Below are 72,089 nucleotides of genomic sequence, written 5' to 3'. Positions count from 1 at the left end.
CAACCATCCATTGCTCCATTTTTCCTATAAATAGAGCTCATTTCTTCATAATCCAGATTTTGAAAACTTGTATGCATTTAGATTATAGTCATTTTTAGAGAGCATTTAGTATAAATCAATCATATTCACTCTTTTGGTTTAAATCAACACTAGCTAATTAGATAATCTCTTATTTTAGCTTTTGTTCACACTTGCATAGCATTAGATTAATCATTATTCAATCTTGAACCTCCATGAGGCATCCATAGTGCAAAAATTTGTTGAGAGCTACATTAATTTGAAACTTGGAGAGGAGAGGAACAAGGGAGGAGGAGCTACAAACATGGTGGAAGGCATTTTGAGATGTATTATTGTATTTGCTTTCATTGTCAAATGTTTTACTATGTTTTAAGTGTCTCTCTTGGTATGCCTTCTTAGACTAGTCTTTGGTTGATTAACACTAACAATTATTTGTTTCTTGTTGTTTTCCATATGTGTTATACCACCACAGGTTTTTGTCTAACATCTCCCATTTTGCAGAGCATCAAATACTAATCACATAACACCAGATATACGAGGAAAACCCAACATGGGAAAAACCTCTGTGAGAAATGTTGTTGGAGTCTACTGCTACAATCGAGCCTCACAATAAACATTGTTACAAAGTTTAGGGAACCAACCCAAGGAGCACCAAACTCTACATCAAGCTCCAACTCAATGATCACAATGAAATATATCAATACAAAAGTAGTAACCTTATTACAAAAGATCTTTGTAACTCTCGCACATATCTCTTCATCGGTTCACCTCTATTCGGTTCTTTGTCGATTCTCTACTCACCTTCTCTGGCACTTCCTCTACTCTATTGATGCTGGTTTTCTTCTCACTCTGATTCACTAGTGCTTGCTAATACCAATACTCTTCACTATGTCAGTTATGTCCACTCTGATCTCTACCGATTCTCAGCTTACCGGTTAAACCCTGCTATGATCTTGCCTTGCCAGATCTTCACCGACACTCCCACTGTAGTACAACACCTTCTACTGGTTTCTCGCAGGTTCTAGCACCACCAATTCACTTGACTGCAACACAAATTGCATCTTACTGGTCACTCTGACCTTGCCAGTTAAACCTCTGCTAAACCCTCTCACCGATTGCACCTCCAACACTCAGTCTCTATGATCTTCGATGAAGTCTCTAACTGGTTGGCTCTCTGTTATACTTTCACTCTCTACTCTTTAATATTCGACACCTAATCATCTGGCAACATCAATCCACTCTGATCTCAAGTCTACATGTTTATAGGTGAGCTTTCTCGCTAAGATGGGCATTCAAACTTGGCATGCTAGGGTTCCTTCATCAATCATGTGGCGTATCAAATCAAATCGAATCTCTTCTCTGAGATAGTCAACCTATAACTGATCACCCATCGCCACCAATCTTGTTGCTTCTAAAACACACTTTCTATATTTAGCATACACAGCCTGTTTGTTAGTCTACACTTGTCAACCACGATAAAGCGATCATGCAATTAGCTTCACCTACCCCGATCAACACCTAGACACACTGCATCGATCATGATGCCAACGAATCAAATATATGTCCTATGATCTATCTCAAGCCGCATCCTTCTACTCTCAACCTATTATTTACGCCATCAACATTGATGTTGACCAATCACCAACTACCTCACCGACAATGCACGGTCCATTTGTTTGACACCTGGACTCCACGTGGCATCTCTATCGGTATGCACCTCATCTCATTCACTATGTCGGTTTAGACTCTATCACTGACCACAACACACAACTGGTGTTCATCCACAAGTTCACTAACCCTGTTGATTATACCCTAACTGGTCAACCTTCAAGCCTTCACTTTGCTCGCTTACCGATTGACATACTTACCAATAACCACCTTGATGACACCATGTCATCAATCTTCAATAGTCTTCATCTGTCTGCATTTGCATTCTGGTTGCACTCTCTATCTGCAGTTGCTCAACCTTGCCTTCTTCTTCATCAGCCCGAACATCATCTTAACCGGTTTGTCAAAGTGACAAACCCATCACTTCTTTTCTCTTCCTTTTTTGTCCTGGTAGCTCAACTTGCCAACTCTAGTTGATCAGATGCACATCTATGGTTTCACACACTGGAGACATCCTTGTGTTTCATTGGTTCATCTGGTGTGAGCCTTCAATCACCTACCTTCTACTTTTTTGTCTTATCTCAGAGGGTTATGATGCATTCCATGCATATTGGGAGATAAGCTCAGAATTACCACTTACCGAGGGAAGTGGATCCTTGTCACCTACTGACCAATGACTCGTGGGAACCAGTTGTCATAACATCATGCCCAGTCTTCTTCCGGTGTTGCACCAATATGACTTCCCTGTTTGAGTAGACACAACTTCAACCAGGCACATATGATCCAGTTTAGCACACTCTTTGTCAATCTTCTCTTCATCCGGTGACTGCATCTTTATCTGGTGGGAGTCATGTTGTTTCACATCCAACTGCATACCGGTTGTCTGTCCTTCTTCATTAGCTCACCCTTCTTTCTCACTGGTCATATGCTTGTCAGTTGTCAACAATGCGCTGTCAACATATCACTTACCGGGTGTTATACTATACCGGTCTCAAGTCCTTATGTCTTCAGCACAAGCCAACACAAACTTGTGTACCAGTGACTCCAATGACCACAATGTTGGTTGACATCCTCTTCTTACCAGTGACAAGCTATACCACTAACCAGCTCTACTAGTTGACATCAATGACACCATTACCGGTATACACCAACGATAACAATACACATCAATCTCCCAAGCTATACTGGTTGACATCAATGACAACACAATGCCAACAAACTTTGTATATTTACTCAAAAAGTTTCCAATAATTTGCAATGTATTTTTTGTTGTCTTCGATAATTTTAATATTTAAACTCAACAAATCCGATGAGATGCTCAATAGGCAACTCAAGAATTATATATATGGTGATAATAAATATCCTCTCCAAAGAGAATGTGTTGTATTATTTTCATTAGCTAGCTTTGATTTGTATTACATTTTCTTTTATATGAATATATGAAGAAAGTTTGGAACCTACTAAAGTCTAAGCATAAGTTTGGTATAGATTGCCAAAGATATCAAAGAAAAACATATTTTAGCACAATGGCTATGTGCCATTTTTCAATTTGTTTGATTCAAACTATTTAAGTTACAATATCATAATCAAGAAACGCTAGGGGAATTTTATCTCTAAATGAAGGCCAACTGATTAAACATTGTTCAAATATATTCCGTTAAGATTTTTTTTGACTTGTTTTGGAAATATCTTAAATATCTAATTATAGAATTTGGAAAACCCTTTCAAAATTCACAAGGGGATAAATTCTAGGATTGTGTAATTTTTGTGTGCCTTGAATTCCAATAATTAATATGTATAATTGTAATTATAATAATTTAGAATATTTTATATTCTATTGATCAATGCTCATTAGTATGAGTTATTTTCTATGATCAACAATGCTTGTAATTTGATTGTTGGATGGTTATATTTAAGCTTTTTTATTATAAAATATAATTAATTAACACACATTAAGTTTCCACAATCCATCAGATCTAATTCAGATGTTTCCGGATTCGATTGTGTATAAATTTTTGCATCAACATTTTGGATCACACTGTTGGATCTCAAATCAACAGATTGGATAGGTTCTAAGGAAATGCCAACTCCTATGATCAAACCCTCCAATTGACTTGGCCAACTTATAGAGTGAACCTATGTGGTTACTAACTCCCTCACTTCAGGCTTTGCAAGACCTAGGCGGGTATACCTATTCACTAGTGGCTTTCGACGACTAATGCTTTTTATAGAAGATTGTTTGTCTTAATCTAACTTCCTCCTATCTCAGAATGGCATAGGTTCCTAGGATGGATGGCTTTTAGATGAGTTCAAGATTGTTGTTGTGGAAGCTATTCGATCTTTGTACTTGAAATTTATAAGTATGTATACTATTGCTAACTAGTTTTATGTGTCCTACTCAACTAGTCCTATTGCTTTAATGTAAAAGTAATTAATATGGTAAAGGTTGTGATTTGTGAATGACCAATGTCTTTCCTGTTGTTTGGGCTATAGAGTCTTATATTTCTCTAGGACTTAATGTATGATTTGTGAGACAGCTTTTAAACCTACCCCCTTCGGCAAATCAATCAGTTATTGTTTCTTATGAGATCTGCTAAATGTTTATATCATAAACCGCTTAAATGAATTTGACCTTAACCTTAAAGGACCATCCAAGGAAGAACAACAAGGAACAATTACAATTCGCAAGTAGATCCTATTAATCCAAGTTTATAACATAGAAACATAAACTTCAATGTAAGAATACGAATAACCTTATCTCCTTTAGATAATATCACAAACAACTGCCTACAGAAAATGAAATAACTCGCAATGCATATGCAAAGGAAAACAACTGATTGTATTAAAAGGTTCAAAATAGTACAATATTATCCAGAGTCTCTCCTATATTTTTCTCTCTCTCCCCCTCATATCTACATTTTTTAACCACATATATGTGGTTGAATGGGCACCATACCCCTTTTGGGGTGAAAAGTCACCATTTTACATTAAAATTAACAAAACCCTTTGAAATTAATATGCAAACTAGTTAGTCAATAACCTTGCTTTAAGCTATCTTTTGGGTTTTTGTTTGGTCAGCAGCCTTAAACTTCATATACGAATCTGAAAATTTTTGTGGTGGTAGGAAACATCCACTTATAAACTGGATCTTCATCAGATTTGATATTTGCATACATTTTCATTCCAAGTCGACATCTTCTTTCATGCAGGTTGAAATAATAGGCTTTTTAGCCTTCTTACAGTCTTATGTATGGTCTACAGCCAAAAACACATTGTACAGATCTAATATTTTTACTGGAGCTTGGAAACTTGATTTTATGAAATAGGTATTTCTTATATTTTCATGTTTCATTCATTTTAATTCTTTGTTCATATCATCTTTTCTATAGATAAAAAATACTAGTCTTTCATGGGGTCCATTGGAATTAATTTATTCATATCCTCCTTTACTCTAGTTGTTCAAATCATTAATCATCCATTATGTGTTGTTTCCATGAAGTGGCCACCATTTTTAATAATAGAGTGCTTGAAATTATTTTGAAATTTAAAGCCCCAACAATGGCTCTATTTGGGGATGTATGCCCCTTGTAGGCATAGCAAGAATCCAGTTTTCTCTAGTAGAGTAGACCATTGCCAATCACCTCCCTTCTGTAGATTATGTTAAAACTGCATCTGGTGGCCCCTAGGTCCCAAAAACATGAACACTCATTTTTCCTGGATCAAACACTTGGTTCTCATTTTGCAACAACATTCCAATTTGGCACACATTATTGACCAATCCGATTTCATCATGAGGCACATCAATTGTCATCTTTCCATGTTTGTCATATATGTTATAGTGACTTCTATTATTATAATTTGTCCTATAACCTGGACAATGGTCTTTTGAGTAATTACTCAGGTAATTACTTTCTCCTTTTCCCTTTACTTTTAAGGACTTTGGAATTTCATAAATTATTATATCCACAAGTTGAAATTGTCCCTAGTTTACATATGTCTTATTTCACGTTCCTCTTTTTTGAGCATGCTACACATTACCCACTTGACACTTGTTTTCGGCTTCTACTTCATGCTTAGGCGAAATATCAAGATTAGTGTTCAAAATATTATTACTCTCTTCTTTGGGTATTTCCTCATAAAAAGTTAAAAACTTATTATTTTTCCCATTTTCCTTTTGAAATATCTTCATGTCCGCAAATGCCCTATTGTCCATCCCTATATTATAGGGGTGCTCTACTTTAATCAAAAAAATTTGTTGTTCAACTTTTATTTCATCCTTAGCAATGCCAACATTGGAACTCAAGAAGTAATTATTTTTTTCTTTGGATATTGTTTCACATTCCTCCATAGAACTATACACCTCATATTTTCCCACTGAACCAACATTCATCACTATACTACTCATTCCATCTAAACTTACTTTTTCCTCTTCAAACATTCAACTAGAAAATTCAACATACCATATGTGTATATTCCCTAGCAAAATAATTGAGGTTCCTCTAATACTTCATCATATAATGGATTTGAAAAAAATTGGAGGCCATTTTCATATGTATTTTCTTCTATGTGTTCATCACAATGCACATTTTTAATAAATACAACCTCCTCTTTAAACATATTCACCTTTTCTGTCTTCAGTGAATTTCTATGTTGCATATCTTCAGTATCAAATTTTATCTATGCAGTACATAGAGGTTTTAAATTTCTCTTATATTTCTGATACTCTATATCCAACAAATCTGAAACTTGTTCACTACTAAGTTAATATTCTTCTTCTTCACCAATTAAATTATTGTAGTTCTCATGTATGGATGAATTAGCCATTTTTTCATTGTCAAACAAGTATGCTTCTTCACATGGAGACCATTCCTCATCATCATTATTAACAATAATTTCTTCAGGTTCTAACTCGTACTCACAAACATCATCAATTGCTTCTTCATCAGATGGGCCTTCCAAATGGATAACTGATTCTCCTATATATTTGTCTTCATTTGCATCTCTCATGTTGATGTTACTCTTCTCACATATATCATGTAGTGTCTTGTTCATCTCCATAGCAACCGAACACACTAATTCCAAATTATCAGGTCCACATTCCCTCATGAGTAATTCCATGAGCATAGATATATTAGGCCTTATATCATCACGTATTTGCAAATAAGTTGTTATCGTTCTACCAATTACTCCTTTTATAGATTCTCCTTCCTTTCTCCTTATGTTGAAGAATGCATTAATACATGTGAAAGGATCAATATAATGATCTGTTTGAATCTGATTATGGAATGTAAAACATTGTGGAGAAAGACTGGTGGATTGATGAAAGATACATTTTTTTCAATGACACCATAGAACTCCTCTACAAATCACCATTCAATTTCCTCCCACAATGAGATGCTTTATGGGGACAACAACCTAAAAATCCATTCTGCAACATCTTCCAATGTCATCACAAACAATTTCATGATCAATTCCTCCGCACAAATTTGAAATTTTTCAATAAACCAGTAATATTATTTCAAATGCTCAATTGGTGATTCACCCTCCACTCCATTAAACCTCGGCATATGACTTTTAAGCTCGTAGGGGAATGGATATGGATACATAGGGATGCTACTGAAATCCAACGGCTTGTATGCTTCATAAAGTTGTCATTTTGTATATGTATGTTGTATCCTTGAACACGGAGCTTCATAAGGATATGGATACTGATACATTTTGGATCGATATTGTATCAACCACTGATATTTTCTTCATTAGTTATACACAGAGTCACCACCTCCTTCATAGAGGACAAAATTTCTTTTTGTTTCTTCTGAGTTTCTTTTCTGATCAAAGTTCAATTGTAGTATTGGATGGCCTTGTGTTATTGACCTCCTCCCGTATATAAAACTTCTCTTTACTTCAGAGTCACCACCTCTCTCTAGAGAGGAAATTTGTTACTTTTTATATGCGTTCTTTCCCACAGTAGAGTCTGTTTAAATGAATACTCTCCCTAGCAGAGTCGCCAATCTGTTGGATCTCAAACCAGCAGATTGGAGGATTCTAAGAATAAGCCAAATTCTATCTTTAAATTCCCCAAATGACTTGGTCAACTATAGAGTTATTAATTCTCTCACTTTAGGCTCTGCAAAACCTAGGTGGGTGTACCTATTCACTAGTTGTTCACTTAGTGTTATTTATAGTAGATTGTGTGATTTTACTCAGGCTTAACTCCTACCTCATAATGGCATTGGGTTCTAGGATAGAGATATAGCAGATGAGTTCAAGATTGTCGTTTAATGGAAGCTATTCGGTCTTTGTTATCTATTCTATAAATCTAAATGTCTATGTTACTCCTATTCCTACCTAATATCCTAATGGAAACTATTCTATGCTTGAAAGTAAAAGTGTAACTGATCTGAAAAGGTTGTCGCTCTCAAATGATTAGTATCTTACCTCTTGTTGGGCTGCAGAGTCTGAATTTCCACCAGGACTTAATGTGTAACTCTTATGGGACAATGTTTAAACCCACCCTCCGGATGAATCTGGCAATTATCCTTCCTCCAATAGATCTATTTTAATCAACTTTTGCAATAGTTTTCCTAAATGAGTTTAACCCCTATCCTAGGAGACCATTCAAGAAAGAAATGCAAGGAACAATTATATTTCATAGACACTTCTTTATTCAAACTGATAACAACAAGGAAATAGAGTTCACTATGAAGATTTTAAAGTAACCTTATCTCTCTGAGATAATACCACAAAAGAACTGCCTATAGGAAAGCATTAATCTATAACACTATAGAAAGAAATGCAACTGATTATATTGATACAAGTTTCTAAAAGTACAAAATGTCTCAAAATTTATTATTCTAAAAATATTATTCTAATCTCCTCTTCTTACAAAAGTTCTTATATATATATGAGACCAAAAGATGCCTTCTCGAAGAGGTACATCCTTTGGGACATTTGATTATATTTTATTAACCACTGGAAGCATTTAATTAATCCCAACATGTTTATCATTAGTGCAGCGCCTTCGGGTTTCGTCTCTTTGAATATTTCAATCCGAAGTCCTTTTTACTTTATCGGCGTAGGTCTCCCCAATCATTCCATCAAGCATCGACACAACATATTCATCTCTCTTTCAATGGACCAAGTCATCTTGATGAATCCTCCCTCACTTGGGTTTTACTTTTTCCTTTATGTCCATTAGAACAAGTTATTTTGATACATCCACCTTCTATCCCTCTGTGGCATTTTGCCCATTGGGCATCAGCACAACTCTGAAAATGTTTCTCCGATGATGCACATTACCCCGATAAGTCTTTCTTCATGGTCTACACCTTGCTTCCCTTGTCAGGTCATCTCTTTGGGTATCAAAATGACTCAATTTATGTTTCCCCGAAACATATTCCAACATTAGTCATTCTTTACTTCGGTGAAACTAACATCATCGCTGGTGTATCTCTTGGTCTCATCAATATCTTCATCTTTGTCGAAGCTTTACTTCAAGTGTCCGTGTCGATGTAATATTTCATCGAAATCTTGCTTTTGATGAAATATTTTCCTCGCCATGTCTCTCCATTGTTTTATTGTTGTTAGAATTCCATCAAAATAGTTTCACTATCTGGCCCTTGTACCAGTATCGATGAAATTCCCCCTTTCGATGAAAGAAGAAAACCTTCCTTCGATCTCTTATGTTCGATCGATAACAAGTTATCGATGGAAATCTCTCATGTTTCTTTAATGCCCTGCCACATGTCACCTTGTGCTTGACTCACAGATCCACCTATTCACCACCTAGATCTGCCACTGGACCTGGGCCCCCCCTTGTTGCCAATTTGTGACAGTATCTGGCGATTTGTTTCTTCTTCCACCATAGCGACTGTTGTTGGATTATCCGCGATCACCGTCTAATTTGCCCAACTCACTTGACCTTTATCTCTCATCCTTGCCAGTCTGTAAGACTTTAGTTTCCTTGGGATGTGTGCATGCACATGGGGTCCATTGGATCGCCAAGCTTCCTTCATGCCAAAATCTATTTATCTTTCGACACTATCATTGTGTGTGGCTTTGCACTTAAATGCAAAATATTCTCTCCCCACAACCAATGTGGGATAACACCTTATGCTTGAATCCCATGGGCTTCTCTTTTCTCTTGCTCACTGTTTTGTGTTCCTTGGGGTAACATAATCCACTCAAATTTCCTTCCTTGAGCCTAGCTGAACCATCCTCATCAGTGTAACTCATCGATCCCTTTCCTACCATTTTCACCCTGGGAAACCACAATCGGATTCATCGATATAAGTTGTACTGATCAACATGCACCCCTTTTCTCTTCAGGCGATCTTATCGGGGTAACTTATGTGGATAAGTCAACTTTCATTTTCTTTGCAGGATATGATTTCTTTCTTGAATAAATAAGTTTATGAGCTACTCAGCAAATTTCATAGGAACTGAATCAAAGGTGCAGAAGGCATATAGACCATAATATTTGAGGTGCTTGATGGACTGCAAATTTATTCAATCAGGATTTGTGGATGTATTTTAGAAGTGTTCACAGAATCATTCTACTCATGGGACCCTAAATTTGCCAGAATTTGGGGTTCCAACACACACTCTATGATCCATCATCCGGATGAGAAAAGATGCAAAAATTTATACACAATCGAATCCGGAAATAGCTAAATTAGATATAATTAATTTTTTTTAAGATCATTTTTTTAAAAATTAGATAAACTACCAAAAATTATAAAGACTAATTCTACATATATCTATTCTATGATGTTCCCCTTCTAGCATTTAAAATTGACATTCCTAGATGTTGATCACGATATATTTCAAAAAATAATAATGTGAGGCATGTATACTAGACAACAATTCATGTCCTAAGAGTTTTAGTGTACCTCATTATAGGAGTTTTTATTTCCAAAAGTCTTTTAAAACAAATATTTTGGAAGCTAGTGAATATTAATAAAGGTTTGAGCTATTTTTGTGTGTGTGTGTTGGGTTTTATTAGGGTTTTTTTGGTTTGTTCATGTTTATGTTATATTTATTTTGAAACAAGAGCCTTTAGTTTATTATATTTATAGTGTTGTTTTTTAAGTTGTCATACTCACAAATATTTATTGTCCGTTATAAAAAAATTTTGTCCTTTTATAAGTTCATAGTTGTTTTTGGAGCTAAAGGTTTGACAACAATCAACAATGACACCGTGATTAAGAAACTTATGAAGTTTGTCCCCAATGTGTTTCATGGGGTGCATCCCCTAAACCACCCCCAACTATTGTTCTTCTCGTTTTTTATTTTGATAATATATTTGATGGTTAGAAATTGTTTACCTTGATATAATATTTTGTAGGAAGGATCCCAAAAAAAAGAATGCACACACACTAGATCAACAAGGCTTGGATCCCACATGGGATTCACCTAGAAGTCATGTAAAACCTTGTTAAAGGCTTCTTCTTCTTTTTGTTTTATTTAAGACAATTATGTTGAGGCTATTCTTAATGGTGGATCGTCTTATCTATTATTCTTTTTTGATCTCCAAACCCTTGACTCAAGACTTCATTGTTTCTAAGGAAAAGACTCTTTGGGTGCTTGTCTAGGTTGAGTTCCTTGGGTTGCCCTTGTCATGCTGATTTTTTTAGCCAAATAGATTCTAAGATCTATGGTTTATGTTGGACATGAATGGATCTATCCAATTCATCATCAACAGTGGGTTTATGTTGAGGTGTATCTTTTCAAAAATTTGAAGAAGATTGTGGATATCAAGAATAGAAAAATGAGATACATTGAATGTATTCTTTAGTTGAATTTTTCAAATACTTGTTATCTTTGTCAATTTTTAACATAAGATTTGAGGTTTCCCTTTGGGTTCTCTCTACTCTATACCTTCAACACAACTAGCCTTTAGCTCACTGCCTCTTGCAAAAAAAGAGGAAGGTTGGCTTACAATTGTTAGTCACAAAGCCAAAAACTCTGGTAATAATGTCCTTACCCTAAGCCTTCTTCAAGCTTTGGGGATCAATCTTTAAAAAGCATTTCAAAACCTCTAGATCTAAGAAGACTTTTGGTGGGAAAAAATATAGAGAGCTCCACTAGTAGCATCACAATTGTCTTAGCCACTAGCCAACATTTCCAAACATGCTTACCCTCCTCTAACTAGCTTGTTGGGGCATTTGGAAGAGGGAGAATATGTATCAGAGGAACAATGACCTATCCATCTTAAATTTTGAAAGGATGTTCTGATTCAAAAGGACCATTTTTATAGAATTATTATGTCACTCTTAATTAGTTGGATAATGACAAGATGACTCGACATTCATTAATTGTATTTATTGTAATAACTAAGAAATAAAAAACCTCCCTCAAAAGTATTCCATTTGAAATGCTTGACTACATTTTTTAGGTTTGGACATCCTTCATTTGTGAGGGGTTGAGATTTTTTATTTTTACTTTATGTAGCTCATCATGTCATTTGGCCTTTTAGTTATGTTTTGTGTAGTAACCATGAACAAGTCAAGGTAGTGTTGTCATATTTCTCTCTCCTATGTAGCATCAACACTTAGTTGACCAATAAAGTGACCCTACCAACTAAGCATTGTGAGCATTTTTCAAAATTAATAACTATTCCTTTCTAGAATTATTAATATTTACTCTTTGAATGATGTTGTTGATAGATATACCCTTAAAATATGGATTACTAGTTTAATGCCTCTCCTTGGTTATGTGTGGGAATTTTAATATGATTGAAATGGCTGATGGTAAATGTGAAGCCTTGCCTATGTAATGGACAACTAGCAAAAAGAAAGGTTTAGTTCTTTATTGACAATAAATTAGGAATTTTTTATCCAATCTTGGATAATATCATATGATGTGATACACTTACATTTGAATTGATCCATGCTTTTAACTCAATCTTTTTTTTGTTTCCCAGTTTTTACACTTTGTGAATGGAGCCTTTATCAAACATTATCCATTTAGACCACTTTCTAATACAATTTTATTTGAGTATAAATTTACCAAACCCAAGTTATAAAGACTGATTTTTCTAGAGACTTCTTTGCTCAAGGAAACATCAACTCATATTCAACATGTTTGAAATTTACAACCATGTGACATGCACAAGACTAGATGGATAGCTTGGGGAATGATGCTATCGCCCACACTTATCCTACATATTTATGGGTATCAATCAGCCTATTTTCATCATCGGTCATAAAAGGCCACCACAAAATTTTGCTAATCCACTTCCACTTTGACAAAATATCCTTTTGATTTTTCCACTCAACCCTGGTGCGGCTCATCTCCACCACTAGAAGTAGGTTTTAGATGCTCATACTATGTATAGAGCCCAAAATAAAGCTTGGTTTCATTGGCTCAAAATATAAGGCAAGATCTCAAAATAATTTTGTTAGGCTTTATGCGCTCACAATACATCTCAAACCATTAAGAAAATCAAGGGAGGGCAACAAATATTTCATAATCTTCCCAACATTTTACAAGCTTTTGTTCTAGCACAATGAGAAAGTTTTTTCTACTCAAGAATATACTTTGGCTCAATATGCTACTTTACAACAACATCTAAATGTGGTCCCTTGTCAGATTCCAATTCTTAGTGTATCCTTTGTGATTAGCTTCTCACCAAAGAATAGTTTTCAATGTGTAATGGCAAGGCTCGTGGTTTGGATGGATTTCCCTATAAATTTTATAAATTATTTTGAGATACAGTGAGTGAAAACATTCACAATGTATATCTAAAGGATTTTCATATAAATTGTTTAGAACATTTAATCCATAAAGGGATAGTTTCGTCTCACAAATCTTGTTGTTCTGAAGATTCAAGATGACTAGACACTAGCCTTACCAAGTCTCACCCTTTTCTTGTATATGGTATTGATTGTAGCTATGACTTTAGAGTCTTAGACTGTATGCACTTTGATGGACACACTATGTTGAGACATTTATCTTTGTAAGGAATTTCAACAAGTTGATATTTGTTAAATATTCCAAATTAATAGTGTAAGTTGTAAAACAACCTTTTCCCAAATAGTTTTTATGTGGTGTACTGATGTTTAAGTGAATATTTTGTATGGGCAATAATTTCATTTCTTCTTATACCACATTTTTCATTCTCTTCTCCCATTTTTTTTTTTGCTTTGCTAAGCTAATCATTATGGGGTGTGTCATTTGATGTTAAAGTTGGCATACTTGCATTTTCTATTTCATGTATACACTAAACAATTACAGATGATTCTGACATCTCAATCCCTAATTTCATGCACAATTATCCACTGAGTCATCTAAATCAACTTTGCCAGACTGTCTCATTGTTGGTTCCTATATTTGGCTCAGATATCCTGATCCTCTGCCAAATTTCACCTTCTATAACAACAAATATGGTTCAACTCAGGGAGTCCTGACCATGCTGATATTGGTGGGGTTGGTCGTGATAATTCTGGAGATATTTAGTTTATTTTCTCTATTTATAAGGGTCTACATACCAATAATTTTATGGAATCTCTTGTCATTTTGTATGTTGTGGAGTGTAGCTATGTCATATCCCGTGAAGACAGCGAGATCATGAGAGACAGAAACCATATGAGAAATACTCATATATGTATATTCATACCACATTTCAAATTAATAAAATTATATAATTCATTTAATTGTTTACACCTTAACTAACTTTGGTAATGAAAGGTTGTAACCATTGCCAAAAATTATCGCTGAAAGGTCACCACGCCTTCAAAAGGGGTTGCATATGTTCTGGAAGGTATTAAACATGCCACCAATGGGAGTACGGTGGAAGAGGAGGCGACAGAAAGGCTGGAAACCAAGTGGAAGTAGTAGACAGGTAACGTTGTTACTTAGCCGTGATATTAATGTAATTGCATGACGATGCTGATTTCTCATATGGGCTTGCTGTGAACGGATTGGGTCGACGCAGTATGGAGGGAGATGCTATTGGTTCTTCCCAGCAATGAACAACCAGTGAGTAGAGTGCCCCTCCCCATCGTTGGCAGACCGGTACGTCCTCGGGCCAATCCGTTGGGGTAGCACAGTGTGTCGGTGTTTATCATTCTTTATTAATGATATTTATAGGCAAATAATATGCAAATTGATTCTCAGTAACTTCATTCTAAATCAGATGTGACTGAACATAATTCCAGGAAACGTATAGATAAATTACTAATCAATTATAAATCTGAATCAACATATAAAACCATTTTTGCCACATGGGATTAACCCAAATCTTTAGCAGGTTGTAGTATACCTCCCACCAACATACGATCTGCACATCTCAGCTCGGTTGTAAGTTGTAAGATATACTCTAGAAATAGATGAGGATAAATGTAGTCATCTGTGTGCGCAAGTAAAATTCATCTTTATAACAAGTATTCAATTAGAAATCAAAGGGAAATCATGAATCCCTGCCTAATCAAAGAATCTTAACAAACTAACAATGAAATAATGCAATAGCAAACAAATAGGAATTAAAATAGTTCAAATCAAACTCCCTATTCCAAGATTGCATATAGCTTCCATTGCTCTTCTCTTCTCTGTGGTATGATGGCTCTCAGATATTGTGTTGGTAACCTGCAAGTGACACAAAGATTCGAAGTTTGTGATTCAGAGGAATCGTCTAGGATTGAGGAGGAGATTGAATGCTCAATTTATAGATTTTTGGATGAGATTGATTGAAAGGTGGAACAGATTGATCAAGAGGTGGAACTCAGGTGAGCTCACATGCTGATTGTAGGAGGGAAACTCAATAGACTGAATAGATCAATGGAGTCAATTTATTGAGAAAAAGCTGACTGAGAGAAGAAAAAGTATGATTGGAGGAAATAAAGAGGATGACATAGAAAGCTTTATTTAGAAAAAGCTAACTAAAAGATGGAAATAGAGATTGGAGAGATAATTATTTAATTAATTAATTTAGCATGTGCTTGCATTCAGAGTTAGATTTCCAATTTAATCTTTGCATGAAATTTATTCAAATAATTGAATTTATTTTAATTCAATTTAGCATTTGAATATATTTAGAACTTGACTTTGATTTTCAATTTGGTTTTTGAAATCATGCACATGTAATTGAATTTGGAAGAAATTAGAAGAATATGAAATTAAATGAAATTAGAATTTGGGGATTTGGACATGGAAGAATTAAATAATTTAAAGAATCTATTTAATTATTTAGGAATGGACTTTAATTAAATAATAAAGATTATTTAGTTTAAAGGATTAAATCATAATTAATTAAATAATAAATATTTAATTAAGATTTAGAAAAGGGTTGAATGATTAGATGATTAGAGATAGAAATTGAGAATTAATTTATTTAAATAATAAAGATTATTTAAATTGGGGAATTAATCAGAATTAATTAAATAATAAATATTTAATTAATATTTAGAAAATGATTAAAATGATTAAATGATGATAGAATAGGAAATAGAATAATTAATAAGATTATGAGGAAATACGAAATTAGAAGAATAAGATTAATTAACTTAATTAAATAATTAAATAATTATTTAATCAATTAGAGGAATAATTAGTACATGATCAATGAGACATTTTTAGGTGTCTACATTTGCCCCTCTTTGAGAAAATGTCGGAACGACATTGTTTCAAAGAAAATTAAAAAAAAATTTGCCCCAGTATGCCCCAGTGATACTTAGGGTGTAATGCCCCCTCGAGAGATTGTTTGTGCATTAAAGACATGAATGATCTCTCAAAAAAAGAAGAATGTGAGATGAAAGATAGAAGAATGGTTAGTTGATTAGAGATAGAGATAGGTGATGTGAAGATGATATTGAGATAGAATATGAGAGAATAGATTGATGAAATAGAATAATGTTAGAATAATTAATTAGATGGTGAGGAAATATGAATTTAGAAGAATATGATTCATTAACTTAATTAAATAATTAAATATTTATTTAATCAATTAGAGGAATAATTAGTACATGATCAATGAGACATTTTTAGGTGTCTACATTTGCCTCTCTTTGAGACAAAGTCGGAACGACATTGTTTCAAAGAAAACGAAAAGTAAAATGGTGCTTGGAAAGAAACTGTATGCAATGCAGTGCTGTGAATAAAATGATATGCAATGCGGAAAGTAAAACCTAAACTAACATAGCCTTTAGGTATAATATTCGTGTAGGTAGTCCATCAGTCTTTGTTTAAAGAGTTGGATAAAGATGTGCTTTCCAATAGGATATAAGGACTCAGCTGGGTGTACGTGTTCAACATCTCCAATATTGATTTTATTAGTTTTTGGATTTTGTGGATCATCAAAGGGAAATCCAGCTCTAGAACCCCTAAGTTCAGCTATAGCATTATCATTTTCAAAGCAATCCAACCATGGTAGATTCTCCTGCCCCCAATCTATCAAGTGTGAGTGTATGAGACAAATTGTTTTTGGTTTCAAAGTTGTGACATGAGTGAGTGTTATGCCTGTTTTTATTGATGCACTTGAAGAGGATGATGAAGTCAACTAGACGTTGATCTCATTAGAAATGTAGAATTTTAGATTTTTTACTAGTCATATGATCAACTAGGTGTCTCGAGTAAATTAGAGATTTATTGTGTTTGAGATATAGCAATTGATAGATTTTTGGTGCAGGTGCACCAAGGCAAACAAATTCAAATTTGAAAACCTTTGAGACCAAGGAGGAGTGTCCAACATCAAACAAATTCAATAAAATCAATTATGAGATCCTAAAACCAATAATGGCCTTTGAGGCACAAAAATGTAAAAAGTTGTCAATCTATCCTGAAAGTTATAAAATGTTGTAAAATGTTGGATATTGGGTAAAAACACTCAAAAATGGATCTAGGAGGGTTTAGATGCATCTAGATAGGCAATAGGGATGAAAATCCATAAATTCCAATATTTATTTCAAGATGGTAATGCAATTTTAATATGTTGCCAAATTCAAACATTTGAATTTCGGCGGTTAGGAAGAATTAGGAGGGAAAAGCAAGTTTTAATTGTTTTAGTGTTAAATAAGCATTTTAACCAACCAAAACCGATTGAACAAACCTTGGAGGAGTTATATATTGCACTTGGTATGCATTGTACGAAGGAGATGAATGCCTGGAGTGTACAGATTGTTTTGGAAAACCAATAAAAACTCAGTTTGGAAGCATTTTTTCTAATTTTTATGCTTGAGTGAAGGCTCCTTTGAATCTAACTGATTTCATATCACTTTAAGGTCTTTGTGTATCATAAAACACTCATGTGCATGATTTGATTTTACTATTTTATCAGCAACTTTACTTTTGGGTTGACTGTAACAAGTTTTGTGTCATTTTCCTTAACAATTTTGAGGTTTTGTTAATCATTGGGTCATTCCATGAATGTTAATCTATTGTTTCTCATGGAATGAAATGTACCATATTCCCTAACAACTAAATGTGCAGATAACAGGGTTTTAGAGAGGTGATCACCATTGTTTGCTTGGAAAGCCTAGTGAAGAGGCTAGGTAGGGTGAGGGTTGGAGAGATCTACCCATTAGAGGGGTATATTTTATGATTTGTATAGTTTTATGTTGTCTATCTAAAGGTGAGACAACAACCAATTGATTCCATAAGTGTGTGGAAGTGTGAGATTGGAGAAACCCTTGTTTTTAGGGGTTTGAGTGAAGAATTTAGGGCTTTTGGGGTTGAAAACCTCATACCTTGAAATTGATTGTAGATTCCTTCATCATTTATGTTAAGACTATTTTGAGGTTAGAATTATCAGGGAGTAATATTTCTTGTAGTTGCTTTGTTAATCCACCATTCTAGTTGCTTGAAAACAAAGGACAGTCTAAAAACAGCAGATACTTTCCAAAACAACTTGCTAAATACTCTGAGTATGTTATATAAAAGCCAAAAGGGTATCCAAAAGTCCATTTTTTTTGTCTGGTGTCTTGGAAGTTTGTAGAGTTATCATTAAATTTCTCTCGTTATAGGGCTAATAGGGGCTCTAGGGCTAGTAGGAGGAAATTGGGATTTGAGCATTTGGGTATTGAACAGAAGGCCAAATCTAGATTGAACCTTTCATAGTAGACCTAATTACACCTTCTAAACCATCATTTTCATTTGGGAAGGTCTTGTTTCATAATTGGCCCATTCGAACCATTTGGAGTGTTTGTAGGCTTAAGGGGATCTATCATTTTCCTACCTTGTATTTCCCTTATACCTTACAAAGTCATCTATACTTGTTTGGGCATTGTCTTATACCACCATACCCCTACCAATTCTGCATCAAAGTGGTATCAGAGCAAGAAAAGGTCTGGGTAGGAAGTTGGAAGGAGTGATGGAAAAGGAAATTGAAGAGTTGAAAGAAACCTTAGAGAGGGAAAGAAGAGAAAGAGAATAGAGCAAGGCAAGGGAGGGAAGAGCATGGAGAAGAGAGAAAGAGAGTATGCAAGCAAAGATAGAATAATATGAGAAAGAAATAATGAACCATAGGAGGGAAGAATCTAATTGGGAAGAACAAAATGAAGATGATGGAGAAGAGAAACCAGAGAGACTAGAGTGTAGGAGAGTTGAAGGTGAAGTGGAATTTGAGGAGAGGAGGTTGCTTAGAATTTTGAAGGCAGTACAAAAAAATGGAGGTAAAGGACATGTGGATGTACCTGTCTATCAGGGAAAGATGGATAGTGAGGAAGTGTTGGGTTGGCTTGATGCCTTGGAGAATTACTTTGAGTATGAAGAGATGGAGGATGATAAGAGGGTAAGGTTTGCAAAAACAAAACTTAGAAGTACTGCTTTGACTTGGTGGACAAGTTTACAAAATGATAGAATGTCTAGGGGTTTAGCAAGAATCACACAATGGGAAAGGATGAAGAATTTGATCAAAGAACAATTCTTGCCTTCAAATTATAGCATACATGTGAAGAGGATGAGACAAAACTTGAAACAAAAAAACATGGATGTAATGTCCTATACTGAACAATTTCATAAATTGAGTATTAGAGGAGGATATGAGGAAGAATATGAGAAGGTAGCCAGATATGTCAATGGCTTGAAGTATCATTTGTAATACGAGATTGGTCTACAAGTGCCAAGGACCATTGGTGAATGTTTTCAATTGGCTATTAGAGCAGAAGAAAAGGTGAAGAGGAGACAAGAAAGGTTAGGAAGAGGAGGTAACTCGAATAGAGGGAGAGGTGGAAGAGGTCAAGGACCAAGCAATGAGGATAAGGGCGAGGAGTAATTTTCAGAATCAAGAGGTGGATACAACTAGAGAGGAGGAAGAGGATTTGGTCAAGGAAGAGGCTCATTTAGGTGTTATAATTGTAATGAACCAGGGCACCCATCATTCAAGTGTCCTAAATGGAACGAGGATAAGAAGAAAAGGAGGGTTAATTTGACACAAGAAGACAAAAAGGAATAACAAGAAGAAGAAATCATGATGCCACCAGAGGAAGGAGAGTTGTTACTCATGGGGAAAGTACAACCATCACAGCAAGAAAGGATCTTCAGGACAAATTGTAAGATCCATGGCAAGGTATGCAATTTGATTGTTGATTCAGGGGCTTGTCACAATTTGGTTGCTTGTGAAGTAGTCAAAAAGTTAAATTTACAAACCCTTGCACACCCTAATCCATATTTTGCTACATGGGTCAGTGAAGGTCAGAATATGTTGGTAAAAGATCAGGTTGTTATTCATTTCTCCATTGGGCCATATGTGGATAGTATTTTGTGTGATGTAATGGATATGAGTTGTGGTCATTTGATTTTGGGCAGACCTTGACAATACTCTAGAAGGACTATACATGATGGGTATCAAAACACCTATGTGGTTCATAAGGGTCGAAGGAAGTATAAATTGAGCCCATTAATGGGGGAGGCAAGAGACAACACTGTAATGTGTTTTGGCAATGAGTTTTCACTCAAAGAGCAGGGTAAGAAAAGTGTAGATTTGCAGCACTATGACTGTCCATTTCATAAAGGACTTTGGAATCTTGATCATGTACAAGTTGGTACAGTCAAGTGTCTTATCATTGGACAAGTAAAGGATAGCAGGTTGGGTAGGTTGCAGATGCCTCAAGACAAAGGAAAGGGGGCAGACATGACAGCAACTTTGGTTTAGGACAGCCAAATCAAACAATTTTTCTTTCTGATCATTGGTGTGTGAATGCAGGTTATTCAAGGAAGAATAAAGTCACTTTAGGGGACTACTTAGTTCCTAAATGTCAGATGCCAACAAGCAATCATGAAGGAAGGGCATGGATGACTTCTTGGGACAAGAAGACTTTCATTCATGGGGAGTATGGTGCAGGTGCACCAAGGAAAACAAATTCAAATTTGAAGACCTTTGAGACCAAGGAGGAGTGTCCAATATCAAACAAATTCAATAAAATAAATTATGAGATCCTAAAACCAATAATGGCCTTTGAGGCACAAAAATGTAAAAAGTTGTCAATCTATCTTGAAAGTTGTAAAATGTTGTAAAATGTTGGATATTGGGTAAAAACACTCAAAAGGGGATCTAGGAGGGTTTAGATTCATCTAGATAGACAATATGGATGAAAATCCATAAATTCCAATATTTATTTCAAGATGGTAATGCAATTTTAGTTGCCAAATTCAAACATTTGAATTCCAACGGTTAGGAAGAATTAGGAGGGAAAAGCAAGTTTTAATTGTTTTTGTGTTAAATAAGCATTGTAACCAACCAAAATTGGTTGAAAAAACCTTGGAGGAGTTATATATTGCACTTGGTATGCATTGTATGGAGGAGATGAATGCCTGGAGTGTACGGACTGTTTTGGAATACCAATAAAAACTCAGTTTGGAAGCATTTTTTCTGATTTTTATGCTTGAGTGAAGGCTCCTTTGAATCTAACTGATGTCATAGCACTTTAAGGGATTTGTATTATCATCAAACACTCCTATGCATGATTTGATTTTACTGTTTTATTAGCAACTTTACTTTTGGGCTGACTGTAACAAGTTTTGTGTCATTTTCCTTAACAGTTTTGAGGTTTTGTTAATCATTGGGTCATTCCATGAATGTTAATCTGTTGTTTCTCATGGAATGACATGTACCATATTCCCTAACAACTAAATGTGTAGATAACAGGGTTTAAGAGAGGTGATCACCATTGTTTACTTGGAAAGCCTAGTGAAGAGGCTAGGTAGGGTGAGGGTTGGAGAGATCTACCCATTGGAGGGGTATATTTTATGATTTGTATAGTGGTATGTTGGATATCTAAAGGTGACACAACAACCAATTGATTCCATAAGTGTGTGGAATTGTGAGATTGGAGAAACCCTTATTTTTAGGGGTTTGAGTGAAGAATTTAGGGCTTTTGGGGTTGGAAACCTCATACCTTGAAATTGATTGTAGATTCCTTCATCATTTATCATGTGCTAAGACTTTTTTTGGGTTAGAAGTATCCAGGCAGTAATATTTCTTGTAGTTGCTTTGTTAATCCACCATTCTAGTTGCTTGAAAACAAAGGATAGTCAAAAAATAGCAGATACTTTCCAAAACAACTTGCTAAATGCTTTGACTATGTTATAGAAAATCCAAAAGGGTATCCAAAAGTCCATTTTTTTTGTCTGGTGTCTTGGAAGTTTGTAGAGTTATCATTAAATTTCTTTCGCTATAGGGCTAATAGGGGCTCTAGTGCTAGTAGGAGGAAATTGGGGTTTGAGCATTTGGGTATTGAATAGAAGGCCAAATATAGTTTGAACCTTTCATAGTAGACCTAATTACACCACCTAAACCATCATTTGCATTTGGGAAGGTTTTGTTTCATAATTGGCCCATTTGAACCATTTGGAGTGTTTGTAGGCTTAAGGGGATCTATCATTTTCCTACCTTGTATTTCCCTTATACCTTACAAAGTCATCTATACCTGTTCGGGCATTGTCTTATACCACCATACCCCTACCAATTCTACATCAATTTTGGGTTAACAAGTCTCAAATAGTGAAATTGCTACCCAACCATAAGTAAAGCGTCGTCACTGGGTAATGTTGAAAATGAATAACCTTAGGACCTCATAGACTTCATGTCCGAATATCTAAGAAAGGAGATGACCCTTGATTCTCTTGAATGCAAATGAATGATAAACTTGAACAGTTGCCTTGTTTTATTGATGTTGCTATATGGTAATGTAGAAATTTTGTGAATGTGACTTCGAAATATGATGGTGCTTGGAAAGAAACTGTATGCAATGCAGTGTTGTGAATAAAATGATATGCAATGCGAAAAGTAAAACCTAAACTAACCCAGCCTTTAGGTATAATATTTGTGTAGGTAGTTCATCGGTCTTTGTTTAAAGAGTTGGATAAAGATGTGTTTCCAATAGGATATAAGGACTCAGCTGGGTGTATGTGTTCAACATCTCCAATATTGATTTTATTAATTTTTGGATTTTGTGGATCATCAGAGGGAAATCCAGCTCTAGAACCCCTGAGTTCAGCTATAGCGTTATCATTTTCAAATCAATCCAACCATGGTAGATTCTCTTTCCCCCAATCTATCAAGTGTGAGTGTATGAGACAAATTATTTTTGGTTTCAAAGTTGTGACATGAGCGGGTGTTATGCATGTTTTTATTGATGCACTTGAAGAGGATGATGAAGTCAACCAGACATTGATCTCATTAGCTAGTGTTATGCTTGTTTTTGTCACCACTTTAGCATGTGATGATGGCTCACATACAATTGTTGACAAGATTCTCTATGTAGTATAATCTGGATTGGTCATTTCATTGATAAGGGGTTCATGAACAACTTGTGTAGAGGAATCATGAGAGAGACTGGGAGAAATGACAACTTTGTTTGATAGGGAATCTTGTGAAGAACATGGAGGATTATGACATGGAGATGAAGGGATGGAGGGACCTTGATCAAGATTTGGAGAAATAATGGGATCTTGTTTAAGATGTGAAGGTAAAGGTATGCTTTGATCTTGGTTTGTAAAGAGATTATTAGAGAGGATGGAAGGGATGTCTTGATTTTGTTTAGAGGTGGATGTTGGATGGGACTTGAAAGGACACTTTGTTCTTGAGATGAAAGGGTGCCATTATGAATGGAATAGAAAAGAGCAAGAGGATCATCATAAGACTCTTGGTCGATGGGATCTTGATAAAAAATTGGGTAGGATGGAAGTGGTTGTTCTTGATCTTTATTTGTTTCAGGACTCATTTCTTCTGATTTTGGATCATCCTCTTGACACGGGGAAGGAGTTTGAAAATGCATGGGAGATTCTTGGAATGTTTCGACATTTTGGCCTAATGAAGAAGGATTTTGAATGAGATTCTCTGAATCATGACTTGGATTAGATTGGTTGTGTACGATGGATAGCCCTTGGGAGGTTGTGTTATTAGATAGAGATGGCATGGATTGGTTTTGTGTGACTTCAGAGGATAATGAAATTGTGGATAGATATGGTTGATTTGGGCTTTGGTTGAAAGGGGTTTGATTTTAGGTGAAGGATGTTTGATTTTGGGTGAAAGTTGTTTGATTTTGGTTAAATGAATTTTAATTTGAACTTTGGTTGAAAGGGGTTTGATTTTTATTGAAAGAGGTTTGAATGTTGGGTTGGTGTGAATTTTGATTTGGACTTTGGTTGAAAGGGATTTGATTTTGGGTGAAAGATGTTCGATTTTGGGTGAAAGTTGTTTGATTTTGGTTAAATGAATTTTGACTTGGAATTTGGTTGAATGGGGTTTGATTTTGGTTGAAAGAGGTACTTTGAATGTTGGGTTGATATGAATTTTGATATGGGATTTTGTTGAATGGGGTTTGATTTTGGTTGAAAGAGGTACTTTGAATGTTGGGTTGATGTGATTGGTATGATTGATGTAGTGGGTTGAAAGAAAAAAAAGGTTTACATGACTCTAATGTTGGTTGAACCAAGGTAGGAACAATTTTGTTGATGAATGAAGGTTGTCATGTTTGAATGGTCTCAAAAGAATAAGAATGTTGGTCTGATATTGATTCCCTTGTGGCCATCACTTCTCTCATCATGTTTTCTAACTAGCCCCTATGGTTGTCAGGACTAGCCGTGTCTGTCACTTGTTGTTGCAAAGTTTTGATTTGTTGAGCTAATATTTCTATGGATGGCGATGGAATAGGAATGGAAGGGATGAATCCTCCACCTTCCCTACAAAATGTATAATTAGAATCCATGATGTTTGCTTGTTTGGTTTGGACCTAGGATCACAAAATGTAAGATATTTTCTCCATTTCTCTAAATGTGACAATGTTTGATTGAACTTGACCAACTTGTTTGAGTTGAGGTTGAGTTTGATTGATCCTCTGATTGTGTTTTGGATGTTTGGGGTATGACTTTCTAGGATGATTATGCAAATGATGATGAACTAAGACATACGTATATGAGGTCTAGACAAGGATGTATATGAGGATGATAATGAGGACTATATAAGGACTATGCAAGGACTTAGGATGATAATGAGGACGTAAGTGGGGACTATGCAAGGACTTAGGACGATAATGAGGACATAGGTGGGGACCATGCAAGGACTTAGGATGATAATGAGGACATAGGTGGGGACTTATGCAAGGACTTAGGACTTCCTAGGGTCACAAGTATGTTAAACTTTTGAGTTTTTGGTTTCAAAATGGACTTTGTTTTCTGTAACTTCGTGTGTGGGACAAGTTTTGTAGTTTTCCAAATCTGAGAACAATTGCTTGGAGGTAGGTATAGCTGACTGACTCAATTTTCACACAATCTCAGAAAATTTAGAGATACGTAGGATAGGGCCTGAAATAGCCCAAAGGACTGACTCAATACTGGTCCGACACAACGATACATAAAAAAGAATAGAATACAATCTTAGGCTGGAAAGTGGACACCATTCAAATGAGGCCCTTACAATAAAATACCGAAACAAGAGGGACAGATAGAGAGTCTGGCAGCACTGGCTCCACTCCACGGTACACACTTCTCGGGCATGCCAGTCTCTCTTACCCCGAAGATCCGAAGACCTTATAGCCAAGGGATTTTTGTACCATAGTGTAAGGTACATGAAGGGTATCTATGGGGTACGATCCGCACTCCCAGAATCACTGGATGTAGGATTTTTGGCAACTAAATTGGTTTGTAGTATTGGGTTTCGAGGGACCCCAATCCAATGACGGATTCTCAGAGCAAGCCACTTAAGACTTTAATTGAGCTTATCGGTGTAGGGAAGGCCCCCACATACGTAGAATTCACTCAACACTCTAGCCGCCTGACTAGTATACTTATATAGCGGCTTGAAAAACCCGCTCAAGAGTACACTGGGAGAGATGATATCCCCAACGCATCCCAATTCGAAGTACCTCTGTGGGGTGATGAAATCCCCAGTCAAAGATACCCCTCACTACGTAGAATAAAATAAAAATTGGATGTCGTTGTCACCTTCCTCCTTTCTCCCAAGACCCTGAAGGTGGGTGGAAAGTTGGTTAATGCAACAGTAGGTCCACCCCAAACACAATAAAAATTCCTTACCTTAAGAAAAAATAAAAATGATTTAATCTAATGTAGCCTGATTCACGTTCATTTTATAGCCCAAATTTAGGTGTTGAATACGCATGTGCATGTCCATTTTAAACACCAACTCGAAATATGAAGGCATACATGTCAATTTTAACCATTTGTTGATTTTAAGCACCAAATTACAAATTGTGAGATACATGCATGTCAATTTTAGCCCATGTTCATTTTAAGCACCAAACAACGAAGTGTGAGATTATCCATGCATGTCCATTTTAACTGTTGTTGATTTTAAGCACCAAAAGATGAAGTGTTAGATGATGCATGCAAAAATACTATTCTAATCCTTTCTGTAAATCTGTCACAGACTGTAAATAGGAGATTAGTAGTAAAATTAAACCAATAGAAAACAAAAACTCAAAACTTGACAGAGGTGAATGCATAACAATACATGTTCAATTGTGTGATACTTACAGACCGAATGCGTGAACCTAACAGAGTGTATGTGTAATTCCAACAGACCGAATGCATAATGATAACAGATCAATTGCGTAATAATAATAGGTCGATTGCATAATAGACAAGAAGACAACAAAAAATTAAAAAAATTAAAAATAAAAGAAAACTAAACCCAATCAGCAACCTGCAAAACCAACTGTGAGGCCCTAGCCAAATCTCTCATCATCCATTCAATATTGATTAGATCATATTTAACTTGATAAGAAAGAACTAAGCTATTATATCTATCAAAGGCCAGTTGATCTTCCGACTCTTGTATCTGCTTTCTTGCCTGGATAACCTTTTGATAGCATTTGGCTTCTCTTCTTTGTTGTTTCGTCCTTCTTGCACTTGAAATCTTGAACTGTACTTTTCTTGCCATAAACTATTATAATGAAATCATGAAATAGAAGTAATCTGTTTCCAGATTAACCCAATTTTAGATAGAAATAGACAGATCAAATAACAAACATAATAAAAAATTAGACAACAAATTTCCCTGCGAATGCGTAATCCAGAAAGGGTGATTGTGTGATCTGAATAAGGTGATTGTGTAACCCTGATAGAGCAAATGTCTGACCCCGAGGGGTCGAATGCGTGATGTTGTCTATGCGATTTTGGAACGATGTAATCACGATTGCGTGATGGAATTTCTGTTCTCAAAATCCATGCGAAATCTGTAAAAAAAAATGCACAAATCCCTACGACTTGCAAAAAATACACAGAGAACAGAGAAGTTAAATTAGTTGTTTTTCACGTCGAGTTCACCAAAATGTCGTATATAAAATTCATCTTTATAAGAAGTATTCAATTAGAAATCAAAGCGAAATCATGAATCCCTACCTAATCAAAGAATCTTAACAAACTAACAATGAAATAATGCAATATCAAACAAATAGGAATTAAAATAGTTCAAATCAAACTCCCTAATCCAAGATTGCATATAGCTTCCATTGCTCTTCTCTTCTCTGTGGTATGATGGCTCTCAGATATTGTGTTGGTAACCTGCAAGTGACACAAAGATTCAAAGTTCATGATTCAGAGGAATTGTCCAGGATTGAGGAGGAGAATGAATGCTCAATCTATAGATTTTTGGATAAGATGGCTTGAAAGGTGGAACAAATTGTTTAAGAGGTGGAACTCAGGTGAGCTCACATGCTGATTGTAAGAGGGAAACTCAATAGATTGAATAGATCAATGGAGTCAATTGATTGAGAAAAAGCTGACTGAGAGAAGAAAAAGTATGATTGGAGGAAATAAAGAGGATGACATAGAAAGCTTTATTTAGAAAAAGCTAACTAAAAGATGGAAATAGAGATTGGAGAGATAATGATTTAATTATTTAATTGATTTAATTAATTAATTTAGCATGTGCTTGCATTTAGAGTTAGGTTTCCAATTTAATCTTTGCATGAAATTTATTCAAATAATTGAATTTATTTTAATTCAATTTAGCATTTGAATATATTTAGAACGACTTTGATTTTCAATTTGGTTTTTGAAACCATGCACATGTAATTGAATTTGGAAGAAATTAGAAGAATATGAAATTAGAATTTGGGGATTTGGACATGGAAGAATTAAATAATTTAAAGAAACTATTTAATTATTTAGGAATGGACTTTAATTAAATAATAAAGATTATTTAATTTAAAGGATTGAATCATAATTAATTAAATAAATAATATTTAATTAATATTTAGAAAAGGGTTGAATGATTAGATGATTAGAGATAGAAATTGAGAATTAATTTATTTAAATAATAAAGATTATTTAAATTGGGGAATTAATCAGAATTAATTAAATAATAAATATTTAATTAATATTTAGAAAATGATTAAAATGATTAAATGATGATAGAATAGGAAATAGAATAATTAGTAAGATTATGAGGAAATACGAAATTAGAAGAATAAGATTAATTAACTTAATTAAATAATTAAAGAATTATTTAATCAATTAGAGGAATAATTAGTACATTATCAATGAGACATTTTTAGGTGTCTACAATCTACATTAATATGAATTAAGGAAAATAATAGTAATCTATGATAGGGGTGATTTTCTGAAATTAAACTAAAAATAATAAACTCCAAATAACAGAGTGAATAAAGGATAATTAATTAACACACATCTGAAACCGTTAATCGAGCTGTTATATTATTTTTCCCCTATTGTTTCTTGTTTGTCAATACATTCGAAATAAGGGGATTCCAGCTAGGGGTATGCTGGTCCCATCCTCGGGTAACCCTAGGAGCCCTAAAGGACGAGATGGGTTTGGATGGGCAACCCAGCCAACCTGGAGTATCCCCGACATTCATCAATGGGTCTATTTTTTTAAGTTTCAGTTATGTAATTAATTCACTATTATGGCTAACATAGATATATCTATTGCAATTATTAATATGTTGCAGGAAACCCTAGATCCGATTCACTACCTTGTTCAAACCCTTAGAGTAACAATTTCGACCCTAATCTCAATTAAGCAGGCACATACAACAAAGGTACGTTACAATGGTATCAGAGCCTCCTTCCAACCACCCTGTGGAAATAGTTGATGCAACAGAGCCAAAGAAGTCATAGGGCCTTAGAAAAAGAAAGGAAAAAAGGTGCCAACAACATGAGTGAACAAGCTAGTAATGAACTTAGGGCCTTCATGGAGCAAATTGCTCAAGCACTAAGGGAGCAAACTGAAAGAACCATGCAGACCTTCATTGAACAGAATGAGAGGAACAACCAACTTGTCCTTCAGGCCCTCCAAAACATAAGTAACCATAATGCCAAAGAAGCCCAATCCAATCATTCTGAAAACCACCACCCCACCCCATCTAAAGACACCAACTCAAGGCCCACTCACCCTTCATTCCTACCTGAGGAGGTACTAATAAGAGATGATAACCATGACGGACCCATGGAAGATGTAGATAAGATTCTTGCAACCTACCATAGGTTGGATCCTGAGCTACGAGATCTTGTAACCTTCAAAGACTATTGTGATGCCAAACTAAAGACCCGTGGTCAAAATGAAAGATATCCCCCAACCCACAAAGAACTTCAAAACAAACTCAGTAAGGTAACCCTCCCTAACTTTGATAGTGAGGGAAAGGTATTGGCTAGTTCGTGGGTCCAAAAATTGGATACATATCTATCCCTTAGCCCCATGACTCAATCCAATGCCATTAAATTTGCTATACTTCATCTTTCTAGAGTTGCCCATGAGTGATGGCACCATGGCCTCATCACCCAAGGACATTAGCTTATAAACACATATGATGAGTTCACCCAAAAGCTTATTAAAAGATTTGACCAAAAGCACCCCGAGTGGTACTTTCGAGAGCTCACCCAACTAAGGCAGTGCGGGACTATTGAAAATTATGCCACAGAATTCCAGAAATTAGCAGTGATGGTACCGGGTCTAACACCAGAAAGGATTGCTTACCTGTTCATTGAAGGGTTGAGGGGCTCAATCAAAAGCACAGTAAGTGCACATGAACCCCAAACCTTAGATGAGGCTATACAAAAAGCTATGAAATTTGAGGAAAGCTCACCCAAGGATAAGTCTAAATCCTTTGGCAACTCCTCCAAAACTCCATCCAGAGATAGTAAACACAACCAAGGAGAAGTTGTGAAGTCTTATTCCTATTGCAAGGGGAGGAGAGAGAAGGGGCACATGTGCTCAACCTTGGAGGACCTTAAGGAAAAGGGACTATGTTTCACATGCCTAAAACCTTATGAAGGAAGAAGCCACAAATGCCAAAGTCGGGCCCACAGGATAGAAGCCCCACCATATGAAGGTGAGGAAGAACCACCCAACAAAAAAATGATATTGGGGGAAGAAGATCAAGCCATAATTGCCACCATCACCCATGCTGCTAAACACAGCCTATTCAGAATCAAGAGCTCACTGAAAGGGAAAAAAGTAGTAACACTTGTGGACAGTGGAGCCTCCCATAACTCATCAATGAAAGGATAGTCAAACAACACAAATTACCCACACAGTCATTCAAAGGGTTTGAAGCAGCAACAACCACAGGCGCAAGGGTACAATGCACTAAGTTGGTACCTAAGTTGGAGTTCACGATAGGTGAACATTTGGTAAAGGAATATCTATATGTGGTACCACTAGATACGGTTATCATATTAGGAACTCCATGGATTTATTCACTAGGATGTTTTATGTTCAATCTCCCAAACCAAACAATCAGATTTCAGCATGAAGGGAAGGAAGTTACTCTCAAAGGCTTACCTGATGGAAGTCCAAGGGTGGTTTCATGTAAAAGAATGGAGCAGATTTTTAGAAAAATTTGCGGGGAATGGGTGGCCCAATGCATGATACTAGATAAGAGCAATACTCATGAGAAATCGATTCATATTGACATCCAGCCCATCATGGAGAGGTATAAAAGAGTGTTTGGGGAAATTCCCCAAGATTTACCTCCCAAACGAGGATTTGATCACACTATAGAATTGGAGGATGGAGCAAAACCAGTCATTACCACCCCTTATCACTGCCCTCACAAATATAAGGAAGAAATTGAGAAAACCATTAAGGAACTACTGGCTATGGGACACATCCAACCTAGCTCTAGCCCTTTCGCATCATCAGTGGTGCTTGTTAAAAAGAAAGATGGCACTCTAAGGATGTGCATGGATTACAAGGCATTGAGTAAGAAAACCATCAAAAATAGGTACCCAATCCCAAGAATAGATGAATTGATAGATGAGCTACATGGAGCTAGATACTTCTCCAAGATCGACCTTCGATCGGGATATCATCAAATCCGGATGAGGGAGGAAGACATTCCCAAAACAACATTCCAGTGTCACTATGGACACTTTGAAATTTTGGTTCTACCCTTCGGTCTAACCAATGCGCCAACAACATTCTAGTCATGTATGAATCATATTTTTCACAAGAAACTAAGACAATTTTTACTAGTCTTCTTTAACGACATTTTGATATACAACAAGACTTGGGAGGAGCACCTCAAACATATTGGGGAAACATTGAGGATCCTAGAGCAAGAATTTCTTTATGCGAAAGCTTCCAAATGCGAGTTTGGAATGGAGAAAATCTTATATCTAGAGCATAAGATTAATGTTGAAGGAGTTAGCGTGCATGAGGAGAAGATAGCCACTATCAAATAATGGCCTAAACCTAAGTCCCTCACACAATTGAGAGGGTTCTTGGGGTTATGCAGTTACTACAGAAGATTTGTACGAGGGTTCTCCAAAGTAGCCACCCCTCTCACAGACCTAACTAAGAAAGGGGCCTATGCTTGGAGTGATCCAGCCCAAAGAGCATTTGAAAGTCTAAATGAAGCTATGAGCTCATGCCCCATACTAGCTATCCCTGATTTTTCCCTTCCTTTCAAACTACAATGTGATGCCTCGGGAGAAGGGATTGGAGTTGTCCTAATGCAAAACAAACACCCTATAGCCTTTGAAAGCCATAAATTGATAGAAACAGAAAGGCATTACCCCGTTTATGATAAAGAGATGTTAGCCATCATGCATGCACTAGCCAAATTCTGCCAATACCTGATTTGCACCAAGTTCTATGTAAAGACAGATCATAACAGCTTGAGATTCTTTTTAAATCAAAGGGATCTAAATGATAGACAACAAAACTAGGTCAACAGAATACAAGCCTATGACTTTGATATTGAATACATTAAAGGAACAACCAATGTGGTAGTAGATGCCTTATCAAGGAAGCCACACATAAATACCATAACTTTTATAAATGTTGATTGGAAATATGATCTATTGGCAGAGTATGCCAAAGATCCTTTTGCTAGTGAAATCTTGAGGGACCGATCAAACCATGCAGAATACAAAATCGTGGAGGACCTGATCCTATATAAAGACAGGGTGTACTTGGTGCCCAACTCTAAACTCAAGGAAGTAATAGTCAAAGAATACCATGATAATCCGTTGGCAGGACACCCAAGGTTCTACAAGACATATAAACAAATCAGAGAATGGTATTCTTGGAAAGGACTTAAGAGGGGAGTCCAAAAATACATACAAGAATGCACACAATGCCAAAGGAACAAGGCAGAACTCAGCCATCCCGTTGGGTTGCTACAACCATTGCCCATTCTCGACCAGAAGTGGGAAAGCATTTCGATGGATTTTATCATCGGCCTGCCCAAGGTTGAAGGAAAATATTGTATCTATGTAGTAGTGGACCGCTCACTAAATATGCATATTTCTTTGCTATATCAAATAAATTCCAAGCATCCCAAGTAGCCGAAGTGTTTTTTAGGGGAATCTTCAGACTTCATGGGCTTCCCCAGAATATCATAAGCGACCGAGATAGCCGGTTTATGGGACAATTTTGGTAATAAATCTTCAGGATGGCAGGGACTAGTGTCACCCCTAGCACTAGCTATCATCCCCAAATTGATGGACAAACCGAAATCGTCAACAAATGGATCGAAGGATATCTAAGAAATTATGTCACTGGGCAGCAAAAAGCTTGGACCAAATGGTTACATTTAGGGGAGTATTGTTTGTTAGGTCTCGGAGATAACTGAGAGGGGGGGAGGGGGTGAATCAGTTGTCAAATAAATTCAAACCGAAAACAACTTAACCAATCTTAATGCTTAATATCGGTAAACCAAACTTTATGTCAGTAGACAGTTTATGAGTTAATTGCAGTACCGGTAAAGATTAATGTATGAAACAGAAAGACAATAACATTCACAACACATAACACCAATATTTGTACATGGAAACCCTGTAAGGGGAAAAACCACGGTGGGAAACCTTACCCACAATCGGATGATACTAGTGGAGATAGTATGTGTATACAAATGGGGTATGCACATGCAGAAAGGCCAAGCACCTAGAGCTCACTGCTCAAACACAAATAGGAGTCACACTGACTACAATTGGATGGTTAAATCCAATAATGATGTACTGCTCAAAATAGCATCTTCATATGCTGGATTCATTACCGATTCAGTTCTGATATGCCTTTACAAAAACCTTGATTCACCTTCAAATGATGTCTGCATGTATAGCTCTTCTTATTCTCTCATATACCTTCTTACAATTCCTTTTCCCAATTGCATATCGATCTTACAAATAAGATCTTACATATATACCATAACCTAAGACCAGTTTTAGTAGGTCGACTCTATAAGATATTACAATAAAACAATTACAAGTAAATCAATAACCGATGCAATATCCGATTCAACATGTCAGCTTAATGCATTTACAATAACAACAAAATCATTTCCAAAGTGTGTCGTGCTGATCTGGAATAGATAAGCCTGTCGGTGCTTATTCTGGACCTATTTGTCGGTAATAGCAAATATGCAAACATGAATATATCAATGAACAAATCTCCAAGACAAAGTGTCCAAACGATGTCTTCGACTTAACCAAGTGTTTTCCATGTCATTCCAAGTGCCGATGAACAATATATCCTACCGGTGACTGTGCATAAAGTCACTTGTTTGCCGGTGAACATTGTCAATCCTCCAAAGTGCAAGAGTTGATAAGTGTTAATAGGTGTTGACATCAATGACAAAACCATATCAACATATCCAAAATACCAACAATCTCCCCCTTTGGCATTGATGGCAACACAAGATGGAAAACCCATCAAAGTGCCAAAATAGAAATGTCAAATACCAGAAACCAACAATCTCCCAAAAGAGATCATAACCAGAAATCAAAATTCAAATACAAAGAGTAATCAATCTCTCCCAAAGTAACAATCTCTCTCCCTGAGAGTAACATGTGTTTTCCTTATGTTTTTCCACATCAATCTCTCCCCCTTTGACATCAAATGCCAAAGTCAATACAAAAGCCAGGTTCAAATACAAAATACCAACCAATTCAGTATACCAACTACTCCCCCTAAGAAGTAGCTCTCCTCATCAAAGCCGGAGTAAAAGATTTCTCTGTTAATTATGTCGGTTGATGACAAACATCAACTGTCTAAGTCTCTACCAGTGGAGGTATGACCCCAAGCTGATCTCTAAGATATTCAAAAGTCTCCTTAGGCAAAGGCTTAGTAAAAATATCTACAATCTGCTCTTTAATATTTACATAAACCAGTTTTACTTCTTTTGCTTCAACATTCTCTTTCAGAAAATTCAGTTTGATAGAAACATGTTTAGTTTTAGAATGTAGTACCGGATTCTTAGATATATCAATTGCTGCAGTGTTATCACAGTAGATAGTTATAGGTTCCTTGCATTTTACCTTTATGTCCTTCAACATTTGCTTAAGCCATAATACTTGTGTACAGTTAGTTGCTGCTGCAACATATCCTGATTATGTTGTTGATAAAGATGTGCAACTTTGTTTCTTACTCAACCAAGAAATTAATCTGCTTCCAAGAAAAAATGCTCCGTCGATGGTGTTTTTTCTGTCATCCACATCTCCCTCCCAATTTGCATCTATGTATGCACATAATTCAAAGTTTTCATCTCTAGGATACCATAAGCAAAGATTTGTAGTGCCTTGTAAGTACCGGAAAATCTTTTTTACTGTTGATTCATGATTTTCTTTAGGATTACTCTGAAATCTTGAAACAATACATACTGCATTCATAATATCAGGTCTTGTTTGTGTCAAATACAGTAGGTCTCCTATCATAGATTTGTACCTAGTCAGATTAACAGGTGTAGATTCATCCCTTAGTGATAATTTGTCATTTGTAGTCATAGGTGTGCTTACCAGTTTAGAGTTTACCATTCCAAATTTCTTTAGTAACTCCTTCAAGTACTTGGATTGACTCAAGAATATACCTTTATCAATCTGTGAAATTTGCAATCCTAAAAAGAATTTTATCTCTCCAATCATAGACATTTCAAATTCTTGTTGCATTTCAATAGAAAAGTCTTTACATAATCCATCTTCTCCTCCAAAGATTATATCATCAACAAAAACTTCTATAACCAAGATGTCATCATTAGTCACTTTATAGTATAAGTTGTTGTCAGCATTACCTTTAGAAAAACCAATCTTCAAAAGATATTTATCCAATCTAGCATACCAAGCTCTTGGAGTTTGCTTCAACCCATACAAAGCTTTCCTTAACCTACAAATCATATCTTTGTTATTTGTCAAAGAAAATCCATCAGGTTGCTCAATGTAAAATTCTTCTTCAAGATCTCCATTCAAAAATGCACATTTAATATCCATTTGATATATTTTGTAATTCTTGTGTGCTGCAAAAGCCAAGAATAATCTGACTGCCTCAATTCTAGCTACTGGTGCAAAGGTTTCATTATAATCAATTCCTTCTTTCTGAGAATATCCCTTACACACTAATCTTGTTTTATTTCTGATTACCTTACCATCTTCTTTAAGTTTGTTTCTGAATACTCATTTTGTTCCAATTACATTTTTGTCTTTAGGTCGGGGAACTAATGTCCATGTGTTATTCTTCTCAATTTGTTCTAATTCCTCTTCCATAGCTTTAATCCGGTGTTTATCTTCACATGCCTCATTAATTGATGATGGTTCAATTTGAGAAATAAGACATACCTCTTCATTTGTCAGTCTTCCTCTTATCATAACTCCTTGATACTTGTTCCCAATTATCTGATTTTCAGAGTGGTTCATTCTTACATACCGGGGTGTCTTCGTTTGTTGTTATTCCTCAGTTACAGTGGAATTTTCAGATGATACCGGTGTAACTGGATCTTCATTCGGTTTCACCTTTGATGTGAAATTTGTTGAATGTATAGACCATTGTGCTTACTGCCTCTCTCCAATATATATGTGGTAAATTTGCTTCTGATAACATACTTCTAGCTGCATCCAAGATAGTTTTATTTTTCCTTTCTACAACTCCATTATGTTGTGGTGTCTAGGGAGCTGATAACTGTCTTTTGATTCCATTCACTTCACAGAATGTATTAAATTCCTTAGATGTGAATTCACCTCCTTGATCTGATCTCTAACATTTGATTTTCTTGTCGGTTTCATTTTCTACCATCACCTTGAATAGTTTGAACTTCCCAAGTGCTTCTGATTTTTCTCTAAGGAAAGTAACCCAACACATTCTAGAATAGTCATCAATGATTAGCATGAAATATCTATCACCTTGTAAGCTTTTAGTTCTAGCTGGACCACATAAATCAGTGTGAATTAAGTCGAGCGTTATTGGATTTTTCTGGAATACTTTTGAAAGATGTTCTAACTTGTTTTCCAAATTAACATTCCTTATATACCGGATTGTGAGGTTTAACAATCTTAGGTAAATCTCTAACTACCTTAGTAGTACTGATTTTCACAATGCAATCAAAATTTACATGACAAAGTCTCTTATGCCATAGCCAACTTTCATCAATATGTGCAATCAAGCATGTCTTTTCACTGTTATTCAAATGAAAGATATTACCTCTGGTTTGATTACCGATTGCAATTTCCAAACCAGTTCTGTTCATAATTTTGCATTTTTCATTCTTGAATTGTAAATGAAATCCTTTCTCAACTAATTTACCAACACTGAAAAGATTATGCTTTAAACCTTCAACATAGTAAACATTGTCAGTAATATGCTTACCATCAAGAGATATAGTGTGAGGCCTCACCTCGACTCAGTCTGACATTCAGTGGATTTTATATTTAGAGTATTATGGATACTTTATTTTGATGCATTTTGAGACTTAGAACTTATATGATTTCGGGATTTGAATAACATTGCTATGTTTTGATGATTTACTTATATGCTTTATGAGATAGAACACTACATGATTGTTAAATAGGATGATATTGCAATGATAGATGTCGTTATTAAATTTGCAGAACTTTACTATGATAACAGAACTGTGATGTATGGTTAAGTTTATGTGAATTGGGATGAAATTGCTTATGTGAAATTGCTTGATAAAAGATGTATTTAATCTGTGCAAATGAAAATTGTATGCAAGTGATGATGTGTATTGTTATTCCTTTGAATTATATTATATGTGGATATTTGAAAGTACTAATGTGTAAATTGAGATGCACAGGAAATTTACCATGTGACCATGGAAAATTACGGAGAACCAAACCTAGACTTATGTATGTTCGTAAGCCAGGGGTTGTCTATTTAGAGAGACAACACCCCGTTTGTGTTGTGTTTTATTCATAACAGTATATGTTGCATGAGTGTTAAGTGTTATTTAAATTTAATGTGTAGAACCCACAAGAGACGATTTCATGTTTTATTTTGTAAAAATGTTTTATTTGTGTCACTTGACACGAGTGGATTTAAATTTAAATGTTTTATTTTTGTCTCTTGGAGAGAAAGTGTTTAACTATAGTTTTTCTTAAATAATATAATGTGTTGTCATAAATACTATGGGAATATAATCTTTGGAGTGGTCAACATATGTTTGACACGAAAATAAACTTCAGAGGGGTTTAAAATGGGTTAAATGAACACCTAGGGGTAGTTTAATAGGGTTTCCTAAAGCCCATAAGGTATACCTAGGGGTTAGGGATAATTTTAGGCAAGTTTCTACTTTTAAATGACCTTTTTGACGCTTTAAAAATTGGCTTTTTTGAGTTGTGCGAAAATTGAAAATTAGAAGTTTAAATCTAATTGAGATTTTTCCTATTGGAATGGAAGTCTTTTTCCCATTCTGCTTTACTTTCCTTTTTGGTGTTTAGAAACTTGTGAGAACTCAGAGAATGAGCTTCTTAAGCAAGAATTGAAAAAAATTGAGGATAATCACCCACTCTCCATTTTTGGAGACAAGAGAATTTTTGAAAAGAAAAGAATAGTTTGGAATAGAAAATTTGACTAAGGGTAGAAGAAGAAGATCCGTGGATTGGGCAGCTCTTCCTCAAATATTATACTACCATTGGGAAGATTAAGGTTGGTTTGATTATTCTTTAAAATGTCTATTTTATTGTATGTGTTTGAGAGTATGGTTGGTGTAAGAAATCTGTGTATTTGAATGTCTTGTTTTAGAATTTCATTTGGAATTTTTGCATTATGCTTTGTTGTGTTTTGGGAGTTTTCTCAAGACCTCTTACTCTTGGGAGAGAGGAGGATCTTGTGGGTGGTAGCAGTGACAACCCTCGAGTAAGAGACTCTCGTTTGAGAGCGATCACAAGGGATCTTTGTGTGACCCTTGCTGCATGGCCTGTTTGTGCAATGGGGGTCATAAGGAGGGATATAAGGCTAGAATGCCTTTGGGGGACATAAGGAATAAGGGGTTGAGATTTTTGATATATTTATTATGCCATGAGGTGGCTACTTGTTTTTCCATACTTGCAATTCTCCTCGGGGTATTGGTCCACTACCACCCTTAAAAAAGTCATCACCAAAGTGTGGTGCTGTGAAGCCAAGTTGGGAGTGTGTCTGAAAATTTGTGTGTATATGTATGTCATCTATGTGTTTGCATGTTTGTTACCCGTCTAGGGCTTGGTTCTCCGAGCTCGGGGGTGGCTACCAATTAGCCTAGGCTGGGAGGTGAGCACTCTGTGGTCATATTTGTGTTTCCATTATGCAGGAATGTCAGGAGAAAAGACTAGGGAAAGTGAAAGGTTGCAGAAGAATACTGTTGAAGAAATCTAAGTTTATTTGCAGTTGTTAGTTTTGTTAGAAGAAATACGCCCTCATTTGTTGAAATGAGAGGCAAGTTGTAAATTTGAAATATAGACATGAGAGTTGGGATTGTTGTAGTTTAAAAAAAAAAGAAACATCCTGTAAATTTTGCAGAATATCTTAGAGTTGTAAAAAGCTTGTTTTATTTCTATTTCTGGTATTTAAAAAAAAAAAAAAGCTACTTTTGATTTGCATGCAATAAACATTTTAATATGAAGATCAGTTTTATTTGATTCAGTATTTCCTCTTATCTGTGAAGTTTCCTACTTTTTACTTGTAGAAAAATATGAGTAGTACGTTTTGTTAACAATTTAATGAATGTATGCATGTTGTATTAAAGGTGTATAATGCAGATTATTTTTCCTAAAGTAAGATCTAAGATGTATGAACCCTAGAAAATATTAGTTGCAAGAAATGAGATTTTACAATTAATTTTAAGAATAAAATCCTAAGCATTCTTCTCTTCTACTCCCTTTTCTTGAGTTTATTAAACTTTAGATTTTTTTAGTTGCTATAAAATTTATTGATATCTATGGTTATTTTATTTCAGAAAATAAATTTATAGTTATTTACCTTGTTGATTTCTTTTATATTTATTTACCCTAGACTCCAGCAATATCATGTTTATGCCTTTGAAAATATACTGTAAGAAAAAAAATCAGAGTGTTAGGAATATATAAAATTCCATCTAAATCCTATATTCATAAAGCAGATGTCAAAGAAAAAAAAAACATTATTCATCTCTGTAATTGAAAATATAGATAAACTTCTTTCACTGTTTTTGTTATAATCTTAATAACAAATATATATATATATATATATAAAGAAAATAAAAAAAAATTTAAAACAAAAAATGATTAAGCGGAGTGTTTCGGTCGAGGCCGAGCGCACTGTGCAATGCACAGAGGCCAGCGGCCGAGCGCACTGTGCATGGCATAGTGGTCGGCGGCCGAGACCACTGTGTATTGCACAGTGGCCGACGGGCCGAGCTCACTATGCACTGCATAGTGGCCGGTGGCCATGCGCATTGTGTTATACATAGTGGCCGGCGGCCAAGCCCACTGTGCCTTGCACAGTGGAGACTTCGGCGGCGCCGACCTCTACCTTCCGCCTCCTCCATGCTTTCGCCTCCTCCTGCGTTCGCTCAACCCGCCATGGCCGCCCTGCGTGGTAATGTAGGGTTTTTAAAAATAATAATAATAAATTTAAAAAGAGAAAACCCTAGCTCGGTTAGAGCTAGGGTAGAGGGAAAGATAAATAAGTTTAAGTTCTTTTTTAAAAAAAAAAGGGGTCAAAGAAGTAATTTTATAATGAATTATAAATTAGGGTTTTTATGAGTTTAATTTAAAAGTTGTGGAAAAGAAATTTATATTTAAAATTGGTTAGGGTTTTCATTTTAGATAGACATGGGAATTTTAATCCCAATTAATTATTTTATTAAATTAACTATTGTGAAGCCTTGATTAAATAAAAAAGGAAATTAATTCCTTGAAAGCCAAATTGGATTTTGGAAAGATAATTTTTCCTCATTGGATAATGTCGTTTAGAAAATTAAGTTGACACCTAAATCCATTAAATTAATTAATGATTTAAAGAGAAATTTAGACAATATGACTTTATTGGAGATCAATTTTTATCTACGTCTACCAATTTAAATGAGTTTAATAAATTAATCTAACGATAATATTTGATGAGAAAATAAATTAAAACATTTAGTTTTCTACAAATGAATTTTAATTAGGTTTTGATACTTAGTTAGTATCAGAGCTAGTACGATTTTTGTTAAGGCCAACATGGTAACACATGTCGTGATAGCGAACTTTGTTAATTAACTAGTTGTTTTAAAAAGAAAACACGTTCCGTTTTTGCCCTAAATTTTGGGCATGACATATAGTACCTTTTCCTTTGATCAAACAAGATTTATCATCTCCAAATCTTACCAGACCTCCATTATACTCCTGAAAGTTCAAGAATATACTTTTGTCACCAGTCATATGATGTGAAAATCCTGAATCAATGATCCATTCATCCTTAACTTCAACTTTAGTTGTCAGGGCCTGCTCTACCGGTTGAACAGTAGGTGTCGGTTGATCTTCTGTTATAGCAACAAAGACCCATCCATTGTCTGTCGGATCCTCATTAGAATCATCAGTGACTCCTTCATCGGCAAGATAACAAGATTTATCTTTATTCTTCTTAAATCTGTATTTCTGATATTTAGGGTTAGGTTTGTATGTTCTTCTAGCTTCTCTTAATCTAGCATGTCTATCAGGGCATCTTGAAGCCATATGACCAATCTTATTATAGTTAAAACATTTAAAAAGTGTTTTACCTTCATACTTGCTTCCAACTAGACCTTTAGGCATTTTCCTTGCAAATAGTGCTTCAAGTTCTTCAAGTTCTCTCCTGCTTTCCTCAAGTTCTCTTGCATAAAAGGCTTTCCAATCAGATTTGTCAAATGATGGTGTAGATGATGTTGATGCCTTAAAAGCTAAATCTGTTTTTATAGTAGCAACAGGACCAAATTCCTCAATTTCAAAAGCTAAAAGTTTTCCAATCAATGTGTCCCTAATTACTGATGTATTAGGCATAGTTCTTAACTCATTTATAGCAGTAACTTTCATTTTATATGTCGGTGGCAATCCTCTTAAAACTTTTGAAACAATTTCATCTTCACTTAAGATTCCTCCACAACATTTAACACCCAAAACAATTTCATTTACTCTTTCCATAAAAGCAATAATCCTTTCATCTTCTTTCATTTTCAGATTTTCATACCTGACCCGGAAGCTTTCAAGTTTTCCAATTTTGACTGTGGAATCTCCTTCATTCAATGTTTCCAAATGGTCCCAAATAGCTTTAGCAGTAGATCTATCTGATAATCTCATGATTTGTTGACCTGATAATGCGCTCAAAAGTGCTTCTCTTGCTTTGCAATCATTTTCCTCATCTTTTCCTAAGGTAGGTGGATTAGACTGACTTTGAGTAGGAGCAATATAGTCATTCTTTGTAACATCCCAAATGTCCTTTCCAATGCAATTTAGATGTGTCTCCATTCTGATCTTCCATATTTCATAGTTGGTTCCATCAAGTTGAGGATTGTCCTTCCTAAAATAGTTAGTAGACATTGGATCTCCTCAAGTTGTTAAACTTCTGCAAAAAGAGGACTAAGCTCTGATACCAATTGTTAGGTTCCGGAGACAACTGAGAGGTGGGGGGGGGGGGGGGGGGTGAATTAGTTGTCAAATAAATTCAAACCAAAACAACTTAACCAACTTTAATGCTTAATACCGGTAAACCAAACTTTATGTCGGTAGACAGTTTATTAGTTAATTGCAATACCGGTAAAGATTAATGCATGAAACAGAAAGACAATAACATCCACAACACATAACACCACAACACATAACACCAATATTTGTACGTGGAAACCCTGTAAGGGGAAAAACCAAGGTGGGAAACCTTACCCACAATCAGATGATACTACTGCAGAGAGTATGTGTATACATATGGGGTCTGCACATGCAGAAAGGCCAAGCACCTAGAGCTTACTACTCAAACACAAATAGGAGTCACACTGACTACAATTGGATGGTTAAATCCAATAATGATGTACTACTCAAAATAGCATCTTCATATGTTGGATTCAGTACCGGTTCAATTCTGATATGCCTTTACAAAAACCTTGTTTCGCCTTCAAATGATGTCTGCGTGTATAGCTCTGCTTATTCTCGCATATACCTTCTTACAATTCTTTTTCCCAATCACATATCGATCTTACAAATAAGATCTTACATATATACCATAACCTAAGACCAATTTTAGTAGGTCGGCTCTAAAAGATATTACAATAAAACAATTACAAGTAAATCAATAACCGATGCAATATCCGATTCAACATGTCGGCTTAATGCATTTACAATAACAACAAAATCATTTCCAAAGCGTGTTGTGCTGATCTGGAATAGATAAGCTTGTCGGTGCTTATTCTGGACCTATTTGCCGGTAACAACAAATATGCAAACACGAATATACCAATGAACAAATCTTGAAGACAAAGTGTCCAAACAATGTCTTCGACTTAACCAAGTGTTTTCCATGTCATTCCAAGTGTCGGTGAACAATATATCCTGCCGGTGTACCAGATACCGATGACTGTGCATAAAGTCACTTGCTTGTCAGTGAACATTGCCAATCCTCCAAAGTGCCAGAGTTGATAAGTGTTAATAGGTGTTGACATCAATGACAAAACTATATCAACATATCCAAAATACCAACATTGTTATAATACTATACATCATATGGCAATCCAAATGAGCCCATTCAAAGCACTTTATGGTTATGAAACCACCTCTTTCGGATCACTAATTACTCCAAAAAGTCAAGTGTCGCGAGCAAGGGATCTTATTCAGGAAAGCATGGACATCCTAAGGACCCTAAAAGATCACATACATAAAGCCCAAAATCAGGAAAAGATATACGCTAATCGTAATCGCAGTGAAAGATCATTTGAGGTAGGAGACTTAGTCTTCCTATGGTTGCAGCCTTACAAGCAGTCTTTGTTGAAATCTAGTGGGGCAGAGAAGCTGAAACCGCGGTTCTATGGACCCTACCCAATCTCAAGGAAGGTAGGGGAGGTAGCATATGAACTCGAGCTTCCTCCTGACAGCCGCATCCACAATGTATTCCATGTGTCTAGGTTAAAAAAAGCATTGGGACATCAGATATCCCCATGCAAGGAGTTACCCCTACTAGATGATGAGGGAAAGTTGACTTGGATCCAGAAGCCCTTTTGGACGTAAGAGAAAGGAAAATAAAGAATAAGAGCATTGTCGAATACCTGATCTTATGGAAAGGGTTACCAGAGGAGGACGCAACCTGGGAAGGTGAAGAGATCTTCAACCACCCAAATCTCCACATTGCTTGTCCTGCAACCTGGGAAGGTGAAGAGATCTTCAACCACCCAAATCTCCACATCGCTTGAGGACAAGCAATGTAAGGGGGGAGGACTGTCATATCCCGTGAAGACAGCGAGATCATGAGAGGCAGAAATCATATGAGAAATACTCATATATGTATATTCACACCACATTTCAAATTAATAAAATTATATAATTCATTTAATTGTTTACACCTTAACTAACTTTGGTAACGAAAGGTTGCAACCATTGCCAAAAACCATCGCTGAAAGGTCACCACGCCTTCAAAAGGGGTCACATATGTTCCATAAGGTATTAAACACGCCACCAATGGGAGTACGGTGGAAGAGGAGGCGGCATAAAGGCTGGAAACCAGGCGGAAGCAGTAGACAAGTAACGTTGTTACTTAGCCATGATATTAATGTAATTCCATGGCGATGCTGATTTCTCATACGGGCTGGTCTGTGAACGGATCAGGTCAACGCAGTATGGAGGGAGGTGCTACTAGTTCTTCCCAGCGATGAAGAACCAGCGAGTAGAGTGCCCCTCCCCATCGTTGGCAAACCGGTACGTCCTCAGGCCAATCCGTTGGGGCAGCACAGTGTGTCGGTATTTATCGTCCTTTATTAATGATATTTATAGGCAACTAATATGCAAATTGATTCTCAATAACTTCATTCTAAATCAGATGTGGCTGAACATAAATCCAGGAAACGTATAGATAAATTACTAATCAATTATAAATCTGAATCAACATATAAACCATTTTTGCCATATGGGATTAACCCAAATCTTTAGCATGTTGTAGTATACCTCCCGCCAACATACGACCTGCACATCTCAGCTCGGTTGTAAGTCGTAAGATATACTCTAGAAATAGATGAGGATAAACGTAGTCATCTGCATTAATATGAATTAAGGAAAAGAATAGTAATCTATGATAGGGGTGATTTTTTGAAATTAAACTAAAAATAATAAACTCCAAATAACAGAGTGAATAAAGGATAATTAATTAACACACATTCTGAAACCGTTAATCTCTGTTATATAATTTTTCCCCTGCTGTTTCTTGTTTGTCAATACATTCAGAATAAGGGGATTCCAGCCAAGGGTATGATGGTCCCATCCTCAAGTAACCCTAGGAGCCCTAAGAGACGAGATGGGTTTGGATGGGCAGCCCAACCAACTTGGAGTATCCCCGACGTTCCTGAATGGGTCTATTTTTTTAAGTTTCAGTTATGTAATTAACTCACTATTATGGCTAACATAGATATATCTATTGCAATTATTAATATGTTGCAGGAAACCCTAGATCCGATTCACTGCCCTGTTCAAACCCTTGGAGTAACAATTTCGACCCTAATCTCAGTCAAGCAAGCAGGTACAACAAAGGTACGTTACAAGCTGTGCTCTTAGCTGAAAGCGAATTATTTGTGAATCTGATTCTCAGGTGGTGGTGACTTTGTTGAATGAACGTCGGTTAGATGAGATTAGCTGGCACTTGGCTGTGGTGATTAGGCAGATTTTTTGGTTGAGTAAGTCCTTGGAATCTGCTATTTTTTGCCACATTCCTAAGGAATCGAATGGCGTGGCTGATTGCTTGACCAAATGGGCTTCTGATCATGGGCAAGGTTGGAATATTGTGGACGGGGGGCAATTTTCTCCGGATATGTCTCATTTGTTGGATCACTTAGTGGATATTGACTGACTTGTGTAATTCTTTCTCTATTGGATGTGTGGCCTTCCCTGCTTTGTATCTCTTTCTTTGTTCTAATAAAAATTTTACCCCTCTTTTAGTTAATAAAAATAAATAAATAAAAATTCAAACTTCAAACCATAGTTCAAAAAATCAGAGCAGGCAAAAACCTGGCAGGCCAAAATTGTGACTTGGACTAAACACTTGGGAGGAAATAAAAAATTACACAAATACACTTAAATAATGCATAAGACCTATAAAGAAGAAATTATGAGAATAAAAGTCTATTTCTGATAATGATAACATCACTCCAAATCAGAATGGACTCTGCAAACCCAAAGTATAAATGGAATTCAATTACTTTGGATGTATTTGGGAGACTAAAACTGCTGATAAATTCATAGAAATAAGGGAAAAATGCTGTTTAAGTTATATAAGTCCAATTAAAGGGAAAAATTCTGCTTTTGCTTCCCACAGCCCCCAAACAATTTTAATATCTTGCTTTCAGTTTCTTAAAATGACCAAAAACAATTTTAATTTTTCTTTTCTTAAAACCAGGCCTAAATGACAGTCTTCAAGGCCACATGGGCGGTGCATGCCATTGTTAATAATTTTACTGATTTAGAACAATGCAGATATAAAACAATTTACACAAGTTTGCACAGCATATACCTTGGGAAAACCTTCCAACTTGAAAGTGAAAAACCCAGCAACAAAAAACTCTCTTATTATATTTATCAGAAAACAAGTTGTATTTACAATAGATTCACTTCACTCCTTGAAGCTAGAAGCAAACACTTGATAACACAGTCTGGTCTGAATGTGCTGTTTGATGGTCCCAAGTTAATCCACGGACTGCTGAAGAGGATATACAAATTGCTGATGAAATATACAATCTGGCCTTAGAAGTCTGATCTGCTGTGTATCTTATTCGGTCTGCTTGGTGTATGATTCGAATGCCAAGGAGAAATCAATCGATCTCCCTTTATACCCATGCAAGGTGACTCTCCATGAAGAGTGGGCTCCCTTAGATTGAATGCTTACCCTTAATAAACACAATTAAGAAATCGCACATCTTAGATAATTATCGGGCAACATAAAATATGCAAGGCCAAAGCCCAATTGCATATTTGGCGGAATCGGTCCCCAGGGAGACTCCCGCAGATATATACATCAACAACAGTTAATAAAAAAATAAAGTATTTATCTTTCACCTGAATCAGACTTATGAGCATAACTTGACTTGGATCTAATCTTTGTTATAATGACTGTTTTGTGGTTGTGAATGATGGTTTAAATTACACATCTTGACAAATTGCAAGAATAATTTGAATGTGTCAAAAACTTATGACAGAAGCTTTCTACACATGGCCTTTTTTAATTTTTATAAAAACGCACTATACTCAATGTTAATGGTACTTGATGGCATATAACAGTTCTTACTATTTGCCAAATATATTTTTATGGCCTTTACGAGAATCATATTTTCTTATCTTAATATTGAATATGGAAACTAAGGTTTGTCCATTATTGTTTTTATGTTTGTGTCTGATGCAGGATTTCGATCTCTCACAGAATTCCATTTGGATGAACAAAATGTTAGAAGTTTAAATGGGTGCAGAGTAACTGATTAGATTTTGCGTTTGGTGCCAAATATTCAGGTGCCTGTTTTCCACTGAATAACGATTTGACAGTGATATATATCAGCATTTTGCAGATTGCTGTAGGACTAATTATCCATTATGTAATTGTCTAATGTGAACTTGAATGCAGAATTTTCGAACAACACTTAGATGCATGAAGCTTTGGGTGAAACAACATGGTGTTTAATCAAATGTAAGGTAGCTGAGTGGATATATAGTAGTGTGAAATTTTAGCTATGAAAAAATATTGAGGTGCTAGCTTGAATGTTGTCCTTTTATTGGCGCTGATCCTCTTTCATAGCTGAGCAGGTAGCAGGATTTCTTGGAGGTGTTAACTGGGCAATACTTCTGCTAGAATTTGCCAGTTGCATCCCAATGTAGTGCCTAGCATGTTGGTGTCTCGTTTCCTTCGTGTATATAGACGATGGCGTTAGCCAAACCCAGTAATGCTTTGCCCCATTGAAGATGGGACCCTAGGCCTCACTATGATCCATGGAAAAACATGCGTGACAGGCTGCACCAAATGCCCATAATCGCACTGGCATATCCTTGTATGAATTCAAGTTATAATGTGTCCTCAAGTACACTACAAGTTATTATGGAAGAATTTCAGCGTGGAAGTGCAATTTGTGAGGTAGTGGAGGTTCAATAGTTTTAAGTATTTGGTTTGTACTTTAACTATACTAAATTCGTTGTTATTGTGCTGAGTTGTAGCTTGTGGTGCTTATATTTTTTACCATAATGTTTTCTAGTTCTCTCCTCTTTCGCATTCTATTTAGTTTTTATTAACTAGATGCAGATACTAAGATTGGTAGGTACGCACTTGAGTGATATATAAAATTTGGGCATTGGCACCTGTATACGATTAGGTACAGCATAAGCTTGCATATCATTTAGTTTTGTGCTTTGTTATTAAGCTTATATTATTTGGCAATTGTTTCTAGAATCTGGAGAGGAACAAAGTTGATTGGACAGCTCTTTTTGAGCCTTACCCCTTCTTTGACTCTAATTATTTAGAAATTGATCTATACGCGGAAGGTGAAGATGACCCAAGAAAATGGAAAGGCTGGGTAGAATCCAAGCTTCGTGTGGTAACTTAAAAAGTATAAATTTACCTCAATTATTTATTCTATTGCTCCAATCATTTTTATGCTGGTATTTCTTGCTTTCCTTTCCATTTTAGTCAAAAGACCAAAACTGAATGAATTGAGGGTTTTCTTCAACCAGATTGAAAAGTATACATATGACATGCTTCAATATCATCCACACCCAGATGATTTCTTGGATCCTCATAAGCCATATCACTGTTATTTTTTAATGGGATTGCAGCAGAAACCAGGCGTGCAGGTACAAGAAGGAGAACCATTTGACGTAAGGGCATGTGTGGAGGAGTTCAAGCAGACGGTACATATACACCAGAGATTACTGTGTCTCATATTAAATGGAGGAATATTCCTCCATTTGTTTTCCCAGGTGGGGTTCGTCCCCAGCAGCCGCAAAGTATCATCTACTGCTGGGAGGCCAATGTTTGTCTCTGATGCAAAAGCCTCAGTTTCAAATTGTGCAGCTAATCATGATGCATCTCTGGTGGATGATGAACTAGATGGAGTTTCACGGGAAGTTGCTAGCATGGGAAAAAGAAGGAGAGAGAAAACACCTGAATATATGTCAACCAAAAAATCTAGGACATTACTTCATCTAGTGGTAGGACAGATTCAAATCTGGAAACAGGGAGCCCTTCAGTGGATGATGAACTAGATAGAGATTCAGGGAAAGGCACTAGCATGGGAAAAAGGAAAAGGGAGAAAACACCTGAATATGTGTCAACCAAGAGGTCCAGGGCATCTCCTCCATCTAATGGCAGGACAGTTTCAAATTTGGAAACAGGGGAGTTCACCTGCTGAATTGATCACTACACAAGCTTTTCAAATTAAAACTGCCGAGGAAGTCGCCATAACAAAGATAACATGTGGTCAACCCTGTGTATTTGGATCAGTCGAGGAGCTAGAGGAACTGGATGAGTATCCAACAAATACAATTTTAGGGGATAAGAAGTCTGTCGATTCCATGTTGGCAAAGAATGAAATTGCACAGCCTAAAGTAGTTTTACCATCTAAACCACATTTGAACAAATTGAAGTGTGAAAGTGTGGAGGAACTTGATGTATTAAACCATCACCAAAACTTGATTCAGATATTTATGTTCAAAATTGTCTGTTTGCAATTTGCTTGTCAGTTCCTGACATCCTGTTCAAATAAGTGCTTTAACTGACTTTCCATGCAAAATAAGTCAGTGTGTTATGGTGATTATGTAATTTGATTGGAAACCTTTTTGTTTGCTACTAACATATATAGGAATATCATATGCTGGTTATGCAATATGAAGGTTAAAAGGAGGCTACAGTAGTAGTCTGTGAACAGGGCATGTACTTGTTAAGTTTACGCATAGTCTATTTGATTGGTGTTCAAGTTAGATAAAGATTCCTTAGTCTAGACAATTCTCTTGTTTTTGGTGCATACTATTAGTCTGTTTGATTGTCATCTTTCCAGGTTGTGTTATTTTTGGAATTGAGACTGAAGTATTTCTCTGTGGGTTCTGTTTGCCATTTTTTTCCACAATCGGCCTCTTGGGTTAACTGGTATGGGATGCATTGGTTCTGGCACTAAGTCTGAACCTCAGTGGAAGCCTTTAATCAGGTACAACCATAGAATTTTAGACTTTGCTTGCATGATATTGATTGATTCAGCCACTGACTCATGTTTTCAATGAATTTGAATAGGTTAAATTTGGCTGCATCAAGGAGTAAATCGACTAACTCATAAACTTTGGCAGATAAAACATGACTGAGGCTTGGATGTTTTTGATTGATCTATCAAATCTTCTGTTTGTATGACCTAATTGACTTTTTGCAGCTCTTATATCCAAAGTTGCATGGAAACGGATATGGATACAAATACGGATACGGTATTGGATACAGATACGGCCATTTTTTAAGACCCCCAATATGGATACAGCTGGATATGTCATTCATAAAAAACACATATACATATATTTAACACAATTTTCTAAGTTATTCGAGGAGATCTTCATTACTTCAAAAGCAATATAGTCACATAAATGCTACATAAATAATGATAAGTTGATTTAACATTTTACAACATGCAAAAATAGTAGACTTGCATTGGAAGATAACTCAAAAAATGGGTCACTAAAATAGAAAAACATTTCATTTGTCTTTCTCATTTGGTGAAGATTTTGTTTATACAATTTTCTTTTAAAAAATGCATGAATGAAATTTTATAAAATTAAATTTAGGAAGATTTACATCAAATTTTAAAACAATCAAATCACATAGTATCTAGCATGATTGGAAATCAAGGTTTTTTTGGCACGCGTGGATACAATATTCGATGTGTATCGAAGATGTATCGGATACGTATCTGTTTCAGATACAGGAACGGATACGGGGATACGCGTGCCCATTATTCCCTAACAAAAACTACTTTAGTCTTCAACGATTACACAACTTGAAGGGAATGGGGGTCTTGTGTTTCAAGTCTTAATGTTAAGTCTTTCTTTATGCGTTCAGTGGGCTATTTGATTAAAGAGCAGCTACATCAAATTGTCTTTGGAAGCATGGATGTTTGGAAACCCTCAATTCATAATTGTCAGATAATTACTACTTTGTAAAATAAGCTGATAAATTTATGAAATTGGTCCTACAATGCTTCCAACAGCAATAGTTTTATGTTAAAATGACTTCTGTACATCTCTTTAATCAGATCTCGATTTTACATAATGGCTTGATGCCTCGGGATTTATTGTACACAGTCACCTACTGCCCTTCAAATTTCTTTTCTTACAGACGGTTCCATTATTCTGTACTGTTGCAGAACCAATAGAATTAAAGGTTATGAAAACAATTTTTTGAATTATTGGGAAGACGTGTGATGCTAACATTTCTTGTGTATGATAGGCCACATAAGAGTTGATTTTGTATAAGAGAATAACGTGCACAACCAACATGGCCTAGAAGTATTTATTTTTATATGCAGAATCATTAATATTATAATTCAATGGTTCATGTCAATGATCTTTTAAAAAACAAAGCTTTTGTTATATTCACAGGTTTTGTTGAAGTCTATTCTCTGCAACAAAGATAATTTCATAAAATATTTCTGCAAGGTTTGGATCATATTAATAAAGAATCTGTTCATGATATAAAATTAGTGAAGGTAGTTTTTAAAGTCTTTATTCAAATAAGATTTTTACAATAAGTAAAATGAACTCCAAGCACAATATTTCTTACAAGTAAAATACAATCATCCAAGTATATGTAGTGGCATTAAAGCTAATGCCTGTTAAGGTCCAGCTTGTCCACGCCACCAAATTTAGCACAAAGGATCAGAATAAAGCATGAATGGCAATAAAGTTGTGCCCCTCTTGATGAGTTGAAAAGATCACTGCGCTCTCTTAACATCTGGTTATTTGCTTCTGTTTTGCTACTTGAACTGTTGGTGAACCTTGACCCACTGCAACAACCTTACTGTCTTTTGTTTCGACAGTTAAGCAAGTTTCTGCAACTACAAACTTCATTTCTCCGCTTTAAACGGTTTAAGTTTTAGCTACTTCCACAATCTTCTTCTCTATTATCTAACCATCGGGGATTCTTCCGAGAATATATGATACTACTTAACATTAAGACCCTTGGTGGATGAATGCCAGGCTATCCCGACCTAAACGTTTCCACAACCAAAACAATCACAAGCACTATTGACAAAGGACAGTATTGATGGTTAATATTACACAGCCTCATCAAGTCACACTCATCTCTTTGAGCTTCAATTGCCAAATCCCATATAACAATTGCATTTCTGCTATCCTACCGTTATAAATTGAAGGAGGTGTTGCAGTTATATTACCGTACAAAGAAGCTTAAGACTGTTTGGTCGTTATGCAGTGAATGCTCTGACATATGATTGCGGCATTCAGTCCATGTCCGTCTTAGATTCATAGGAAGCCTCTCTGAGTCTTTGCGTTGAACGTTTTTCCAGATTAAAACCTGCAAAAGTATGCATTGCACTCTTGGGAGCGGAGGATTTTGTTTTGTTTGAATAGCCCTGTCCGTCAGCACGCGGTGGCGCAGGAGAAGCGAGAAATCGGTGTCTCTGTCGCTCTGTATCTTTGACAGATTTCTGTTTGTGATTCTCCTTCGTTATGTGAGCATCACTGAAATTACCCTGCCCTGACACAGAAGATAACACTGAAATGGAACGTGTAATGATAGATTTCCCTATCATGGGCGTGGAATTGCGGTTGTGAGGAGGAGGATGAGGAGGATAACGAGAAGGTGAAGGATTTGAACTGCGGCCATTATGGTTTTGAGGAGGAGGATAGCGAGAAGACGAAAGATTTGAACTGCGGCCATTGTGGTTTTGAGGAGGATAGCGAGATGACGAAAGATTTGAACTGCGGCCATTGTGGTTTTGAGGAGGATAGCGAGATGACGAAAGATTTGAACTGCGGCCATTGTGGTTTTGAGGAGGCGGATAACGAGAAGGCGAAAGATTTGAACTGTGGCCATCATGGTTGTGGGGAGGAAGATAGCGAGAAGGTGAAGGATTTGAACTGCGCCCATTGTGGTTGTCAGGAGGAAGAGGTGAAGCGAGGGAGTAGGGTTGTGTGCTGTAAAGGGCATCTCGGGGAAAAACCCTAGCGGAGGGCTTTCCATCCCGTGTAACGAAGGCAGCGGAGTGAGAAAGAGGGCCATCTTTATCCGTCCACAAATCGATGGCACCGCGCCTGACAAACCTGTCGGCCATGGCCTGCAGCTGATCGTCTGCTGTGACGGCGAAAAGTGTGGGGGCCTGAGTAGTTCGAGTGATTTCCCATGGCTTCTCAAGATCTGCGGCTTTGAGCTCCGCGCGCTTCCGCATCTCATAGAGCTGACGCTCTCGGAGGAGCCTCGCTTTGAGAATTTGCTTGCTTTTCTTTTCCTGCATTTTCTTCCACTGCCATTTGCTCACTCCGCCAGGGTAAGTACGAGGTCCCCCTCCCATTCTTGGAGAGATGTAGATCGATGGAGCGCTCCATGACCGCCCTCCCAATGCCCACTCTGCTAACTGCATTCTCTCTGCTGCTACGCTAACAATGTCTCCTTCCTAATCTCTCCTGCTGAATGTCCGATGCACAATTAGCTGTGAGGCCAAGTATAAATTTCTCTCTTAATTGTATAGTGCGCAGCATTTACAGGGAATGTAGAAATTTATCCGTAAGCGTATGGCACGCAGAATTTTATACAAGTGTAAGGTCGAGATTCTAGGAGAAAGTGTTATGTTGAGATATTAGTATTTGCATTTATTAGAAAAAAAAAATTTATTTAAAGAGTTTTTTTGTTTTATTTTATATACTTTGAGGGGGAAGTGGTCATTTATTATTATTAGTTCCTGTTGGAGAGGCTACGTTTTTAACAATAACTAACAAGTCTTAAGGTTGAGATTTTAGGAGAAAGTGTTATGTGGTGATATAGTATTTGCATTTATTAGAAATTAAATTTTACAGGTTATATCGATAGTAATTTATATAATCATAAATTTGATAAAAGAAATTGAATGCATAAAAATTTTATTAAAATTAGATTAATGTTATCAAGTTTTTGGTATTGATATTGAAACTACTCACATCATACATCAAGAGATATTTATTTTAAAGAGCATAATTTTTTTGAATCCTAATACATCAAGAGATATTTATTTTAAAGAGCATAATTTTTTTGAATCCTAATTGAACCATAAAGCTAACTTTATAGCTAGTTGAAACCCAAACCTGATTGAAAAACTAGTCAATTGTAAAGTGTTTGCAACAAACTCATTTTGTGTATATCTTGTCTATTTTCTTATTTGCATTAAAGACCGATTTAGATCAATTATAATGAATGACACCAAGGGAGCTCTCAACATATGTTGTACAAACATCAAAGAAAATTAAGAAACCGCACCATAGGTATAAATCAAGTATATGCATAAATGATTTTATTATTGTTAGGTTAAAGTCCTTAACTTTAGAATATATCATAATAGAAATTACTATAATATTATGATTAATTTCTAATGAAAATGCACATCAATACTATGATCCTTACTATAGCATAGGAAATCGGAAATCATCACAAGCAATTCAATATTAAGCTAGCTCAATCACAAAAGCTCAAATGCAATGATCAATCCTAATTACATCCAATAGAGATATGAAAACAAGATATTCAAGATTGAAAACTTAAGCAAACCAAATGCAGACTTGAATGTCTCCTTCATGTGGCTCCATTGTCTTTCTTTCTTCTTCAAATAGCTTTGTTTGTGGATCTCACCTACAAGTGCATACACATGAGATGAAAGCAAGTAGACAAGATAGTAGCGCAAGAATACTCGAAGTGTGATTGATTCGACAAAGTGATTCGAAAAAGTGATTAGTCGGGATTGAAGAAAATCATCCAATTTATAGACAAATTGGAGAAAAGATCAAATTAGCATGAAGAGATTCAAATGGAAATTGCAAATCAAGAATGTCAATTATGACAAATTATGACAAATTTGCACTTTCTATGCAAAATTGATTGATTGATAATTCATGACAAGATTATGACAAATTTTTATGTCAAAATTGATTGATTGTCAATTATGACAAATTATGACAAATTGAAATGTCATTCCCATGAAATTAGGAGAAAAATAGGAGGAAATTGAATTAGAAATTAGGAAAATTAGAAAATTGGAAAATAGGAATTAGGAAATTAGAAAATGAGGAAATTAGGAATTTAGTGAATTAATTAATAATTTTTCATTTATTAATTAATTCACGAAGAGGGAATTTAGAAATTGATGAAAAATTAGGGAAATAGGAATTAGGAGAAATTAGGTAAATCAATTAATAATTTGTCATTTATTAATTAATTCACAAAAAGAGGAATAATTAGTTAACCAATTAAATTAAACATTTAATTGTGACACGAAGACCTAGGATAAATAAATAAATTATTTAACCTAGAGGGAGAAATGACAAATAGGGTTAAATGAATAAAATCATGAAACCCTAAAAGATGAATTAGAAATGCAAGGATGACAATTAGGTCTTGACAAAGGATAATTGATATCGATTCGATTTGATCATAATTCTGACTTGATAAAAGACCAATGCTGATAAATGATGTGATTGATAAATGTGCCAATTGACGAGGGACAATGACTAATTGATCCAAATTGAGAAAGACGACGATCGATGACAAATCGATCGCAAAATGACAAAATTGACAAGAAGACAAGGATCGATGACAAAATAGATCACAAGATGACAAGATTGATGACAAATTGATCAAAAGACAAGAATCGATGACAAATCAATCGCATGATGACAAGATTGATAAGAGGACAAAACCCTAATTAGGATTGACGATGTCCAAAATGATGACAAATGAATACGCACATAGATGCAACAAGATAAGATTGACCAAAATCATGACTGAAGATTGTTATCGACAAGACCAAATTCGAAAGCGAGACAAATGAAGAATGCAGAAGAAGGACTTGATGCTCGCAAATGATAAAGACCAAGTGTGTGGCATAGGAGAAATGTTAATGCGACGCAAAAACCCTAAAATAAGGCAATGCACAAATGTTAAAGTACGATTCCGCAAGCATTGACCATTTTTAGGTGTCTACATTTTGCCCCTCTTTAAGACAATGCGATTTTAAGTGTTGTTTCAAAGAACAATAATGAAAATGCCCTAGACACTGACAATGACATATGCATGCCCCCTCGAGGAATTGGCCGCAAACATGCAGAAAAGAGGCCAATTGATTGATAATAATGATAGAACATGATAGGAGCAAACAGACTAACAATTGGAGAGTGAATGCATGAAGGACAAGCAATTGAAGGTGCAAAAGACTGCGACCAACATGAGATGGAGAAAGTGCACATCCATCTATGCACTGACAAAGATCTATAAATGAGACAAAGAGAGTGAAAATTGCTCATTTGCACTAGCCAAAGAGGAGGATTTGTTGCTCTGGAAAAGGACACGTGCAGAGAGATGGCGAACATTCCAAGGGCAGATCACCTCGGAGAATGTGCACGCACGTACAGACGATCGGATGATGTGAGAGCAGCGGTATGTGTCTCAAAAACCCATATTGTCAATTTTATGTACTTGACCTGCTTGCGGGACATTGCGGGGCCCACAGAAAATGCAGAAAGTGACTTTTGCGCTTGTGTAGGGCAAATCTTGTGCTTGTGTAGGGTCTTCTACGCTTGTGTAGGGGACATAGGCATAGGTTGCGTTACACAGGCGCAGGAGTGAGCACACAGGCGCAGTTGTGCATTGGCAACCCTAATTTGGTCAAAATTGGCATGCGAATGATCCAAAAAGGGGGGATAAGAATAGGATAGGTCAAAATAGAGTAAAAACACCCTGATTTGGACATGAAACAAGGAAATGCAGCCCATAGGAGCAAACCCTAAAACTAACAAAATGTGCCCCAATTGTGATGCAGAGTCGACAGTATCCATTGATCACGCGAGAGAAACGACCAGACTACTTCATGTTACGACAGACTCAGGAGCACGGACAGAGATACATTAGTAGGACTTGGGATATACTATATCACATTCATGCCCAAGATTAGGGCAAACACGGGACTACTTACTGCATTGGCAAAGTGATGGCATTTGGAGACTTCCTCATTCCATCTGGCGACTAGAGAGGCGACCGTGACACTAGAGGATGTATGGCATATCCTCCGCATTCTGATTCATGGAGAGATGATAGAGTATGACCCAGTGACAGGGAGAGACGCTTTGTGCAGATTATTTGAGTGTGACGCAGATGATTTGGATATCGTAGAGAGGGAGATTGGCTGGGAGACCATGGCATCAGAGTATGATCGGCGATATGTGGTGATAGCAGTGGTGATAGCATGTCTATTAGCAAGAGACAGACGAGGACATGGATTCCCTATTGGATGGGGAAGAGTGATAGAGCGGATGGCGATAGAGGGGACGGTGTACACATGGGGACCATGTGTACTGGCTATGTTGTATTTTCAGTTGAATCATATAGCATATTAGGGAGTGCAGACTTTGAGCTGTGGAGTCACACTGTTACAGGTATGGGCATTCGAGCACATAGCCATATGTCGACCGATTGCAGAGAGACAGGTATTACCACATCGACCATATGTGTACTGTTATGGAGGAGCACTAAGACAGGGTCCTTTTGGATACATACTGTATTGGCGACATGAGCTAGATAGATTGAGAGAGTTCACATGGAGGCCATATCGTGATTGCCCTGGATGGTTAGATGATAGTGATGAGCTATCGTATTGCAGACAGGAGAGATACCTGATTGGGCGACCAGTGAATCGCCAGAGAGTGATTGAGATGTACCTGCCAAAGAGAGTCAGACGACAGTTTGGAGAGAGGCAGGATGTACCTAGAAGGACTGCACACTTTGCCCGATCTCACAGAGAGACGAGTCAGTGGGGGAGTATGATTTAGCCACACATAACATATGTTGACTTCACACAGCTACAATAGAGATAGTGGGAGTGGAGATCAGATGTGGAGGACGTCGAGATGACAGAGGAGTATGAGAGATGGTTTGCACGACGGCGGCCAGTGCCATTAACAGATCCTGATATTCCGATACCGAGGAGACAGGAGGACCTCCCACTCACAAGAGAGGAGGAGGGAGATGATGAGGACGAGGAGGATGAGGGTGGTGATGAGGATAAGGGGGATGATGAGGATGGAGATGAGGATGGGGATGACGAGGATGAGCCAGATTCAGGCAAGCAGGATGCATTGCAAGATATACCCATAGAGCTGGAGACAGCTAGCATAGAGGAGATGGAGATGTGCAGGGCTACCATAGCGAGTCAGCATGATCATATTGCGACATTAGAGAGACAGAATGCCATCTTGAGGACAGAGCAGGATCAGTTCAAAGCAGAGATAGCCAGACTTACAGCGGCTCGAGATACAACAATAGCTCAGGCACAGCGAGAAGAACAGAGAGTCACTGAGTATATTGGGTTGATTAGGGACGCCAGTGCACGTGAGATGGCACAGATGTTGGTAGAGACTGGAGAGGAGATACTCCATTGGAGGACACTATATGAGAGTATAGTTCTACCAGAGCAAAGAGCAGCTTCATATTGGGCACGATCGAGGACAGAGAGCATGCCACGCTCTCGGAGGTCAGTGAGCAGCATGGGGGTGAGTGGACCTATGAGACCACCACAGCCAGGACCTGGGGCAGGAGGGACATCATCCTTGAGACAGGGCAGGGATGAGGAGGACAGAGGGAGCACCCAGTGACAGAGGCACGTGCTCCTTATGACGGACAGATGACATTATGTAGTGTGACATTATGTAGTCAGCCTGTGGGCCATACTTAGGACAGAAAGTCCAATTTTTGTACTCTGATATTATTTGGATATATGATATGATATGCATCGATATGATGGGATGCAATGTGTTATGACTTATGTTTATTTTCCATGTATGGATGACTTATGCACTGTTTATTGTGGAACATGTATGAATACATTTTGATGTGTTTCTGATGCATTTATAATATGAAATGGATAAAATGCTTGATGTGATGCTTGATGTAATGCAAATATACTAACCAAATGGATGCAGGATGCAACATATGTGTTTGGGGAAATCAGAGCACTAGACCGAACTGACTATCCGAACTGATGGAAGAAATGTTAGTAAGAAGAAATGAGACAAAGGACAGTTAGAGACGAAGAAAAACTTGCTTTCAGTAATGCACTTTGTAGGTGAGAACCTTTATTTTAATGTAGCAAAATGGATGCGTAGCATCATGGCATTGAAGGCCAGAGCTGAAATGCAACCCTTTTTGCAAAAGACAGACACATCGCAGACAAACAACAATCACAACAAAAAAGAAAGGGACCATGGACCATCCCGGTCACTCTAAATCACTCAGTGACATCATTGAGCAACATAGGAACATGATCGAAGCCAAAGATAAATCAATAAAAAGATAAGATGCACAAATTCCAACAAGTCAAACAAACATCTTGATCTTCATTGTCAAAAGTTGAAAGTGTTGATAGGACGATCATGCTGTCTGGTTTCAGGGAATGCGGTACCTTGTCTAAGACAGGACACAGTCTGGTTTCGAGTATACCACACCCTGTATAAGACCCATGATAGTGTGCCAAGGACGAATGATATTGATGCTGATTGAGAAGACAATTGTGATCAGTTTGAATGTCTGGTTTGAGTGAAAAAGTTTATCTATTAAGGCGTGATTTCATTAAAGCACAGTGTGTGATTGCGTGTCATTGGAGGGATGCTCAGTGATCTGTCTTATGCACAAAGGGGATAAAAAAAATTTGTTTTGCTTTTCGAGTTTTTACAATTTTTTTGTGTTCATTTTTTTTTAGGACTTTATTTGACTTTTTATGATTTTTTCAGGACATTTTTCAATTGTTATGATTTTTTTCAGGACATTTTTCAATTTTTATGATTATTTCAGGACATTTTTTCAATTTTTTTTGGATTATTTCAGGACGTTTTTCAATTTTTTATGATTTATTTCAGGACATTTTTCAATTTTTTTTGGATTATTTCAGGACATTTTTCATTTTTTTTTGGATTATTTTAGGACATTTTTCAATTTTTTATGCTTTTTTTTTTTCAGGACATTTTTCAATTTTTTATGATTTTTTTTTTTTCAAGACATTTTTCAATTTTTTATGATTTTTTTTTTCAGGACATTTTTCAATTTTTTATGATTTTTTTAAGGACATTTTTCAATTTTTATGATTTTTGCCCCCAGTGTCTAGCAAGGCAAGGAATATGACAGGTGAATAAAGGGAAGACAAAGGCCTTTTATCATGGAGACAATACGGATGCAATTTTCAAGGGCTATTGCGTGAAGGTACAAGAGACTAGATATGACAATGTAAAGCAATGACATGGCATGAGGGACATGTCAAGAGGTTTTTGAAACTATGTTTAAATTTTGCGTCCTTATGTCAGATCAAGATCAAGGGACAAAAAGAGTGTATGGATAGTGATAAGATGTGGATAGGATAAGCAAGACCAAGAATGGATAAGGGACATGGACTGAAGGTCAGGGTAGGATACAGGATAGTGGCAGAAAGTTGCAATAAGCCAAGGAATATGGATGAAAGGTTATAATAAGCAAATGGATAAAGACCAAAAGCTATGATGGACTAAAAGCTGCAAACAAGATGCATGATGCTCATGAAGATCCTCAGCCTTGTCAAGATCAAAGGTGGAAAGAGGAAATGGACATGAGGGACAATAGGATATGAAGGGTAATGACAGGGGTTCGATAGGATAATGAAGGGCAATAGGATATGAAGGAGGAAATCTGCCCCCAAGTGTGATGTGCAAGAAGTTCATAGATTATGCATGACGCCTGTTTGCCAGGTTTTCATCACAGTACTTGCCCAAGGCGCCTGTTTGCCAGGTTTTCACCAGTGGACGAATTATTTTTCTTTACTTTTTTCTTTTCTTTTTTGTCTTTTTTTTTTGTATTTTAACTTTTTCAATAGAAGATGGACACATGATAGGGGATGGAAGAAGGACTCAAGCGTCTTTTTTTTTTTGGATAGTAGCCTTGAAAAAAAAAAATGGACCATGACCTTTAAAAGTATGCTCAAAGACGTTGGTAGGATAAGGACATGGAAAATAATATGAAACTAAGGCAAGGATTTATGCAAAAAGGATTGGACCAAAGGGATCGAAGGATGCAAAATATGCATTGGATAATGGATAGGGTATTGGAAGAACTGTTCTTGAGTGGATAGAAATGTTGGCAAGATCGACATTGGCACACACCTTGAGGGGTGATGGACTGATTGAGGAAAAATGGATCTCAGATTGTGAGATTTGGATGGAGGAATAGCTTGGGATTTTGGGACATAAGGGCCCAAAATGGATGAAGAAGGTGATGGAGGAACAAATTTGAGAGGGTTGGATGGAGGAATAGCAACTTTGGATGCCAAGTTGGATATTTCTTTAGGCTTTTGTGCTTCAAGGAGCCGCTTAGGGATCCACATGGTTTTTGATTTTTCATGATTTTGTGGTTCCTTGGAGTGCATTGCTTGCACAAGGGATTTAGGAACCCATATATATTTTGACTTTGCTTTATTTTGCTCAGTGGGCCTTTGTGGCCTTTTGGATATTTCTTTTTCTTTATAGATCATATTGTTCTTTGTTTTGACATGTCGATTATATTGGACATGTTGATCTTTGAATACATGTGGATTGCTAGACTTATGACTTTTATACTTGGCATCCAAATTGCTTGGAGGGGGAAAGGAATGCATGGATGGATAGGAATGAAATGGAGTTCTTTTGGATGACTGGAAGGTTCTCAAAGATGTGTGCCTTTGCTGACCTTACATAGAGGACGAAGGGATATAAGGACCTAAGATGGATGGAAGGGATGATGGGGAAGGGATATGTTTGGATTGTGATGGAGGGATACCAACGTCTTGAGAGTGAGTTGTGTAGACATGAGCCTTAAGATCTTCTTTGATATGGAGGGGTTCTTTCTCATGAAGGTCTACTCCTTTGCCTTTATGAATATCTTGACTTGTAGGATACTCTTTTCTTTGGGAAGAAGACGCGAGTCCATTATGAGGTGGATATGATATGAGAGAAAAGATGAGATCTTGAAGCGGATCGGATTGCACCAAAGTGGAAGAACCCATTGTTAATGTCAGGGGTTCATGAACATCTTGCACTGACACGTTAGAATCATGAGAGGGATTAGGATCATGAGAGGGACTAGGATTGTGTAGTGGACATGGTTCAATGACAGGCTCTTCAAGAGATGGAATGGGAGAAATAATGGGATCATCAAAAGAAATGCGATCTTGGAGTGTATATGGAGCATTAAGACAAGGAAATGGAGGAACAAAAGGATCTTGTGGAGGATTTAAAGGAATAATTTGATCTTGACAAGGAGGAAGATCATTACAATCCTCTTTAAAGGAGATTTTCTCTTGACTTTCAATGGGATCATCATAAATGACGGAAAGGATATCTTGATCTTGCTTGGGAAGTGGAATGTCAATGGGATTTGAAAGGACATTTTTTTCATGAAATGGAAGGGGATCGTTTGGGATTGGATGGACTGGGATATCTTGATCTTGCTCTAGGAATGGAGTGTCAATAGGACTTTGGATGGGATGGACAAGAATAGGGGAATCATCGTGAGTGTCTGGGAACATGGAGTCCTGGTCAACAATTGGATGGGATGATAAGGTTTCAAGATCTTGATCTTGATCTTTTTTAAGACACGCTTTTTCATGCTCTAAATTATCCTCTTGACATGGGGTTAGACTTTGGATATGCATGGGGGATTCTGACAAGGGATCAATGTTTTGGCATGAAGGAAATGCACTTTGAACCTTTGTGATGGATTCTGGCAAGGAATCAATGCTTGAACATGAGGAAGAAGGACTTCGAATGGGGTCCTCTAAAACAGGTAATGGCAATAAAGTGCATGGTGACATTGGGTCTTGTATTTCTGAAACATGACAAGGATGTGCATCATGAATTGGATTATCTTGGCAATCAATTATGGATAGCTCTTGGGTAATTTCATCCTTGGGTGTATTGTTTGATGAGGACAATATAGAAGGTTCCTGTGAAACTTCTAAAGGTGTAGGGATAGATGCCACTGGGGAGTCAATTTGTTTGTGGGGGGATGAGGCATTGCTAGACATAATTGTATTATCTTGATCTTCCTCAAAGAACTCACTTGGTAGTTTCTTTAAGAGCCTTGCAATAAATCCACCTTTCTTTCGAGGTTTTGACATAGTTGAATCTGGAATTTGAACTTGTTTTTGGTTTGATGTCATGTTTTGATATTGGACTTGGTTCAATTGTTCTGACATGTTTGAAACTTGGCTTGGTGTGTGCTGCAACCTTTGTTTTTGAATGTTTGGTTGTGGTTGTTGACATTGATATGTTGATTGAACTTGTTGATATTCCACCATTGGTTGAACCATTTGTTGACATTGTATAGTTGGTTGGACATATTGTTGAAATTGAACCATTGGTTGTATTGGTTGAAAATCTTATTGATAGTAAACACCTTGTTCTTGTTGTGGAGGCATGTAATGTTGAAATTGATGTTGTCTCTTTTCTTGAAATTGTTTCATCATCTCTATTTGGGAGAGGAGAGCTGGTATATCTAATCGTTCAAGAAGAGATCTTACATCAATTGGCTCAATATTTGGATTTCGACCTGGAAATTTTTGAAACATTTTGGACATTTGTGATATATTCTTCGCAATGTTTTTCACTTTTTGTTCCAATATCTCATTTTCTTGAGCTAGCTTCTCCTCTAGTTTTTGTATTTGGAGACTTGTTTCATCATAAAAAGTTTGATCGATATTGCCTTGTTGTTGGGTTGGATATAATTGTGATTGCATTGTCGGTTGATATGTCAAACTTTGTTGCATCATTGGTGGTTGGAACCTTGTTTCAACTATGCAATGTTTTTGGGATTTTTCAAGGATAATATATGATATGCAACTAAATGCAAACTAAATAGATGAAAATGCAATCTATGGCAAGAATGCAATCTATGTTTTTGGTTGTTTATTCAAGATTTTGACAAACTTTTTGGAATGCAAATCTAAAAAAGAGACCCTTAGGAAATTGAAATGATGTCTAGACCTCAAAGGACAAAAGGACCAAGTGACAAAAGGACAAAATGACAATGTCTCCCCTATATGCTTGGATACTAAGCTAGGTTTGACCAAATGACATGGATGACAAAAAGACAAAAGGTTTGATTAGGTCTAGACTTCTTAACAATGACTTAGGGTTTATCAAAAATTTGGATTACTCAAGTATGACAAAACCTAGTTTTGACACTATATGCAAAGGGACAATTACTATGTAAATGATCCTAATATGATATGATAATGACCTAAGCCTAGGTTGAATTATGAAATGGTATTTCTCTAATGCAAGAGGACACATGCAAATGGATGACCCTTATTGATATGAAAAGGAGTATGACTTAGGTGAAACCTAACCTTGGTACTTGACAATGACTTTGCAAAATGCAAACCTAGGATGAACCTAAATCTAAGTGACATGAATGTTGAGACAAGATTTTGAAGAATGTTTGACAACCATGTTTGAAGGTGTTTTGAACTTTGTTGGATGAAATGTTCTTGTGTTTAACCTTGTTTTGAATCAATTTGGCTTGTTTTTGAAATGAGATGCAATTCAACTTTTGACAAGCAAAGAAGACAAGATACTTCAACTTAGACTCAAGACAATCATGCTCATTCACACATTTCTTATGGTAGGCAAGGACATTAGGTACTTGAGAGGTAGACTCGTTATAGGATTCAAGGAGAATACATAGATGCTTGACCCCACGGGCTCCCCTCCATGGCACTCACTTCTCAGGGCAGCCAAGCATCAGTCCCCATGGAAATCTCCCCATGGAAAACTTAGTATCTCTTCCAAGTATCCGAACTTGTCCTTCTCAAGCAACTAGAAGGATTTTTGGCCTCTAAATACAAGGTGTTTAGTAAGGATTTCTGTTAAGCGTTACTCCTTGGTGTCACGCAAGCGTGATTGAGACATTAAGCCCACCAAGATACCAAACAAATGTAGTTGTGCAAGAACGATTTAGACCATGAGGTCCTACTTAGATGTTGATATGAGAAAGAGTTCAAGGGTCATCACTTCCCAAGTAACTGCAATTCCCACGTAACCCTTCCTTCAAAGCTTTCACCCATCAGGTATTTGTTTATAGTGAGTTAGAATGCCAAGGTATTCTAGTCGTACTCACTTTGGGTCATTCCCTTCTCACGATTGTCACTTGCTTGCAAAAGCAAATGGTCGGGAAGGCAGGCCCTCTAAAGGTGACACACAATCAAAAACATGAGCATGGTATCGAAGATCTGGATTTCTAATCACCCTAAGAAAGATGAGAGCATACTCTCCTACTCCAATGTCAAACTCATCAATCAAAGCAAACATACATTCATTCCATCCTATTTAGAAATCATACTAGGTGCCTAAATATTAATTACAAACACAAAGTTTAGTTGTAGTCCAAGGCAACCTGCAAAACCCAAGTCAGAAGCTTGATATGTTTAGTCTTTGACTATCGAACCTGCATAAAACGTGTTAGTAGTTTCATTTATTGTCTTTATCATGTGTATGCCAAGGTGCTGCACAGAGAATCAGTACCAAAAACCAAAAAAAAAGCAGAAACAGAATGCAAAACAGAACAATTTGCAAGTAAAAAACACTGCTTTTTACCTCTGTTTTTGTCCCTACACAGGCGCAGAATGTCTCACACAAGCGCATATTGCTTGACACAGGCGCAGATTGTCCTTGAAACAGGCGCAGATTGTCCTTGAAACAGGCGCAGAATGCTTGCACGGGCACAGAATGCTTGACACAGGCGCAGAAGTTCCCAGAAAACCCTGCATTACCCTGTTTCTTGGGTTTTTAACCTGCAAATCAACTCAAAAGCTCTCAAAAGCATGATTAGGGGGTTAGATTCACGTTGGGTTCACCAATTAATGTAGCATAGGAAATCAGAAATCATCACAAGCAATTCAATATTAAGCTAGCTCAATCACAAAAGCTTAAATGCAATGATCAATCCTAATTACATCCAATAGAGATATGAAAACAAGATATTCAAGATTGAAAACTTAAGCAAACCAAATGCAGACTTGAATGTCTCCTTCATGTGGCTCCATTGTCCTTCTTTCTTCTTCAAATAGTTTTGTTTGTGGATCTCACCTACAAGTGCATACACATGAGATGAAAGCAAGTAGACAAGATAGTAGCACAAGAATACTCGAAGCGTGATTGATTCGACAAAGTGATTCGAAAAAGTGATTAGTCGGGATTGAAGAAAATCATCCAATTTATAGACAAATTGGAGAAAAGATCAAATTAGCATGAAGAGATTCAAATGGAAATTGCAAATCAAGAATGTCAATTATGACAAATTATGAAAAATTTGCACTTTCTATGCAAAATTGATTGATTGATAATTCATGACAAGATTATGACAAATTTCTATGTCAAAATTAATTGATTGTCAATTATGACAAATTATGACAAATTGAAATGTCATTCCCATGAAATTAGGAGAAAAATAGGAGGAAATTGAATTAGAAATTAGGAAAATTAGAAAATTGGAAAATAGGAATTAGGAAATTAGAAAATGAGGAAATTAGGAATTAGGAGAAATTAGAAAATGAGGAAATTAGGAATTTAGTGAATTAATTAATAATTTTTCATTTATTAATTAATTCACAAAGAGGGAATTTAGAAATTGATGAAAAATTAGGAAATTAGGAATTAGGAGAAATTAGGTAAATCAATTAATAATTTGTCATTTATTAATTAATTCACAAAAAGAGGAATAATTAGTTAACCAATTAAATTAAACATTTAATTGTGACACGAAGACCTAGGATAAATAAATAAATTATTTAACCTAGAGGGAGAAATGACAAACAGGGTTAAATGAATAAAATCATGAAACCCTAAAAGATGAATTAGAAATGCAAGGATGACAATTAGGTCTTGACAAAGGATAATTGATATCGATTCGATTTGATCATAATTCTGACTTGATAAAAGACCAATGCTGATAAATGATGTGATTGATAAATGCGCCAATTGACAAGGGACAATGACTAATTGATCCAAATTGAGAAAGATGACGATCGATGACAAATCGATCGCAAAATGACAAAATTGACAAGAAGACAAGGATCGATGACAAAATAGATCACAAGACAACAAGATTGATGACAAATTGATCAAAAGACAAGAATCGATGACAAATCGATCGCATGATGACAAGATTGATAAGAGGACAAAACCCTAATTAGGATTGACGATGTCCAAAATGATGACAAATGAATACGCACATAGATGCAACAAGATAAGATTGACCAAAATCATGACTGAAGATTGTTATCGACAAGACCAAATTCGAAAGTGAGACAATTGAAGAATGCAGAAGAAGGACTTGATGCTCGCAAATGATAAAGACCAAGTGCATGACATAGGAGAAATGTTAATGTGACGCAAAAACCCTAAAATAAGGCAATGCACAAATGTTAAAGTACGATTCTGCAAGCGTTGACCAGTTTTAGGTGTCTACACTTACCAAGTCAATTTTGAAACTAAAGGAAAACATAAAGTATATGTTGAAACACTTTTACTATTGTTAAGTAATAGTCAGTAATAGTCATTATTTATTTGGTAAAAGGTAATCGAAAATATGTTGCAAATTACAATTATTTTTATACAAAAAAGAGGAGAAAATAATATTTTAACAGTATCAATAGTTCTAGAATTTTACTATAACCTTCACTGATAGCATGGTCTTCAATAAAAGACACGATTTAGCCATTAATTAAAATTCGACTGTCAAAAAATGACCTCTTTAATATAAAAAGTCTTTCCAAGAGTTTTTATTACTGATAAAATATAAATATATTGTGTGTAATCAATATAGCATTGTTGTGCAATGCACAAATAATATTTAGTACATACAAGAATAAGAGAAGTTATGTAGGGATTTGGCTTGGTTATACTAATTAAAATAGAGATAGTAATGAGTCAATTTTAACAGTTTTAATAGATGCCTAGAACCTGCAAGAGTAGAAGCCTTAAACAAATTTAGCATCTTTATAATGGGCCACATTCATTTGGCCAATATAATTATTAATAACTTTTTTGAATCTTATTAGAATCAAAATCAAATTAATTTTTCCCACAACGAATGGCCTGTGTAGAACAACAGAGAGACATTTCATTTACATTTTAAAATAGCATACATGCATCATTCAAGGAAGACCAATGTGCAACTCTATTGCATGTCACCTAAGGAAATAGGACATTGAGAAACTTGTCTACTCAAAATTGTAATTTTAATTTCCAGACACACTTATCACTTTCTAGGGTTTACAAGAACACTGTGAATATCATGCAATATGCTTTGTATGTTGTCCTCCAAGGCATACCATGCAAACGGTATATGGAAACTACACGTGGGTGGGTTAATTTCTTTACTATTATATTAAATCTATGTTACCATATTGGCAGAAAATTATGTGTATCTAGACAAGTTTTTGTCATGAAATTGAAACATGAGTTTAATTTCTAGTATGAATGCTATTGAGTTGTGTCTTGATAATAATCCAATATATTATTTATTTTACATATAGACTGTTCATGTAATATCATGTCCCTTTCTTGTGTTTTTCATCTTGTTTGAAAATGATTTAATACTCGCAATATTAAATAAATGAAAGCATAGCTTAATTCCCACAAATCCATAATGTTCATAAAAACTATATTGTTCATAAGAGAACTAAACTATACAGTTCATAAGAGAGCTGCTTGTAGTATATGAAAGAGATCTTTAATTTTTATTTTTCAAATCTATCCCTTACCATATTAATATAAATATTATGTTTGATTTATATTACCACCCACTAAATCTTATATATATATATATATATATATATATATATATATATATATATATATATATATATATATATATATATATATATATATATATAAATATATATATATAAATATGAAAAGAACTTAATAAACTAGGAGTATACCAACCCATTCACTTTGAAACCTTTTATAGGAACTTTAGATTTGAGCTTTAAATTTCATTAAAGATGGAAGAATAAATTAAAAGTTTATTATTATCAATGAGTGAAAAGAAGACTCTTTTAAGTTTGTGCATTGCCAACATTCTCTCTGCTTTATGCAAAACTTTATAAAATTTATACAAGAGATTCAAAATTTTAGTTAATTTACAGAAGAAAAAAAAAACAAAATCATCCAAAGTCAATAGGAGCATAAGCACCACTCCAATCCATAATCCTTAAATGAAAAGGTGAATAGACCATTCAATGTTTTTGAACTGTGATTTTGCGGAGAGTTGATAAATGTTTCCTACTAATTATTTATTGTACAATATTGGCGACATAAGGTTTATTTGATGTCGGTATGGTTGTATATATTAAAAAAATTGGTACTGTAAAATATACAATTTTCTGATGGTCGAAAGAGGGTAAAGGAAAGGTTGTCCAAGACAATATTACTCTGGAGGGAAAAGACCTAGTTAAATTTAAACCCAAATTTTATCAAGATTCATCCATGGGACCAGTTCACTAAAAAGGTTGTTCACTAACACAACTTTTATTTTTCCCTTGACATTATCTCATCATTTATTTCCTATTGAAAATGCTAGAAGAATGAAGATCATTTGACACTCGCCAAATCAGCTAGGCTTGGAACACCAAATCTATTGGCGCATTTCAAATATGGTGAGTGTCCTATTTGGCACACACCAAAATGGCTTTGTTTGGGCAAAAAAATTAGCAACTTTTTGGTCTCCCATCTTGATGCACTTACCCATAGATATTTGTAAAGAATGTTTGCATTACTATTTGTATTTTACTGAGAAGATCTTTGATGGTTGTGAAGGTTTTTCCTTAAAAATGCAACAAATATTTGATAATGTGACAACATTCTAATATATATTAATATAAGCTTTACAGTAATAGTCATTTATTTGTTGTATATGAATTCAAGTCGTTAAATTTGGATAACTAAGTATTGTTTTTGTGTAATGTTTGTTCTTTGATGTCATATATTCCTAGATCATTTATTTTATGCTTCCTTCATGGTTTTCTTTCATTTTGTCTGTGACATTTTAGTCCATTGGATAAGCATCACTCTCTAGTCCACCTGACCAATCTCAAATTGTTAAAAATCAAACAAATCATTTTAATTAGTAGTTTAGTTTCTAGGTAGATCCTTAAGTGACATTTGATCGATACATTTTATGTGGGTTAAGTTGAAAATATTGTCATTGATATCAAAGGTACAAAGACAAAAATACTAGAAAGATTGTCATTGACGTCAACGACATTTAATAAAAATAATTGGAAATTGTTATCACTGATAATCTAATGCAATACTATGTATGATATACATTTTTATGTAGAAATCAATAATGCCTAAGAGCATTAATGTGTAGTGATCTTGAAATAACTAACACCATGAGCATTAATGTGTAGTGATCTTGAAATAACTAACACTATGAGCATTAATGTGTTGTTGCTCCCTCTACTGATGCTCTTTCTTCCAATCTGGATAGATCGGTGTTGGGCTCTTCGGATTGGTTTGTTGCAGCAGCTAAAGTTGAAGAGGGATGGATTACTGTAAAGGGGAAGCATTCAAAGACGTCCAAGCTTTCTTTTGATATGACTCTTCGTTCCCACAAGACCAGTTGTAAATCTTGAGGGCCCTTGTTGTTGGTTGTTTGGGCTGGTTTTTCTGGCCCTGTCTTTGGTTGGGTTGCCTGATGTCTTTCGGGGCAGTCTCTATTTTTTTTGTTGTGGCTCTCTCCCCTTTATTGAGCGGTCAAATTCTATTCCTTGTTTGATTTGTAAAGGGTTTCAGAGCCCTTCAAAACCTGTTTTTCACGTAATCAAAAACTAACACCATGATCCAAATAAACGATCTTCATCCATAAGGTGGAAAGATATCAGTTTTATAACAGTGACTTTTTGAAGAAAGAATTGATTCTATGTTTGAGAAAACTGACTAAAACTGATTGTTAAGCAGCGATATAATCTGAACATCAAAGGTGGTGAATTAATGACAAAGTCGACTAAATAATGTGCAAACCGGCTAAGCAAGAAACATGATTAGTATGTTAACAAATATTAAAGTGGCAAACAAATCAATATGCTGACCGATTCGTTATGATAAGAAACCAATGCGTGTGGAGGAGAGATGACTAAGCAGCAAGAAACATGATCAAAATGTTAATAGACACTAAGATATTCTTGGACAAATCATGATATTCTTGGAGACAGAGATAAGGCTGTTATTAGATGTCAACCTGAGCATGGAGACGATGTCATTATGGTGTTGCCCTCTCTACTCTCTACTCTCGACTACCTTGAAGATGAAGTTTTGGATAGAATGATTTAAATATAAAGAATAGCAATTAATGTATGGTGCAGACATGTTTAATTATTAGTATTGATTCATTTCAAGCAAGCGATCATTGTAATAAATAGAAAAGTAGCAAACCAAAGAACAAAGGAACCAATGCAAGCAATATCAGAGTTTTAATGAAAGTTATAAGGAAGACTCCGAACCAATGCAAGCAATAAGAAAACAGTGGTTCTTACATTCCTTGGAGAAAAATATGAAGATATATATAGAGAGAGATTTCCGAAAAGAGAAGAGTGTGGTGTGTGCTTCAAAGACAATCAAGTACATACACCAAATAGCAGATTTGAGAATGAGAGTATGAGAAGATAAAAGTGCAGATTTATGATAAGGTTAAAGCGGATTTGATGAGGAGATTAATTGCAGATTTGATTGAAAATTTGTGAGGAATATTGGAGCAGAATTTAAGAGGAACATGTGCAGAGATAGCAATCCGTTTTGTGCTTGTGGGAATTTTTATGATCGCCATTGAAGCATATTGGATAGATCTCTTGAAGGGTTTATACGGAGATACAGAAGTGATGTATTAGCAGAACTAA

At 36.0% G+C, this 72,089-nt stretch overlaps 1 protein-coding gene and 1 pseudogene across 1 annotated transcript; one reads left to right on the top strand and one right to left on the bottom strand.

Annotated features, from left to right (window-relative positions):
* Positions 1–19,075: 19,075 nt before the first annotated feature.
* LOC131072043 (nuclear poly(A) polymerase 2-like) lies at positions 19,076–50,541 on the top strand (annotated as a pseudogene).
* Positions 50,542–51,635: 1,094 nt separating this feature from the next.
* LOC131072049 (uncharacterized) lies at positions 51,636–53,686 on the bottom strand. Its single transcript, XM_058008083.2, has one exon. The coding sequence runs from the start codon at positions 53,535–53,537 to the stop codon at positions 52,398–52,400; it is 1,140 nt and encodes a 379-aa protein (XP_057864066.2). The 5' UTR covers positions 53,538–53,686; the 3' UTR covers positions 51,636–52,397.
* Positions 53,687–72,089: the final 18,403 nt, after the last annotated feature.

Source organism: Cryptomeria japonica, chromosome 11, assembly GCF_030272615.1.
Source record: "Cryptomeria japonica chromosome 11, Sugi_1.0, whole genome shotgun sequence".
Lineage (NCBI taxonomy): Eukaryota > Viridiplantae > Streptophyta > Pinopsida > Cupressales > Cupressaceae > Cryptomeria > Cryptomeria japonica.
Note: the sequence above shows the minus strand (reverse complement) of the source record. Positions and strands in the feature narration are given on the sequence as shown.

Coding starts and splice junctions, on each gene's coding strand:
- LOC131072049 (XM_058008083.2), bottom strand. CDS start 53,537: ATGCAGTTAGCAGAGTGGGCATTGGGAGGGCGGTCATGGAGCGCTCCA.